Source organism: Tachypleus tridentatus, chromosome 12 (assembly GCF_004210375.1).
Source record: "Tachypleus tridentatus isolate NWPU-2018 chromosome 12, ASM421037v1, whole genome shotgun sequence".
NCBI classification, from domain to species: Eukaryota; Metazoa; Arthropoda; class Merostomata; order Xiphosura; family Limulidae; genus Tachypleus; species Tachypleus tridentatus.
The window spans coordinates 79,207,641-79,279,006 of NC_134836.1; the positions used below are offsets into that span (position 1 = coordinate 79,207,641).

General features: G+C 35.2%; 3 protein-coding genes and 1 pseudogene across 10 annotated transcripts; 1 reads left to right on the top strand and 3 right to left on the bottom strand.

Annotated features, from left to right (window-relative positions):
• Positions 1 to 2,089: 2,089 nt before the first annotated feature.
• On the bottom strand, positions 2,090 to 15,490 carry LOC143233727 (dexamethasone-induced Ras-related protein 1 pseudogene; annotated as a pseudogene). 3 transcript variants are annotated; one of them, XR_013018289.1, is made up of 2 exons: positions 14,615 to 15,490; positions 2,090 to 3,616 (listed from the first exon to the last, which is right to left on the bottom strand). The product of XR_013018289.1 is annotated as a dexamethasone-induced Ras-related protein 1 pseudogene, transcript variant X3 (transcript). The 3 variants fall into 3 exon arrangements; XR_013018287.1 differs by having other exon boundaries at positions 14,619 to 15,489; XR_013018288.1 differs by having other exon boundaries at positions 2,090 to 3,619; positions 14,619 to 15,489.
• Positions 15,491 to 31,285: 15,795 nt separating this feature from the next.
• Positions 31,286 to 37,868, bottom strand: RpS9 (ribosomal protein S9). Its single transcript, XM_076470283.1, has 4 exons — positions 37,746 to 37,868; positions 33,540 to 33,769; positions 32,071 to 32,257; positions 31,286 to 31,521 (listed from the first exon to the last, which is right to left on the bottom strand). Exons 2-4 carry the CDS (start codon positions 33,754 to 33,756, stop codon positions 31,347 to 31,349), a joined length of 579 nt encoding a protein of 192 aa, XP_076326398.1. The 5' UTR covers positions 33,757 to 33,769; positions 37,746 to 37,868; the 3' UTR covers positions 31,286 to 31,346.
• Positions 37,869 to 38,585: 717 nt separating this feature from the next.
• Positions 38,586 to 55,057, top strand: LOC143233731 (bifunctional arginine demethylase and lysyl-hydroxylase JMJD6-A-like). 5 transcript variants are annotated; one of them, XM_076470286.1, is made up of 10 exons: positions 38,586 to 38,941; positions 43,708 to 44,023; positions 45,699 to 45,850; positions 47,505 to 47,686; positions 49,323 to 49,447; positions 50,077 to 50,221; positions 51,536 to 51,739; positions 52,087 to 52,234; positions 52,501 to 52,655; positions 54,843 to 55,057. In XM_076470286.1, exons 2-10 carry the CDS (start codon positions 43,736 to 43,738, stop codon positions 55,031 to 55,033), a joined length of 1,590 nt encoding a protein of 529 aa, XP_076326401.1. In that variant the 5' UTR covers positions 38,586 to 38,941; positions 43,708 to 43,735; the 3' UTR covers positions 55,034 to 55,057. The 5 variants fall into 5 exon arrangements, with proteins under 5 accessions (XP_076326401.1, XP_076326402.1, XP_076326403.1 ...); XM_076470287.1 differs by having other exon boundaries at positions 38,610 to 39,004; XM_076470288.1 differs by having other exon boundaries at positions 38,610 to 38,993.
• Positions 55,039 to 60,549, bottom strand: LOC143233730 (uncharacterized). Its single transcript, XM_076470284.1, has 2 exons — positions 60,182 to 60,549; positions 55,039 to 57,450 (listed from the first exon to the last, which is right to left on the bottom strand). Exons 1-2 carry the CDS (start codon positions 60,398 to 60,400, stop codon positions 55,861 to 55,863), a joined length of 1,809 nt encoding a protein of 602 aa, XP_076326399.1. The 5' UTR covers positions 60,401 to 60,549; the 3' UTR covers positions 55,039 to 55,860.
• Positions 60,550 to 71,366: the final 10,817 nt, after the last annotated feature.

The window sequence follows — 71,366 nt, forward strand, 5'->3', positions numbered from 1 at the left end:
GTCGTAGAGGTGATATTTCACTAGATAGAAAACTGGGCATGGCCTCTGCTGTTAGTGTCGGACTACGAAACAAGGGTATCACTGTGACAAAATTTCGCTCTGTATTTTGGAACCGTTGATGAATTATAAGAATGAAAGTCGAATTTGGCAGTGTTGACTATCTTTATCTTCCCTCTGGTTATTATATTTTTAACGCATATTACCTACACTAGGTGACAGCAAACGGAATTGTTATGTCGTGACACTAAATAACCATAATTAAAATTATAACGAAAACATGTAATTGCCAGAGTGATCACAGACCGCGATTTGTCGCTTTCACAGTTTTGATATATCTTGGTAAGATTTAGTAATAGCAGTGTATCATTCATTGTACAGAACTAACATGAAGTGAAATTCGAACCCTTACTGTGCTTAAATATTAGGTATTCTAACTAAATAAGAAAACGAAGTCGAAATTCGCAACCAAGTCTTAACTAAAATAAACACTACGTTTCATATTGACCAATAAGAACACATATACTAAACTTTAAACAGCCATTGGAATATCTAAGAATACTGCCAATTTGTTGACCTAATAAATTTCCTGAATCGTAAGGCTAGTGGCAAATTTTGTTTTTAGTCGTGGCATATCGGCTTATAAAATCCCCGTCGCACCAAACATGCTCGCCCTTTTAGCCGTGGAGGCGTTAGAATGTGACGGTCAAACCCACTATTCGTTGGTAAAAGAGTAGCCCAAGAGTTGGCGGTGGGTGGTGATGACTAGCCGCCTTCCCTCTAGTCTTACATTGCTAAATTATGGATGGCTAGCGCAGACAGCCCTCGTGTAGCTTTATGCGAAATTCAAAACAAACAAACAAGCCGTCATCTCCAGACCGATTGAAGGTCTAATTACTGTTTTAGACTCAGGACATTAAACCCTTTCGATTGATGTGTTTGACCATGATTAAAGTCTCATAGATTAAGTTATATTAATACTGCTTAGAAGAGATCCTGATGAATACCAAGATCGAATGTGATATACGCTCGTCTCATGCTTAATATTGCTGGCGTACAAAAATATGGCTAATAAAAATTAAAGAAAAAAGTTTCATAGATTAAGTTACTTTAATCCTGCTTAAAATGATTTCAAGTTATTTTTCCTCTCGTTTCAATTTTGGTTTGATTTGTCCCGTCTGGAAAAAAATATTTGATTTAATCCTTGGTAATTTTAAAAGGTGAAGTACGACAAGAGATATGTTCCTCAGATAACGATACAAGAAGAAATACGAGATAAACATTGTTTACTTTCTTGTTTTACAGATTACTCAGAATGTGTATAAATTATATTTAGTCACTTGTGTGTTTCATTTTGAACTCTGTACAAAGCTACTAAAGAGCTGTCAGCGCCATCCATCCCTAATTCTGAAGTGATAGACTAGAGGGAAGCCAACTAACCAACACCACTCATTGCCAACTCTTGGATTAATCGTTATCAAGAAATAGTGGAATTGATCGTAACGTCAAATCGATCCCAAGGTTGATAGAACGGATATTTACGGTTACGTGTTTCGATCCCGCGTCCCGCAGGTTTTGCGAATGAAGGACCTAACCACCAAGCAGCTATGTCAGGTCTGTGTGCTTGTTGAAGCTCGAAGAATTTGTGTGACTTGAGTTCGGTTGTGTGTAAACTTTTTTTATACGTACACAGACATACACACACACACAGTATCTCGAATACAAAGAGCGCTTCTCTCTACGTCAAAGAAAAAAGTTATCTTGTTTCTCAAACACAATAAACGACCAACCATAACCCTGTCTTAATCCTTAAATGATGTTTACCGTTGTTGTTCCCTTTAAATTTGTCTTTTTGATTTTGTTAAAGGCTACATTATCACAATCATCCAGATGTTCTACAAGACAATTTAAAAATGAACTATAGGTCAAAGGTTGAAGCACAGAGAAGAGTAGACATTAGGTTAAAACTCTATACCTATAGAGTTGAGTGACGTTAGTATCACTGACAAAAATTTTAATGACAGTATGATAAATTAATTAAACACTCGTAAATCACTTTTAATTAATAAACAGTCGAAATGGATTAACATAAAGGAATAACTTTATTGAACCAGTCTCTTAGAAACATACAGCATAACTAATCACACATATAAAACACTTAAATACATTTAAGTTTTTAACTAAACTTGTGGATAACATACACTTATATTTTCCTTGTATCACTTTACATCAGGCTCTGACGTAAAGAGGTCACATGATTCTCCTAACTCATGCCAATGAAACACCACCTTCGTGAAGTCACGTGGTTATTAAAGCTTATAGTAAGTCCATTGCTGACGTATAGAAGTCACGTGCTTTCCATAATTCATACTTTTCAAGCATCAACGACTTTTATCCACGTGGTTATCTAAACTGAAGCACTGACGTAAATAGGTCACTTGACACTGATCTTCACTCGTGAACCATATAGGTCACCTCATTGTTCACAAACAACTTCACCTGTCATTTTCACTACAGCAATTCCCCAACAATGTACAATACAACAATAAAGATACTCATAGGAATAAAAATAACTAAATAACATTTACGTGTCAACTAATTAACCCTTCCAATGCTTTTATCCCCCTCTGAGTAATATCGAAGGTTCAATTCCTCGTGGTGAACAGACTGTAGACAGCCCTTTGTAGTTGCACAAAGAAAACGACAACCAACGTTTTTTACGTCACATTTTCACGAAGAAACATGTGCTTACACATACATTCATAAAACAAAACACAGACTATGTATACGTATTAAGATTAAGTAGAAGCCACCTATATATCCTTCAGGATACAGTACAGCTGCTCCGTTTTGGAACAGGTTTACCTCTAAAAGAAATGGGAATAGCGTTGACCGGAAGTGAACTTCTGCGCCCTCTTGTGGAAGGAAAGCTAGGTTTGGGACAGTCCAGATGACCTTGCAGAAACAACTCTTTGAAAATAGTGGTGATGTTGATGTTGTCCTTTGCTGAGCTTTCGACGAAACCGTGCTCCCAGTCTATACATACTAAGGTTTCAGCTAGTTCCTTCCGCACTGACCTCTTCTCCTCTAGGTCACTTTTATTCCCGGCTACTACAATAGGGACGCTTGATGACCGGATCTCCAACACCAAATCACGGAGGCGACGCACTTCTTCAAAGGAATCGGCATCGTCAATGGAATACACGAGCACAAAGGCGTCTCCAGAGCTGATCGCTAGATGGCGCATTGCAGGAAATTCGTAGCTTCCACTCGTGTCAAGAATATGTAGTTTGAGGATGGCACCTCTTAAATCATACTCTGTAGTCAGCAGCTCTTCTACAGTAGGTTTATAGTCATTGGTAAACGACTGGTATAAGAAACGTTTAATAATGGCCGTCTTACCCACTTGTGAGGACCCCATGACAACCAGCCTGTAGTGATCTTTTAAAGAATAACTTATTGCCACATCTTGAGCTATAGAAGCCGCTCGCATCAGTCGGCCATGAGAGAACCGTGGAGCCTTGTGATCCACTTCCCGAAATATAGAACCTCTTCGTTGCCGGGGGACACTGTTTGGATGGCTCCATCCCTCCTGCACGTTTTCTTCGCGTGAAGCCACCTGCTAGATAAAAACAATATTAGAAAATTAATAAACATAAATCTTCACATATCATCGTCAAAATAATAAATGAAACGACACTGTCACATTTTTGTCATCAGATATTTCTATATTTTATTATGATTTGTATGGCAAATTCAAAAATACGACGTTGACATGCTTGAAAAAAAAACAGTCAGTAAATCAAAAACAAAGTCTTTAAACAACAGATGACGTTTTTCCTTGCATTTAAAAAACATGGCACCTAGATTTTAAGTTGTCTAAAAATACTACCATTACTCGATAAAAAATATAAAATACATATGGAATACCTAGGATATCAATACAGGTCGTGAAAACAAAGACAATAAACGTATAAACCAAAAAAAAAATTTTTTGTAAAATATGATTCCTTCATAGCCCAAAATATACTCAAAAATAACTAATACTTTTATACCTATGTTATAGATTAAATTTCGTTCTTGACTTCTGCTGAGAGCTAGTCGAAGGTTACCCACGCTATACGTTCTTAATTTTGAAGTGACAGACTGGAGGGTTTGTTTGGAAGTTAAGCACAAAGCAACACGATGGGCTATCTGTGCTCTGCCTACCACAGATATCGAAACCTGGATTCTGGTGTTATAAGTCCGCACATATACCGCTGTGCTACTGGGGGTCAGACTAGAGAGAAACCAGCTAGTCAGCATCATTTACATTAACTTTTGAGCTAACCTTTTACTAATGAACAGTGAAATTAACGTCACATTATAACGCCCGGGAAAAAGGTTTTGGTCCCATGATCCGCAGGTTGCGAGTCGAGTGCCCTAACCACCAGGCCACGCCAGGTTCTTTTTGTTTTTTTAATTAAGTAACACTAAGAGTTTGAAAAAAAAAGTTTTGTTATTTTTGTTTTCGTATAATTAAAATGTTTCTCCATTGGTAACTTGGTGACCATAAATTCAATGTTAACAGGCCCCATGTTCAGTATTGGTAAAACAGGCCCAATGTTCATTATTGTTAAATCAGGCCCAATGATCAGTATTGTTAAATCAGATCCAATGTTCATTACTTGAATATTTCAAATACTGTATAAATCTTCAACCTGAACAACACTTTGTACGACATATGAACAAAATGGCCAGGTCAGTGGACAACCAGTTACCAGCACCAGACGTGTACATGATTATAACACACTAATAAATGAAAGTGTGAAACGTATTAAACTGAATATCACATAACTGAACCTTAGATCCTCATGGTATATGTTTCTAATAGAGTTGCAATGTCGAAACTCATTGCTATTTCAATAATGTAACTTATAATTTCTACAATTTAGGTCTGGATTAAATCTATTAACTCTTAAAAGACGGCCGTCATCAATTGATGCTTCTAACTAAAACATTCCCGCTGTTTAAGGGTTAATTGTATCTAACCATTGTTTCTTGGCAGATATTGTGTAATGTGTTAAGACACACACACGCACTCTCTCTCCGTGGTTAGCCCCCCTCCCAGTGGCATAGCGGTATGTTTGCGGACTCACACCGCTAAGAATTGGGTTTCGATACCCGTTGTGGGCAGAGCAGAGATAGCCCATTGTATAGCTGTGTTCTTAATCACAAACAAACTTACATTATAGGAAATTATTAAGGGAATTTTGTTACAAAATGTTTAATAAAAGAGTTCTTGCACATAGAAAAAAACAACCAACAAACAAAAACGATGCATTTTAAAATCGCAGACTTTCTCTTCTAATTATCGACCTTTTGTACATTGAACCCACGACTTTTTCTTTTCACCGGTCTCCATATTGATTACATTAAACATGAAGTGAAATAAAATAAAGATACTGTAAAAATAACTTCTGCCGCCACAACCTGGAGGTACTGGAATTAAGGAGAACATGAGTTATCTTCTCCTGTTCCTAATTCGTTTATACGCATGACCAAGTCTGTATCTTTTATCTGTATACAATACACTGTCTTACAGAGTAACTTGTTGATTATATATGGATAACAGGCGTTAGGCTTAAACTGTCGTTTCGATCTAGTGTTTAGTCATTTAACGTACACCCTGTAAACAAAAGCAACTGTTGCTGTATTTGATGTAGTCAGTTCTTTAATACCTGGACCGGCATGGCCAAGCGTGTTAAGGGGTGCGACTCGTAATCTGAGGGTTGCGGGTTCGCATCCCGGTCGCGCCAAACATGCTCGCCCTCCCAGCCGTGAGGGCGTTATAATGTGACGATCAATCCCACTATTCGTTGGTAAAAGAGTAGCCCAAGAGTTGGCGGTGGGTGGTGATGACTAGCTGCCTTCCCTTTAGTTTAGTCCCTGCTAAATTAGGGACGGCTAGCACAGATAGCCCTCGAGTAGCTTTGTGCGAAATTCCAAAACAAACAAACAAACAAATCTTTAATACCTAAACTGTCTTATCCGGATCACAACTTGAAAGGCTTTGTTTCTCAAAAGAAGATTATTTTATGCAAGTACATTAGGCTTAAGTTTCATGCACAAAACCACGAATTCCCATTTCAAACACGTTAGCTCCCTCTGGGTAAAACATTTCATACTATCACCAGCTACGAGTTATAACATTTTTCAGCCTTTACTGTAGGTCGATGATGGAGGATGTTTTTCAAAAGAGTTTCTTTAGCATGTCTTAAGACGTGGAGAACAATATGGTGTACATCTTGATAACACACCTCGGTTTTATCATAACTAAAAACGTTTTATGCTGTCACTTCACCAAAATATTGGTTCTGTCATTCAAAATGAAGAGAAACTCCAAATATCCAAGTCTCGAACTTTGTTTCACTCTAAAGAAATGTGTAAAGGTAACAGTGAAACTGAAACATAGTCGACAAAGTGAACCACTAAAAATTCTGATTTTAGAAGTAGAAAGGTCTTTATAATATGAGTATTTCTTATTACCAACATTCATACGTTCAAATGTCTTTTTTTTTTCAAAACGAATTCTGTTTGTTTTTGTTTTAACGCAAAAACTACACATTGTAGGTTCTGCACTCTCTTCAACACAGGGAATCGAACCTCAAAGTTTAACTCTGTAAGTCTCTAAACTGTCTGTTTACTCACCAGATAATCCATAATTGATACGATATTGATTCTTGTGTTGCCTAACAATGATGTAGAATAATAGCATAACCTTTCTAACCAACATTTCTATACACCAGACATAATGTTAATATCAGATGGTATAACCTTTCTAACCCACCTTTCTATACACCAGACATAACGTTAATATCAGATCGTATAACCTTTCTGACCCACATTCCTATACACTAGACGTAATGTTAACATCACATCAGAGGTTTTAAAATACAGCGTGGAACGAATGAAAGAGAAGTTGCTCAGTTTCCAGTACTCTCGTAACGGAGATTTACAAATTATTCCATCTGCACCCAACACACACATACCTGGGAAAGTCGGCTTCTCTTCGATTGATGCATAACGGTTCCTTTTCGACCAATACACATACCGTAGTAATTGTAGAAGCGTACACTACTTTTATCATAAATTTTGAACTAAGAAAGTCAAGGGTTATGTGTGCGAACCGCCCAAAAATTTGATGTTATAGACTAGAGATCTTTTTGATGACGAGAAACTCACTTGAAATAAAAATGTATCTCGGGACAGCTGTTGTGGGTGTTAACACTTTTATCGATAAGGAGAGAACAGCGTTTCGACCTTCCTAGGTCATCTTCAGGTTAAGAAAGAGAGTTTGAAAGTGACCTTTTTCGGACACATGTCTCAGGAACGAGAGTATAAACGGGTACGGGATTGTAGAGAGCATTGCAATTGAATGTTAGGTTATGAATTAGTACAGGTATAAAGGTATTCATTTATATTGGTTTAATATTGGTTATTGCTGTATAACTAGTGCTTCTTTGATTTTGTGTTTGTTTATATTTGCTTCCCTACTTAGTATATGGGAGTTTTCTGTGGTTATGATGTGTTTATTTGATTTGCAGTGTTCAAAAACGAGTGAAGGTGTTTTTTTTCTATTCTTTAAATCTAGTTTCTATTTTTCTGCTTGTTTCTCCAATATAGAAGTCGTGGCAGTTGTTGCATTGTATTTTATAAATTCTGTTGGCGTTGTGTTTGTCAGTGTAGTTTTTACATAGTATGGTCTTTAGTTTTGTACCTGGTTTTTGAGTAAATTTGGTGTTTACTGGAATGTTGTGTTTTGTTATAATTTTTTTCCAAATGTTGGTTATTTTTTCGCTGATGTCGAGAAGGTATGGTATGCAGCTGTATAAAGTTTTGTAGTTTGTTGTATCTTGAGATTTATTATTGGTCTAGATGTGTGCGTATAATTTTTTCACCATTTTGGGAAGGCTTTTTTGATGTTGATGAAGTGTTGTTTTATTTTGTTGATTTCATCGTTAATTTTATCGGGTGAGCATAGTTTTGTGGCTATGTTTATTTAATTTCTTAATATGTTGAGTTTTTGTTTTGTTCCCTGGTACTCCGCATATGAAACAGCACATGAGATACAGATTAGAGATCTAGTATGTTCTTCTGCTCTGTATAATCATATAATCATTTTTTTAATATTATCAATTATTTAGTTTCTACACTGTCATGGCAGCAACACGAGTTTCAGGATATCTTATATCATCACTTTATTCTTGTGTTAGCCAACGTCCTCTTTCCACAAGGATATTTCAGTATTGTAACTTGAGCCTGAGATATACTAGTCAAAACTGGAATATCCTTTGTTGGCCGAATTATGACATTAATAAAACTAACAGCTAGGCCCTGTCAGAGAACAGAGGTTGCGAAGTGACGCCGTCCACTAGACAAAGAAAACGAGGAGTTGTTCGAAACCTAGGCACACTTTCATCGTTCTGCATGGATTAACCTCCAAAGATCTTACTCCAGTAGAGACGATCGTCGTCTTGTATAAGCTGGCAAGCACACTGTTTGTATTTATGGTATGTCTAAATAAGTAGTTGTTTTCACTATCATTGGAATGTGTCCATTTTTCAATCACATTAACAACTACAGAACGTTTCCCTTATATCTACTGTAATTTGCCTCTCTGATGCTTGTTGGGAAGTTGTTGTTGTTGTTTTAAATACCATAAAAAGAAAGAAACTCTTGTCTAACCGAGTAGTGGGATTTGTCTGTCACTCTTATAACGCATCCACTACAAAACTACGCGCTAATAGCTGAGATGTACAATGAAAGTTGATACTGTCTATCTAATGTTTTCTCTTCGATCCATTCTGAACAACAAATATTTAATAAAGATCTTAGACTCAGTGCAACTAGAAACGTCGAGCACCAGACATATTGTTTTAATGTTACCATGGGGATCTATAATAAACTTCTGAAAGGTTATTACTTCTAATGTTTAAAACTACAGTTTTCATCTTAGTCTGGTCATCAACGTAAAAATATTTACTCCATGGGGTCTGGACCAACAATCAAAATGACCGGATTGCGAATTCAAGGACTCATTATTTGTGACTCTTTGACGCAGAAACACCCTACGAACTTTGTTTACATTATAACAATGACGAAGAAAACGCACCCTGGCGTCAGACAAGGGTTTGAGGTGAATGATGCTGGCTAGTTGCCTTCAAATTGTGGGTTTTTTAGGGGTTGGAAGTGTATGACGTTGGCTAGTTGCTTTCAAATTCTGGGTTGCTTAGGGGTTGGAAGTTTATGATGTTGACTATTTGTCTTCAAATTCTGGGTTGTTTAAGGGTTTGAAGTAGGTAATTTTGACTAGTTGCCTTCAAATTCTAGGTTGTATAAGGATTGGAAGTGGGTGATGTTGCTAGTTACCTTTAAATACTGGGTTGTTGTTTTTCTATCTTCCTGTAAAACTTACATATAACCATCAATCGTTTTGAACTGATAGACCAGAGGATTAGACAATATCAACTATTATTCTACTGGCGTTTAACCACCATTATTGCAGTAACGAACATACTCACTGCTCAATGTGCGGAGTGCGTTTGTGGAGGAACGAGGCAAGAACCATGAGTTCCTAGAGTCCCAGTCTGAGAGCTCTGAGTACAAAACAATGACTAGTCCTTAAAATTATAGAGGACTAGTCGCAGGTAGTTCGTTTGTAGCTTAGCGCGAAATGTCGAAACAAATAAACTATGCCTTAAGGCGGCCATTTTGCCTAGCCATCCAAAAATTATCTATAACGTATAATAAATTTAGGAACACAAAATCCTATGATTAAAGATCTCATGTATCTGGCAGTCTCAAACCGGATATTATATGCACTATCTATTTTAACACATACATTTTTATTTGTTACTTATATCATATTCCTAGGAGCTCCTGGTAATTTTTTTTAATAAGAGATTTTGATTTTTATCTCGACTAATCGGTTTTTTTCCTTTGTATCTATTATTCCTCGTGCACAGATATGGTGTCTCTTAGTTTCCGTGGCAACAAACCATCAAGCTCTGCATTAGAAACAGTCTCCTTGACAACCAACCGTCAATTTCTTTTAATAACTACTTTCTGGTCCTTATTTTTCTCTTAGAATTATGACTAAGGTAACTGGTCGTAACAGACGACGGTGAATTTCTCTAGAAAAATGATTACTTAACAAGGTTCGTACGTGAACACAAAACATCTAAAAAGTTGGCTATAATAGTAAAGATATGGTAACCTCTTAGCAATAAATAGCTTAGTAGCACAATGTTTCTTTAAGAGTGAAAAAGGGCCCGGCGTGGCCAGGTGGGTTAAGGCGTTCGATTCGTAATCCGAGGGTCACGGGTTCGAGTTCCCGTCGCACTAAATATGCTCGCCCTTTCAGCCGTGGGGTCATTATAATGTGACAATCAATTCCACTATTCGTTGGTAAAAGACATGGCGGTGGGTGGTGATGACTAGCTGCCTACACTCTAGTCTTACGCTGCTAAATTAGGGACGGCTAGCACAGATAGCTCTCGAGTAGCTTTGTGCGAAAATTCAAAACAAATAAACAAACAAAAGAGTGCAAAACACCATCTATTTTTATTATTTTTATGCACACACACAAATTTGTAATTATCTTGTCCTCACTGGTTAACCCCGGTAAAAATTCGACGCATTTTAACTATTCTTTTATATATACATATAATATTTATTATTCAGACTTTATGAGAAATGTTATGTATATCGAGTATTAAATAACTTTAAAACAGATAAGAAACATAGGCAGATATACTATATGATTTCCGTTATATTTGAAAGAGTAATTCCAAGATAAATTTATGAGGAAATACTGACGTCATGGATAGAAATTAACAAGATATAAAAAGAGCAACTTGTGAGATGGTCGTCACACCCTCTACAGGACGATACACTAAACAATGGTCGTTACAGCTTCTACAGAATGTATCTAAGAAGAACAAAACATGAATGTTTATTGTAAAATGGCGTTCAAATCCTACTGTATGTAGCCCAAGAATTGGCGGCGGGTAATATTGACTAGTTGCTTTCCCTGTAGTCTATTATTAGTACGTTAGGGGTGAATAACGTAGAATACGCTCAAGCAGCTACGTGTAAAATTCAATAAACAAACAACATTAAAACTATCATACGACATTGTTCATCTCTTGCAGACAAACCTTCATTTAAAAATGAATTGTTTCCTCATTTCTGTCAAAACTTGAGTGAAAACCCACGATTCTTTGTTCCACAAAATACCTGCTTTCAGTGTCAGTTATTCCATGTACATGGTGAACTGAACATCCGTATGTTATCTTTGCTACAGTCTCAGTTGCAAGTGTCAATACTGGAAGATACGATGAAACAGAAACTTGTGGATGATGTGGAACTTAAAGTAAAGGTCGTCCGATGAAAACAAACAGAAGAAGCAATCAGAATAAATCACACAGTATTATTACTTTCAGTAATTAAATGTGATTAGTTGGTTTGGTTTAGTTTTGATTTGAATTTCGTGCAAAGCCACACGAGGGCTACCCGAACTAGCTGTCCTTAATTTAACAGTAATATACTAGAAGAAATGCAGCTAGTCAACACCAGTCACAGCTAACTCTTGAACTATTCTTTTACCAACGAATAGCGGATTGACCGTCATTTTGTAACGCCTCCACGGCTAAAACGGAGAGCGTATTCCGCTATGAGAATTTGAGCATTACTAGCCACCAAGGTACACCAGCTCATCACCAGGCCACCCCAAGGCCTCAAAATAGCAAGATTCTGAGGAAGGCATTACTAGCTACCAAGGTACACCAGCTCACCACCAGGTCACCACAGGGCCTCAAAATGGCAAGATCCTGAGGAAGGAGTTAGTAGCTACCAAGGTACACCAGCTCACCGCCAGGCCACACCAGAGCCTCAAAATGGCAAGATTCTGAGGAAGGCGTTACTAGCTACCTAGGTACACCAGCTCACTACCAGGCCACCCCAGGTCCTCAAAATGGCAAGATTCTGAGGAAGGCGTTACTAGCCACCAAGGTACACCAGGTAACTCAAACGATCCCAGGCCTTCGAGATCGTGAATAAGATTACTTTCAAGAGTTCAAACCATAAACTTGCGTCGAGTTTTATGTGAGAAATTGGTCTAGCAGGTTTCTCTTGTTCAAAACTGTCACTAAAATATAACAGTGTCTGTCGTATAACAACCACCATATCAAACAGTAACATCTCTTAGTTTAACACCTCTCTTGATTTCTCTCGATACATAGGTCCAAGCAGATTTTTAAAATATTCACAGAAAACGTTTTGTGCATGATCTAGATTCCAAACGATCGTGTTTCTACTTTTTTTTTTAACACAAAGTTACAAAATATCCTATCTACGTTCATTCTGCCCACTGCGGGTAATGTAATGCAAATTTATGAGACAATCGATTTGAAGTAACATAAACTTTCCAAGGATTTGACTTCAACGAGTCTTTCTTTTCCTTACCTTCTACTTATTTGTGAACCTGACGATGACCGAAGAAGGTCGAAACGTTGTTCGCTCTTCTATGTAAAGTGTTTTCTCAGCCCAAACGAGCCGTTTTTGCATATAAACTTCTACTTATTGTTCTCATGAACGTCTATCTTAATGGAATGGAATCGAATCTTCTAAATGCAAATTATTTTGCTTATGTTACTTTCCAATTCTCTCTGTAAAGTTTCTAACTTCCATTAGAAACTACTTTCTTGAATTTCGTGCACAGATATGTGTTCTATAGGTGTGGATTGTCGAATTCCTAAACTAACAATCTCTCTATAACCCCATTCAAGTAATACAGTTGGAGGGTGTATTAAGGTAGAGTAGTTACTGTATTTCTAGTGAGGGAGTGTGTAAAATGAATAATAACCAACGACAGAACAAAATCTACTGTTTTGTCGATTACCTGGGAATGAAGAGCCAATTAGTAGTTCTGTTCTACATTCATTGTGAACCTGACAATGACCGAAGAAGGTCGAAACGTTGTTCGCTCCTCTACGTAAAAAATTTTCTCAACCCAAACGAGCCGTTTTTACATATATATTAACTAGTCAATTGTCAAGTGTCCCATCAACGAATCATGTCATGTTATTATCGACCAATCAGTGAATCATGTCATATTGTCATTGACAAATCAGCGAATCATGTTGTATTATCATTAACAAATCAGTGAATCATGTTATATTATTACTGACCAATCAACGAATTGTATCATATTATTATTACTGACCAATGAATTCTGAAGGATTCATTAATAAACACCATTTAAACAGTAGTGTTTCACCAACTTACACAAACATGTGAACTGACGATTACGGAAGATGAAACGTTTGTTATGAATACAACACACCTGACATATTGAAAAACTCGCAATTCTTAATGGCCCTAAACAGAAAGAAACAATCTGTAAAATGTAACTGTCAGATCACCACTTATTAAAGAATCATATCGTTCAACCAATATGTTTCAGTCACTGTATTAAGATATAAACACTATGTTTTCACTACACAAATATTTTCAATAATAATTTTAAGTTTAATATTCTTAAACAGTCTTTTATAAAAATAACCCTAAAGTTGATTTGTCTGTTCAGAGACAATGTGTCGAAGTATCTGTTGAAGCTGTAACTTTACCTTTTTATGGCTAAGCTTAAATTTATAGTTATACCTCTTTTTGAGACACGTATAACGTTAATGTTTGAAGTGTGGTCCCTACTGCGGGCTCACCAGTGATAACCCACTGTGAAACTTTGGACTTAAAGGTTATATAATCGTCTATTCGTTAACTGTAACTTTTATATAGAGGTTAAGGTTGACCATGATATGTAAATCCATTCTTTTGTTATTCCTCGGTACTGAACACGTGTAAGATATTAATGAGTGTTTTAAAGACACACATCAATGTTCAACAAACGTGTTAGAGACTGGTGACTTATTAATGTACTAGAGTAACGTAAATAGAACAGAGTCAACAATTCTGACCTTTAAACAGTACAATAGCAACTACTTTCCAAATTTGATAGATTACTTTCTTTACACAAGCCTGCTTGTGTAGTGTCTACCCTGAGAATCGATCCCTAATTCTTGTTTATTTGTTGCTGGATTTCTTGGAAAGCTATACAAGCGTTATATACACTAGCGAACACACCCTCACACCGCCAACCATAAGGTTGCTACTCTTTAAGAAAGACTAGTGGGATGGACTGTAACATTATGACGTTCCCCGAATGTATTCAGACCTTCAGATTAAGACTAACGCCAGGTCATGTTAGGTCACACAAAAAATCGATGTCTGGTTGGTTAAACACATTCAATTTGGTGTGAAGTATTTGGTTCAATAACTGGTTAACTTGGTTCATTAGATACAGTCAAGTTGGTGTGAAGTATTTGGTACGATTTCCTTTTTCCAGTCTCATACATTCATCAGTTATTGGAATCTTGAAACCCGCAGTGAAAATTAAAAAATTAACATAAGTAATCAAGTTATTTCGTACTACAAAATGTTATTACGTACGAGATAACCCAGTTACTTGTTTTATTTTTAAACACTATTATATTGCTAAGATAAACAGTGTTCATACCTACCGTGAAAGTATACCGTTGGTTTTTGTATCAACTACAACTTCTGCCCTTGAATGTTTTCGTTCACGTTGTCTGTCCGATCGTTCACTCGGAGCTTCATCGACTGAGTGAGACTGCCAGCACTCTCCGGGTCTTACAGTAACTATAGTAACCATATTACGAGCGTGGGCGGTGCGCTTGCGGACGGGCCAGGAAATAATGTCCAAAATGCTGCAGTACTACACACGTCACACGTGCTTCGTGCGTTATCTCTCCGGGGAGAGAACGTGCTAAACGCAGGAAAGAGAAAAATAAAAGCCACTACAGGTGCAAGGTGCGAACAAACCGCCATAATATTTGGAAAAATATATATTTTAAATGGGGGTGAAAGGTCACACATACATTTTGTCTACTTAGTAAATTTCCATCTCAGGAAATATTTGAAGGGGAGATGTGAGACTCTACAATTTTTCAAACTGTAAAACTACATAAAACAAACGTTCCGTTTGACTTGTGGATCTGACTTGAAACCTACATTGTCTAAATTTAATATGCCTCGAAATTCTGAGACAACAGTAATTATGACTATATTCGTAATAGATAGATGATGTATAGACAGATAATGTTCAAGCTTGACACTCGCTTAGAAATAATAAGTAGAAAACAATAGACTTGTTTGACCATTAACCAGCAAAACTTTCCAAGAAGCTGATAGCAACCGACTTCTAATTCAAGTTTCTCTGCACGAACCTGAAGTCTGGTGTCAGAGTAAGAAGAGTTATATTCAATAAGTGAATATAACGTTTAATATAATCATGATAAAATAAACAGTAAGGAGCAACTAATGACACCAAACGTTCGTTTCACTGAACCATACATGAAAAAGGAAGCATTGCAGTGTGGTGTCTAACTTCCATAGAATCCAATTGCAGTATGTCAGTAGGGTATGGTGGTATGTTAAAAAGATAAAGTGTGTATATTTTGGTGGTATGTTAAAAAGATGAAATGTGTATGATATCACTGTGTGATAATAGAGTAAAGTGTGTAGGGTATGACTATGTTAACAGGATAAAGTGTGCAGTGTATAGTGGTATGTGAAAAGGATAAAGTCAGGTTATGATGGTATAATTTTCCAAGTTATAGACAGCCATGTTTAATTTTTCTCAAGTAATTTTGCTCGTAAATTCTGAAACTATTGGTAATGAAACGCGAACCACAAACTCTCGGACTGACCCTCAACTTAAGGACTGAATTTATTTCGAAATAATACGATTAATATTTTGATTTTTTTACACATTTATATAAGACAGGTTTTTTTTAAGTTAACAGTTATATGTTTAGACAGGATTAGAACGTAAGAAAAGTTTGCTTGTTCCTGAAGTCTGGTTGTATGAGAAACTGAATTATTTTAAAGCGTTTAATAAGAGCTCACTCTGAACCTCAGGAATGACCTAGAACCCTGGAGTAGAAAAAAAAATTTAGTCATTACGAAAGAGGGTTCTGAATATTGTAGAAAACAAACAGTGAAATGAGCTGTTGGGGAACATTAGGAATATTCCGTGCCTTCACATGTTTTGTCTTCATCCAGAGAAAACTCACCCCCTTATTTGTGGTATGATCCTTACGTGGGTTTTACTAGTTGTTCCCCTGTTTACCCTTAAACAGGAATACCTTAATTTATCCTTTTTCCTGCACGTTTTTAATAGAATTGGCTTTATACTGCCGAACGTGGTTTGTCATTATCAAGGGCGGATGTAAGGGGGTCATTTCCCCCTTTGCTAAAGAATAAAAAAAAGGGAGAATGTAGATTTTGTTCTTCTTTGTATGAAACACTAAATTAAACTATGAATATTCTATACCGTTAACAGTAATATATTATTGTTTTCTAAAATAATAATGACAGATTTAATGTATTATTTAAGAAATTATAAGTGTCGTTATAACTAAACTAATATATCATTAAGTTTATAGTCTGGTCCAAAAGGTGAACCCCACAAGGCACACAGAAAATACTGTTTGTCCATGATTGTCTATTTGTTAATTGAGAAATAATTTCTAGATGTTAAAAAAATCACAATTGTAAAATAAAACGGTAATTATATAATAAAACTAATATTTCTCTAACTGGCCCAGCATGGCTCAGGTGGTTAGGGCACTCGACTCGTAATCTGAGGGTCGTAGGTTCGAATCCTCGTCAGACCAAACCATTTAAGCCATTTCAGCCATGGGGATGTGTAATGTTACAGTCAATCCCACTGTTCATTGGTAAAAGAGTAGCCTAAGAGTTGTCAGTATGACTAGCTGCCTTCCATCTGGTCTTATACTGCTAAACTAGAAACGGCAAGCGCAAATAGTTCTCTTGTAGCCCACTATTCGTTGGTAAAAGAGTAGCCCAAGAGTTGGAGGTGGGTGGTGATGACTAGCTGCCTTCCCTCTAGTCTTACACTACTAAATTAGGGACGGCTAGCACAGATAGCCCTCGAATAGCTTTGTGCGAAGTTAAAAAAAAAATTCTCTTGTAGTTTTTTCGAAATTAAAAACAAACAATCTGGTACCCCAGCACTAAGACCGAAAGCTTATAACACTAAAAACATGGGTTCAATACCTGTTGTGGGCACAGCACAGGTAGTTCATTGCGTAGCTTTATGCTTAATAACAAACAAATAAGAAAATCGGTCTATCAGAACTGTGAGAGTTAATTTGAACAAAAAACTGTTGTTTTAATATACTCATTTAGTGCACTCGTTATAAATATTCAGTTCCAGATTCGACCAAAACGTTTGGTTTGAATTTCGCGCAAAGCTATATTAGGGATATCTGCGCTAGTCGTCCCTAATTTAGCAGTGCAAGACTAGAGGGAAGGCGGTCAATCGTCACCACCTACTGACAACTCTTGGACTACTCTTTTACCACCGAATAGTGAGATTGACTGTTACATTATAATGTCCCCACGGCTGAGCATGTTTATTGTGACCGAGATTCGAACCCGCGACCCTCGGATTACGAGGCCATGCCGAGCCTCGACCAAAATGATCATCTTAAATATACCAGCCTCAGTGTTTCGTATACAATGGAATTTTCCCTGACATATCAGTTCATTTGTCGTGTTTATACAATATTTACAGACATCAGAATGTCCCCCAGTGGGTCAGCTTAGGTTTATCGACTTACATCACTGAAATCCGGATTCTATTCCAAGTGATAGATAGCGGAAATAGCCCATCATGTATCTTTGTCCTAAACAAACAGCAGAACAGCATGATGTCTTTATTATTGCCATAGTAACCGGAACGAGAAGTTGGTATCATATCTATAGCTTCTCCTGTGTTGAAAGATAAATTTGACGTCGGCGACAGAAAAGGAGGCGTTGGATTATTGCCATAGTAATCTGAAAAACAAGTTGCTATCATGCTAGGAGTTTCTCTCTCTTCGGAAGATGATGTGCCACCCACGAAACTCTTGACCAACAGCAAACAGGTTATAATATTGTTTTTGTGTGCCAGGTTCTAGCGATTGTAAAATAAGTTACATTAAACAGTAGTAAAAAACAAAAAAAGGGGTATTTATGAATCATTTAGCGACATTGAGTTATGTAAGCATTATACCACGAAATGTCAAAGATCTGAGAATTTAAGAACCTTGGTATTTACAAAGCTTTTGTGATTTATTTTATAATGATATATATAGTCTTAAATAATTTTGTTTTTAAACCTTAAACGGCGGCCATCATCAATTACTGCTGCTATCAAAAACATTTCCATTGTGTAAGGGTTAAGAGGCTTGCTAAACATCGTTGTAGATGGAAAATCGAAATAAAAAATTAGATTTTAAATACTTAGAGAATAGGATTAATATATATGGCTAAGAACTAAATGTTCTCATTTTCACCCTAATGTCACACAACTGTAGGATTTTCTTCTCGTTTCATCTGTTATATCTACGTTTCTCTTCTATTAATGACACAAAAGTTTATACTTTCCAGTTTTCCAACCAATATGTTCGTTCTTCTGTCTTTTATAATGTTTCTCTTTTTTCTTACTAGTGTAATTCTGTTTGATTTGTTCTAAATTTCTCTTACATTAATTTATTATTTCGTCTTTATTTCTTTATTACTACCTTTCTTTCCCATCAACGCTGAAACAGGAAACAAATAACATAGTTTAATTTACCAAAGAAGGTTTGTTTGTTTGTTTGTTTGTTTTTGAATTTCGCACAAAGCTACATTAGGGTTATCTGCGCTAGTCGTCACTAATTTAGCAGTGCAAGACTAGAGGGAAGGCAGTCAATCATCACCACTTACTGACAACTCTTGGGCTACTCTTTTACCACCGAATAGTGAGATTGACCGTTACATTATAATGTCCCCACGGTTGAAAGGGCGAGCATGTTTGGTGTGACGGGGATTCAAACCCACAACCCTCAGATTACGAGTCCAGCGCCTTAACCACCTGGCCATGCCTAGCCTACCACAGAAAGACGGAGTGTTGTATGTAGTTAAGTACAGAGATACACAATAGGGTGTCTGTGCTTTCACCATCACGGGTATCGAAACTCAGTTTCTAACGTTGTAAGTCCACAGAAAAGACACCAAAATGGTAAATAGTCCTAATGTAAGTAGTACATTCCATTTTTGTGCGTGAGGACTTCCCAACTGATTCTTACCTTCATTATTATAGAGTGTATAAAGACTTATTACAACCAACAGGATATAATCGAGCGACCAGGCGTGGTCAAATGATTATAGTGTAAATCAGAAGGTTCGTGGCTCGCGTCCAATTACCTTAAAACAGGTGCTACGCACATTAGGATTATAAGAGTGAGGTCAGATAAAAGTAGCTCAACAGTTGGTTGCGATACTGTCTATCAATCCATCTTCAGGAACGGCTACTGTAGATAGCTTCGAGTGAAATTCTGAAAGAAACAATAAAAAATATAATCCAGTATCTCAAGGTTTTGTTGCTAAAAAGTCTAATTAACAGATCTATTTCTTGTGTTTTTATTAACAACAGATCTTATTATTTATTAATATTAGCTAGTGGTCTATACATGTCTCATATTGTGTTGATATCAGCAACGAGCCTATGTCTTGGGTTGCTATTAGCAACGTGTATAGAGGATTAACTACGTTATATAAAAACAATTTTAAAGTCCCACTATGTCTCCACGTCCGGTTTTACTCTATTTGAGGGCCTTGATTTTTGACAATAAGCCAACAGTGTGTTTTCCGCTGCAAACGAATCAGTCGTAAGGATGTCATGTCAAAAGCACGCAAGTGTTCCCTTCAAGCTTTCTATAAGCCATCTAATGTAAGAGAACGACTGTTTCCTAGCACCTGCTTCAACTGTCTGATCGCACATAAATCCATATGCGACTTCCTATAGAACAGCATGAAAACAATAACAATTATACAGCTGCTTGACATATGGTACGGTTAATAGGAAGGTATGACTTTGTGAATTCATACACTGTTAGCCTTGTTTCAGGCGTTTCTTGATTATATTATTTACTGACGCCTTTGGCAATTCAAAACTCCATTTTTTATAATTTCTACTCAGTTATTTTGTTCTTCCATTACTGGTAAATAAAAAGATCAAGAGTTACTGGATCTGTTGCATTTGAGACAAGACTTACACTCAGTAAGTCACGTGACAGTCACAGGCGTCCTAATTTCACGGTGGATCAGCGTGCATCAGAACTACATTTTGACCTTTTAATTTACCAGTAATGGAAGAACAAAATAACTGAGTAGAAGTTAGAGGGAATGGAGTTTTGAAATTTTGATGGTTGGAGCCTATAATGTGTCTTTGTGAAAAAGAAAGTAGGTTTCCCGGTTTCCAGCTAGATTTAGCAGTATGGTTCCTCATACCTTAAGTTTCTTAGCTTTAGAAAAGTATTTGTTTATATTCATGATTCTTCCTCAAACTATACGAAAGGTTACCCCGATATTATATACGTTTCTTACAGTATGGGGACACAAATGTGTGATCCACAAATTAGTCTAGTACTCTAACTTCCATGTCTCTGTTGGTTCGAGAAAAAGGTGCAATAAGAAAAACTAAAGCCCGGTGATAAACAGATGGAAGTAATCCGAACTGAATGTTTCAAAGAACCCTTTAGATTTTAATTAAGATTTTAATGTAGCATACAGACGATTTTAGTAAATTAAACTACAGTAAGCTATGGGAAGTAATTAAACCACTATGACTAAATTAAATTGACATCGATAAAAGCCGTTTGTGAGAGATTTTAATATCGGTGTCGGAATAGTCACTGCTTGAGTTTCTGGAGAAAGTGACGTCAAGTTCAATAAATGGACGTTTTCACTAATTGACGATTATTGAAGTGTTTACTTCCGAAACGTTACGTTTTATTGATTTATTCATTTCAAAATGTTATGTTTTATTGATTGATTTATTTCAGAATGTTACGTTTTATTGATTGATTTATTTTATAATGTTATGTTTTATTTATTTATTTATTTCAGAATGCTACGTTTTATTGACTTATTTATTTTATAATGTTATGTTTTATTTATTTTATAATGTTATGTTTTATTTATTTATTTGTTTCAGAATGCTACGTTTTATTGATTTATTTATTTTAGAGTGTTACGTTTTATTTATTTCAGAATGTTATGTTTTATTGATTTATTTATTTTAGAATGTTACGTTTTATTTATTTCATAATGTTACGTTTTATTGATTTATTTGTTTCAGAATGCTACGTTTTATTAATTTATTTATTTCAGAATGTTACGTTTTATTTATTTCAGAATGTTATATTTTATTGATTTATTTATTTCAAAATGTTATGTTTTATTGATTGATTGATTTCAGAATGTTACGTTTTATTGATTTATTTATTTTCTAATGTTATGTTTTATTTATTTATTTGTTTCAGAATGCCACGTTTTATTGATTTATTTATTTTAGAATGTTATGTTTTATTTATTTCAGAATGTTATGTTTTATTGATTTATTTATTTTAAAATGTTATGTTTTATTGATTTATTTATTTCAGAATGCTATATTTTATTGATTTATTGATTTTAGAACGTTATGTTTTATTGACTTATTTGTTTCAGAATGTCGTGTTTTATTGATTGATTGATTTTATAATGTTATGTTTTATTTATTTATTTATTTCAAAATGTTATGTTTTATTGATTTATTTCAGAATGTTATCTTTCTTCAATACATATCAATGGGAAATGTTTAAGATTTTTTTCTGACCTGATTCCCACAGAAGTATGGCTTTCACAGGCTTAACGACGCAGCACATTATTTCTTCTTTCTGTAATTACCTTAATTCGTTATAAAACTATACACATTAATTCTTCCTTCAGTATTAGTTACCTTAATTCATTAAAAACTTTATACATAAATTCTTCATTCTGTATTAATTATCTTAATTCATTATAAAACTATACACATTAATTCTTCCTTCAGTATTACTTACCTTAATTCATTATAAACTTTACACATAGATTCTTCATTCTGTATTAATTACCTCAATTCATTATAAAACTTTCACATTAATTCTTCCTTTAGTATTAGTTACCTTAGTTCATTATAAACTTTAAACATAGATTCTTCATTCTGTATTAATTACCTTAATTCATTATAAAACTTTCACATTAATTCTTCCTTCAGTATTAGTTACCTTAATTCATTATAAACTTTACACATATATTTTTCATTTTGTATTAATTACCTTAATTCGTTATAAAACTTTCACATTAATTCTTCCTTCAGTATTAGTTACCTTAATTCATTATAAACTTTACACATAGATTTTTCATTCTGTATTAATTACCTTAATTCATTATAAAACTTTCACATTAATTCTTAATTCTCTATTAATTGGCTATATTTATTACATAACTTTACACTTTGATTCTTTCTTCTTTATTAATTACCTGAATTCATTATAAAACTTTACACATAAATTCTTCCTTCTGTGTTAATTAGGTTAATTTATTAGAAAACTTTACACCAAACATGCTGGCCTTTTCAGCTGTGGCGGTGTTATTATATGAGGGTCACTGACACTATTCGTTGGTAAAATAGTCCAATAGTTAGTGGTGGTGATGACAAGCTGTCTTCCCTCTAGTGTTACACTGCTACATTAGGGACGGCTAGAGTAGATAGCCCTCGAGCAGCTTTGCGCGAAATTAAAAAAGAAACAAACCTTCTCTATTAATTACCTTAATTCATTATAAAACTTTAAAAATGAATCTTCCTTCTGTATTAATTACCTTATTATAAAACTGTACAAGTTAATTCTTCCTTTTGTATTAACTTCCTTAGTTCATTATAAATCTTTACACATTAATTCTTCCTTCTGTATCAGTTATCATAATGTATTATAAAACTCTACACATTAATTCTTTTTTTCTATATTAATCACCTTAACTTATTATAAAACGTTATACATTGATTCTTCTTTCGTTATTAATTACCTTAATTCATTTGAAAGTTTTCATGTGGATTTTCCTTCCATATTATCTACAGTAATTTATTTTGAAACTTTTCACAAGATCAAAAACGCGTGGAAACAATTCCGGTTTTGTGCTGCACTGATAAATATACTCATTCGAAAATATGTCATATGTAACAAGGTAATCAATCGTCTTCAGAAAAAGACCACCTCACAAACTAATCAGAAAAGAAACAAGAATCTGCCATCAGCTGTTGCCCACATTCACACGAGCAGCTTAACTGGAGCAAATAATTGAAGGCAAATCACTCTACATGGTTCCTATATATACATAATAATATCTAAAGAACACTCCGTAAAGGTCAGAGTTACCACAGTAAGAGCTCTTACCTCAAACGGATAACGACCGTGGTTCTGTTACCATAGCAACCCCTCCCCACTGTCATATGCACGATGAAAACGATTTAAACAACTTGTGAAAGATCACCACTTCATCTCAACAGTAACCACACAGACTCGATTCAATAGTCAACCTTTCAGTGTCATTACTTAGCGACTTTTATTTTATCAGCTCATAATTTCAAAATCCATGTGCGTTTTCTTCCCCCGTAGCAGATCATGCGACAGTCTACTCTGTCAGACTGAATCTTATACAAAATTAACAAACAAAAATTCGCGGCAGGTATTCAATTTAAAATAGAGGGCGCTACAGATGTCCTGTCCAAACAGGGGTCTTAGAAATGTTTTCATCCCCTCGCCCCTCTCATCCGCTCGTGAGATTCAATATCAGCTTGTCATGGAAGATTGGAGTATTTTCGTTACTATGTTGTTTTTTTACATTTCTGGTCTCAGAAATATGTGGTCGAGGCAAAAAGATGACAAAATGAGGCGATGACGGAAAGAAACGTCGCAGTCGGTAGTCAGTGTCCAGGAGGCGTACCAAACGTCTAGGCGCGTGCGTGTACATATATAAATGTATATACATATAATAATATACATTATTGCCTGTAATCACGAAGGGTAAGTAACGCTAAGAAAAAGTAAATTAAGCATAGACTTGAACGTCAATGTTTTAGAGTGGCGGGAATCTATAAATCTATGCCAAGAATTTGCTATGCGGAGAATAGTAGTAGCCCTAGGAAACCCACCTTCACAGAACAGGTGCCGAACACTCTACATGTACTGTAAAATAATAACATAACATTATTAACTTGTCTTTAGCCTGTAAAAATATTATTATGTTGTTTGTGTTTGGGTGCAGTACACGTTGTATGGTGATATTGGTTTGTGTGGTGCACATGGTATGGTGTGGAAAGCATAATTGAAACTATTTTTTGCTTCTGCTAGTTTGTAGTATTTCTTAGGTAGTGTGTTTAGCCTATCTTTTAGAAGAGGTAAACAACCGGAGTGGATTTTGAAAGCCTTAGGACTACTCTTGAAATACGATTTTATTGTTGGTGTTGTAGTTGTCAAGCACTGTTGGTGATATGCTAATGATAACTTGACAACCGTATTCGATTATAAGGCGAATGTAAGCTTGATAGATTTGTATAATGCTAATAGCCTTGCATCCTTTATTTGATCCTACAATTAGTTTAAGGTGATTTATTCGTTTACTAACGGTTATCTTGATGTTCTCTGCCCAAATATACACGATTTCTATAACATTCATCACAAGGTAAACAACGAAATACGATGAGGTGCTAACTGTAAGTAGAAACCGATACAGCGGTAATCTTTAATTTAAATAAAATAACGAAAAAAGATTATTATACATTTTAATAAAAGTAGTATGCAAACTTATATTGCCACCCAGCGGCACAGCGGCATGTCTGTGGACTCAGTCCGCTAGAAACTAGGTTTCGATACCTGTGGTAAGCACAACATAGATGACCCTTTGTGTAGCTTTGTACTTAATTCCGAACAATGCATCAAAACTTTTATTTGTAAATATACACACAGGCCTACACTTTTAGTTATTATATTTCTTGGACAAGTCAGTATTTTTTGTTTGATTGGTAAATCGGCTAAATAAACACTTAATACTGCAACGAAATGCTTATATACTTATATACATTCCAGTAGTTGGTTAGGAGGCACGAATCGCAAACATTCTCGCCCTTCCAGCCGTGAGGGCGTTATTACGTGTCGGTCAACATCATTATTCGTTGGTAAATAGTAGCCCAAGAGTAGGTGGTAATGACTAGCTGTCTTCCGTCTAGACTTTCGTTGGTAAATTAGGGACGGAAAGCGCAAGTAGGCCTCGTGTAGCTTTGAGCGAAATTCAAAAACAATCAAAATATATTTGTTGTTCAAAACCTCAATGGTTGGGGAAGAAGGAAGAGGTGTGAACAGAACCTGACCCTCATAAGTCAAAATTTCGATTCCCCTCGGTGGACACAGCAGATAGCCCGATACGGCTTCGCTGTAAGAAAAACACACACACACATACCAAATTCGCGTACAACAACGAACCACCGTCCCCGACATGGTCAGGTGGTTTGGACACTTGACTAGTAATTCTCGTCCCACAAAACATGCTCTGCGTTATAATGTTATAGTTAATCCCACTACTTGTTGATGAAATAGCAGTCGAAGAGTTGACGGTAGGTAGTGATGACTAGTTGCCGTCCCTCTAGTCTTTTCACTGCGAAATTAAGGAGGTCCTCGTGTAGCTTTGCCCGTTGCCCGATATTTAACAAACAAACAAAACGCCGCTTAATTACAGCAGCGTCACACAATGGGATGCCATTTCTCAGACAACCACAAGAATCGAAACCCGAACTTTAGCATTGTAAGTCGTCACATTTACCATTTTCCAGTGGCTCTTTGGAAAAATATGAGTACATTTTGAACTTAGTTTACTTCAGAAATATTATACCTGTCGGATATGATCAACCACAACAGTTAAAAATTACTATCACTAATATGCCCACCCCACCTTGAATACTTTAGCGTATTAGAGGCAGATAGAATACAGGCAAGAAATAGAACAAAATATAAATAAAACCAAATAAAAAGTTTCCAAAAAGTTTGTTTGAAGTTAAACACGAAGCTACACAGTTAGCTATCTAAGTTCTCTCAACCACGGGTATTGAATCCTGGTCCCTAACTTTATAAATCCGAAAGCTTTTGAAACAAATAAAAATATGTTGGTGTGATTTAAATTTCCCTATGTCCAATCCCTAACTTTGGCTTTATGTACAGTGAAATAATTTTACAACAATAATATTTTATATATCCTCGCGTGAAATTCACGTTGCTACGTATATTCGAATTATTTTGAAATCTTTTTTGTATAGGCCCAACATTATTTAGCAAGTGTCTTGTTTGCCCCGATAAAGCCGTCATGGTGAGATGTTAGTTTCGATAAAAAGTTACGTTTTCTCAATGTTTGTTTGTTTTCGAATTTCGCGCAACGCTACACGAAGGATATTTGCACTAGCCGTCCCTAATTTAGCACTGTAAGACTAGAGGGAAGGCAGCTAGTCACCACCAACTCTTGGACTACTCTTTTACCAACGAATAGTGGGATTGGCCATAACATTATAACGTCCCCACCATTGAAATGGCGAGAATATTTGGTGTGACGTTTTCTGAAGTAATAGGTCGTCTTGAGTCAATGTAGTGGTTCATAATATGGATCGCAAGGAATTCCACAAAACTAATATAACGTTCGAACAAAAAGCACCTTAAAAAGATTAAGTTCAAACAACGCTTTAAAACCTTAATTATTTAATGATAAGGCTGTACACTATAAAATACAGAAAAGTATGAATTTTAGACGTACTAGGAAAAGAAATTTCCTTTCAAAGTGGCACATTGGTAGTAGTTCTTATTATTATTGTCTTACCAGCCTACAACAAAAACAGCTTGGTATATTGTATCCAAACCTGTTGTACAATACTAAATACGGTATTGTTAAGATCGTGAAGGGGTCTTAAGTTGATTTATTTCTTCTATACTTTACATAAGCTAAGAAATATTACAATTCTAGTGTAAACGATATTATAATTCGCCCTGGAAGTTATCTTTCTCAGAGATATCTGGTGTTTCTTCAAGAAGCTTAAGTAGAGGGTGAAACAGGAATTACACACCAATAGTAGATGAACATTAGATTACTGAAACATGTGTATACTTAATGTTTTGTACACTATACAATCGGCGTTTTTAAGGAGCCAACCCCTCAATTGTGAATATTCTGAATGAATTGAAAGAATGTAAAATTAAATATCTATAACATTTTATTACATACATAAGTAGAACAATTGCTTTAAAAGATAAGGTTTATCTAAGATGATGTTTTAAATGTACATGTTTCACTTGAAAAATCTGCTTTTCTACTGGTAAAAGTTTATACACGCTTAGTGGAGGCTAAATCTTAGTCTAGGCATGTATTTGCCTATTACTATACATTTTACAAAGAGAATATAGTTACACATAAAGTATAAATGCTCAGTGTAATTTCAAATAAATTTCCATGACAATATCCAGCTGCATCTTAACATTCCAAATCTCGAAGTAATGTGATCAAATGGTCAGTAGCTACAGTAAATCAACATGAACCGTATCAGCAAACTACTAATTAGTTACCATATCAAGAAATCATTTGCCCACAGTTGAACATAAAAAAGCCAGCAGACAAGATAAATAAAATTTGGAAATTTAAAAACCTACAAATATGGATCGTAAAAAGTAAGAAATATAGGTTGGATATACTGTTTAAAATCAGAAATAATATTATGTTTTACAGATAGTATTTTTGTAAGTATGGATCTTTATAACATAGCAAGCATACTACCTTTATGTGTGGTGTTTTTTTTTTTACAGCAGAGCCACATTTGGCTATCTGCTTCGTTGACCGCTATGAATCGAACCCCGGAATTTTGCATTGTAAGTCCGTAAATTTACCACTAGCCCAGCCGGGGACACACAGCCTAATAATACATGTCAAAAGTAGGCCTTGTTGGTCTACCTGGAGGTAAGCCTAATATCAATATAGATTATTAATGGAATTTGCCTTTTGGTAATACCTCCGGCGACACCGGTATGTCTGCGGACTTGTACTGCTAGAAACCGGGTTTTGATACCCGTGGTGAAAAAGCACAGATAGTCCTATTAAGCTTTGTGCTTAATAACAAACAAGATCACCCTTCTGGGAAAAGAAAAAGACATAACTATAACGAACTCTATTGGGAACTAAAGCACAACTATACGTGATGATTGTTTTTAATTTTACGCAAAACTACACGAGGACTATCTGCATAGGCCGTCCAAAATTTAGTAGTTTAAGACTATAGAGAAGGAAGCTACTCTTCACCACCCCTCCGCTAACCTTTGGCTACTCTTTTACTAACGAATAGTGGGATTGACTATGACATGATAACGCTCACACGGCTGAAAGGGCGAGCATGTTTGGTATGACGGGGATTCGAACCCGCGCCCCTCGGATTACGAGTCGAGATCATTAACCATCTGGCCATGTCGGGCCGCAAACGTTGTTAATTTTACATTAACAGGTAGGGTTATAAATGTGACCAGTTATTTTAAACAGTAAACATATATAAAGTGTTCCCCAGCCTTTCTAAAGAAAGCTCTTTCTTCACCAAAAATAATAGCAAGATATTCAAGCCACATACTGAATATTTAAAAATTACGGGACCACGCGACAACTGAAAATAAAAGCGTCACCATACGGAAAACATCAAAGCCATGGAAAATACGCAAAGATCATTTGAAAACTTATAACAGTCAAGCTTGGAATGTTACGATGTCTACTTATACAATGGAGTTTAATTAATTTATTATGATTCATTAATTATTTAATCTTCTTTTTAATAACTATAAGGAACAGCTTATATATGCACCATAAAAGGTTTGTTTTTGAATTTCGCACAAAGCTACTCGAGAGCTATCCGTGCTAGCCGTCCCTAATTTAGCAGTGTAAGACTAGAGGGAAGGCAGCTAGTCATCACCACCCACCGCCGTGTCTTTTACCAACGAATAGTGGGATTGACCGTAACATTATAACGCCCCCACGGCTGAAAGGGCGAGCATGTTTGGCGCGACGGGGATGCGAACCCGCGACCCTCAGATTACGAGTCGCACGTCTTAACACGCTTGGCCATGCCGGGCCTGCACCATAAAAGGAGCAAAGAATGTATACTATGTGAAGTCATACGTATCTGCCTTTAATTTAGGATTAATTATAATTTTATTCTCAAGTACAAATGACCTCACACTTCCAAAGCCACAAATTTAATCTAATTAATTGCATTAAATTTTAATGAATTTGTAATTAAAAAATAACCTAAAAAGCTTTAAAGAAATAACGTCAATAACACTAAAATAAACTAATTAAATGTACGTAGCCCTTTGTAATTTATGGATATAATTCAACGCAAAGCTTTCGTCTACTGCTGGAATTTATTGACTGTGCGAACTGCTCGATCAATTTCCGAATTAACAGCAGCTTTCTTCAGAGTTATCTAGTGACAAAAACATACACCACCAATCAAATAAATATTTTAAATTTCGAAATTTGTGCCCTGAGTGGCCACGATATTTTTCAGTGTTACTTTGAAAGCCTGTCAACAAATCGCACCAACGTTATTCGCTATGCATATATGAGGCCTCATTTACAAATGACATGGAAATATACTCACCATTTTAAAAACCACCTTTTCTGATAAAGGTATACAGGTCCACACTTTTCCACGTTTTTTCAATAAGGTCACATGCCCAAAGACTATTAGATTATAAAAAATTATCTCTGAAAGCCATTTGTACTTGAAATATGGCTATAATCTTCAAACAAACAGTAAACTGTAAGACTTACATGTAGACGAAACATTATGTGACAGCTTTAAACAATCAGTTTAATAAAACAAAAAGGATGAGGGTAGAATTAAACAATCACTGATTGGTGATTTATTTCATACGTATCATTTGTTACCTTCGTAACCGGTCAATACCTATCTAATTTAACATTTTGTAAATGACTTATTATATTCATCTTATCCAGTAGAAATGCGAAGTATCTAAATTATCGAAGTAACTGGCATATATATATACACACACTTGATATACTGAAATACAGCTGTCTTTAACTTTGGGACATTGACCAGAGAAAAAACGGCCAGCCAGGAATAAATGCTGCCACAAGAGCTTTATCTGGCTTTTTGAACTGATTAACAGGACTTACTGCAACTTCTATAACATTCCCACAATTAAAAACGCGAAGTACGTCTCGAACCCTGTACCCATCAACCATTACTTCACATTCCGTCCACATGTAGGAATGATTTTTACCATTAAGATTCCTACTTGAATACAAGATATTTTGTATTTTGGGCAAGCAGTTCAGAAAACATTAAAATATATTAGAAATATCTCGTTTTTTATCCTATGTCAGATTTACGATTTTCAAAAAGATGTGTCCGTTTAAACTGAAATACGTTACCCTAACAGGTTTTAAAAACTTAATCGTGTTTATGAAGCATATTTCTCCACATTACTTTATGTATTTCCAGTCTTCTGCGAGAACAAGGGTCATCGGACTAACCAAACTGAACTGTTTCAGTTTGTATCGAATTAATGCTTTCCTCTTCCTGCATTTTTATATCCTGTTGAAAGTTACACATATACCAAATATTTAGTTCTGTAGCAAGAAACATTTTAGCATTAATATCCTTGTTGGAACACAAATCATTTTGTCTTCATGGCTTTTATTCATCCATACATCAAATATTTTTTATGGACATTAAGATACAATCATTATTACTAAATTTCCTTTTGTAAAATACGTATGAACAAAGAAGCAACAATTCTTTTAGTGACTACTTATTACACTAGATGACATTAACTTGTTGCCTCCCTCTTTCTAAAACTACACAAGTGAATCTTGCACAAACTTGAATCTTGGTAGTTTCAACAGTAAACAAGCTTTGTTCAGTACAGTTTAGGTCAGTGGTTCCCAAACCTAGGAATGCTACAGCCTGTGATGGGGTTGCAAGTTTGACAGAAAAATAATGATAATGCAATTAAACAAAAACTGATAGGTAAATATTTTTTAGGAAAGATGTAGATTTGGGATGCCCAGAATCACCAGTGAAAAAATTTGAGAACTGTGTTTAGAGCAATACTTTGCCTGTAAAATAAAAGTCGAGTCTGGAACAGGATTGTCTCTGCAGAAACCAATTACCTGTGATGTCATGTAACAAGTTATGTTATCACAACTCGTAAACAGTAAATACTCGACAATTTTTTATTACTTCATCTTCAATAGTACAAGGATGATAAACGTGTTACAGTTTAATCTTCGTCTTCTTCCTCGCCACCAACACCACCTTGTGGCTTGCGGCTGTTCTTCCTCTTCACGCGTCCAGGTCGGCCACCACCGAAAGGAGATTTCAAAGAGAAATCGATGTGTTTCTCAGAGTCCAGTCGAACAATAAAAGATGGGATGTTTACCACTTGTTTACGTACTCTGTAAATGAATAAACATGACTCCAAGAATTACTTGTAACTGGTTACCTTTAATTACTATGGTCATGACTGGAATTAAAGTATACAATTCTAAAATTAAAATAACATTAAATATGACAACTACATAAATAATTCATCTCTAGTTAATATTATTCACTAACAGCTTTACTTAGTCACCTGAAACATCTTTCAGCAATTATAACATTATCTACTGAGTTATCTACAAAACTACATAATGGGCTATCACAGGTATCAAAATACAGTCTAGAGACATAACATCACAATATGAAAACTATAGTCAGCTATCTAATGTTGCTCTAACAAGTGTATTTAGTTACCTGGTTACCCAGTGTCTGTCTAACAAACAAGCACATTTAGTTACATGGCTATCCAATGTGTCTTTAACAAACAAGTATTTAATTACCTGATATGTCTCAAACAAACAAGCACATTTAGTTACATGGTTATCTAATGTTAATCTACCAAACAAGTGCATTTAGTTACCTGATTGTCCAATATGTATCAAATAAAAGTATATTCAGTTCATTACCTGATGTGCCTCTGGCGAATCAGAACTCTAGCATGGTGAATGCTCTTTGCTAAACCATGCTTAAAAACTTGAGTCTGAAGTCGCCGTTCCAAGAAATCTTCTACACGTAAACCCAAAACGTAATCAAGTTTCATTCGGTTTTCATCTAATACACCAATTCGAACTAAACGTCTCAAAAGGGCATTTCCTAATAAGAAAGAACAACTATCAGACTAAGAGTACTTTTAGGTACTGTTAAGACATATATTAGTACTTTTCTATCAACACAGTATTAACTTAACACACATACAATTAAACGGTTATCCATCTATGACCACTCCACTGACTTATAATAACTTTACCTTAACAATGAGTGAAAACTAGAAATGATGGATAGGTTAGAAACATCCAGAGAAGATTACAAGGTAACCTCGGTGGAGAGTTTAAGATTTAGTAAACATATTGAGATTGGTGGGGTACATGAAGATATCTTGATCAAACATTTCTTTTAAGGGATATCTATAAACAGATCACCTTGTACACTACATTAGAACTTATTAATACTACACTACAAACACTAGATGTATGTATATAAAACTTACTAAACAAAAGGAGAAAGTATAAGTTTCACATTTTTTCTGAAACAGAAATACAAAACTTTTAATGTATTACACTTCTCTAGTAATCACATAGTAACACTGCTGAAAAACTGAATACCACTGTACACATGTTTATAAATATTTCACCTTCAAGTTCACAATGTTTTTATACTATTCACCGAAGAGAAATGACAACTGGATAAACAAACAATCTGCTGTTTATGTAAGGGATTCTGCAGTAATTCATAGGATTGATGGGGATATTTTGTTATTGGGAACACTGCTACATTAAGCAACCTCTGATGCACCTTACAAAATTAAACCTCTGTTTTATAGACATGGATGGTAAAACTACGACAAAGAAAAATAGGAATGCTTGGAAAGGCATTTTTAATTTAACACATCATCAAAGTTACATTTATATAAAAAAAAATTGTACACTCCTCCAATTAACTTAACTGTTTCCTTACAAATTTACTTTTATTGTATAGAGAGTACATGTAATTTGTATTACTTGGGTAGTGACGTGATCAAGTGTTTGTACGGTTCATACTTACATTGTATTTAATAGTCACGTTAACACAGAGTTCTATGTTATATATGTACAAGCAAGTTTTAATATTTTATATAGATCAAGTGCAGCAGTTATTTCAGTCTTACAAAAGTAATAACAATTATACGTACTAATTCTCAACACAATAAAAACTTGTCTCAGTCATGGCTCACATGTTCCATTCGTAGAACAGTTCTCCAACATTTTTTTCTATAAATTACTCTAAAAATAGCACTAACAGCCCATTTCACTTTTGTTCATCATTTCAAACGTGCAGTGTTAGGCCTAATTTTACCTTTGTTAATCATTTCAAATATGTAGTGTTAAGCCTATTTTACCTTCAAAAAGTCTACGTGGGTCTTTTTCCTCAAGAGTCAGAAGCTCTCGAGCAGCTTTGCGAATCTTGGCCAGAGTAAACTTCACTCTCCAAACTTCTCTTTTGTTCCGGAGTCCATATTCACCAATAAGCTTCAGTTCTTGGTCCAAGCGTTCCTTCTCAAAGGGCCTTCTTGGAGTAACGTACGTTTTTCTGTGAACTGTCGGGATTCGCGGCATCTTTACTAGTTACCTAAAAAAAAAGTGATTATTAATCCAGGAACGTAAGCAAAGACCTGCACAAACTCTGACACATTTTTCAAATTTTCACAAATATTTTAACATTGCCAGTAAACATATAAAACACACTAATGGTGACTTCTATTTTACTGGTAAAGAAGCTTGACAAATACAAGATTTCAGAACTAAATTGCTTGTTTATGTATTATTATAAAAGTAACTTGAATGCAAAAATTGTAAACTTGCATGAAATAAACATTTGTAATCAATCAAACATTATAAATGTTTTATACTGACTCATGCATGCTGTTAACTAAATCCACCATTTACACCAAACTATCACTGTAGTGCAAAAGATAACCCATTTGACTCTTAAAACATCAATAGTAATCAACTATAATAATATCCATTTATTTTAAAAGAAAAAAAACAAGCTGCATTTCATATTTCTTTGCTATAAGACTGGTCAACTGGACAGTTGGTGAATGGTAGCAAAAAAGTTTTTCTGAAAAACTATTGATATGTTTAAGTGACCTAAATTTTCATATGAAATCTGAAAAGTTTACCATGGAAAGTATTTCTAATTTTAGCAATAAAATCAACTAACACTCACACTGAATACACTAAATATTACCAGCATAATAAATTAATTCAGTCCTTGTAAATCCTTATTACAAAGTAACTGTACTTTAATAGAGCCAAAACTTTGAACAGTGCAACATCCTCCATGAAACACTTGTAGTCTCTAACCTGCATGTCACATAAACTGAGACAGTTGACAATGATTTATTTGTACTACAAATAAAAATATCACCCTTACCCTAAAAGTGAAAACCTATGTTTTCACCCTGTCATTAACATCACTAGTTTCTGATTCCCTAAATATTTAATAAAGTATTCCATTATTTAACATAACATGTAACAAGTTTTTTTTATTAAGTCAAACTACATTTTAAAATAATTTTCACATATATTTCATGAACATTTGATACTTTACCAGTGACAATACCACGAATTTTACAAAGAAATATCTGAAAACTTCACAGGGGTTTTGCCGATTAGTCTTAACGTAATTGTTTAGACAGTGCTCTTGCAAGAGTTAACATGCCTGTTTAATGTGGAATCATTTCTGTATTTTTTTTGTGTAAGACAGTAATTTGTGGCTTATTATTCATTTGAAATCTAATACCTTGATAATTTTATAAAAATTATGTAGCTCATTTGTGGCCCAGGTCACACACCAGTGAGAACACACATTTCAGTAAGAAAATTATGAAATCTGTCTCAATAACTACCACAGATGTCACTTTATCCCTATCCATGTGACCAATTATAACAATTTAAATTACACTAAATCACATTTAAAATTTATGTAACTTGTGTGTCTATAACTGTTACCACTGTGCCTATCATGTGGTGATGGAAATATCTAAACAGGTAGTTTAATTTCAAAGTAAAATTACTAAAAAAACTTTCCACAAAACCATCAGGGTAAAGAATTAAGATACATCAAGATAAATATAACAATACTGTGTTGTCTGTCCATATAACTACAATAATTAACAGATACATCTAGATAAATATAACTGTCTGTTGTCCGTCCATGTAACTACTTAGCAGGGTGTAAATGTATGTCCATATAAGGGTACATATAAATTTTCAGTCTTGCATATTATTGCTTTTATGGGTGATGTTACCACTACTTCACCCTTTGTGGATGGATGTTTACAAAATTTGGCATGATAGTTTGTTGAGTTTATGCAGATATATACAAAACTGCAGTTTCATGTTTGATATTTTGATATTTTTATGGGATTTTTTTCTTTTTACAATTACATATAAAGGGAACAACTTATTATCCAATAAAACCTTTCCTTAATCATGAATTCACATAATTTCCATCCAGTGGATGGGTACTAAGTAGAGATCTATATAAAATTAAAGTAACTGGTGCCATCTGCAGGATTACTTTCAATATCAGTTCTTAATCAAATTCAAAACATGATCACACAAATACAAGAGAATTTTCTCTTTAAAAAACATATGAAGCTTTAGGCTAAAACTACAAAATAATTGTCATCCCTTATTAACACTTTTCACAGTATTTTTAACCCTAATGTTACAGGTGTTGTATTAACTTAGAAGTCTGAGTGGCATGCTTGTAAGGAAGATGTGTTCTCCTGACATCCTGTAACAGTGTACTATAACCATTGGTTCAAGCGTTTAATTAAGACAACCAATTTAACCACACAAACATGACCTCCAAATAACTCTCTTACACTGAACATTGTTGTACAAAGAACAAGGCACTCATATATAAAACAGTACAAAGAGCATTTTTTTCAGCACCAATAACTACTTAAATAATCAAGTGTTTGTTTTAAAGCTGTAAAAATTAAGAATTAGCATTCACTTTTTTCAACATAAAGTCACTATCACGTTAACATACTGTTACTACTAGCAGTAACTTCACAAACTACAATCACTGATCACTGGTTATGGTTTATTAAAGAAATTATTTGCTCCAAACTGCAATATGAAACCTGTAAACATTTGGTTGGCATTTTGGTAAGTAAAACCTGTACAAGTACAAAACTCAACTCTGTTGATCTTATCTATCAAAATTCGTTGCTCCTGAAATTTGTTTGATGTCTTCCGAGTTTTGTACAAAACTACTAAAGCCATCTATGCTAGCCATCCCTAATTTAGAATTAATAGACCAATAATCATCACCCACTGCAAACTACTTTACCAATGAAAATACTGGGATTGACCATAGAACAATGTCCTTACAGCTAAAAATGAAAGCATGTTTGTTATGTAGATTCCAGCACACTAACCACCAGACTTGTTCAAAAAACATCTGAACATTTATGTTTTATGTATGTGCACAGTATTACATACACTTGAATAATGTTGGTTGAAATCATTTCATAACTTGTGCCAAATGTCAAGACATCACTAACAGTTGTAAACTTTGGGCACTTTAGATTTTTCTTTATTAACAGAGTTACTGGGGTAAGAAGGAATCATAAATGGCTACATTTCATTACTCAGAACAGATATAAAACTGGTTTGCTCCCAAAATCAACTTACGTTGTCCCATTTATTGTGTTTACTACATTTCCTAGAAAACCAAAAATGGCTGTAATCTAACTCGAAGCTTTAAGTCTGAAGTAAAATGTGCATAATTTAATTCTTGTTAAAAGATAACTGCAGAGTAGTTGAGTTTCAGCCAGTACCAACTGTTCTACCTTTTATTTACTCCTGTATTGAATAATCTCAAAATACAGAAGTACTTACTTGAAATAATGACAAACTAAAAATGTATTGCATATGGATTTTTAAATTTACCAAACCTGGATAGTCTTATAATGTACAACTTTGTCTTAAAACTTCAAGATCTTGTGAGTGAAACTGAATACCACATATCTATAACAATAACAAATACGCTATTTTATGAGAAATATACACCATTCACAAAACTTCAACCACAATAACATTTACTATACATTCATTGATGACAACGCATTTCAGCTAATACCAAGACTAAATCAAGTCCGATTAAAGTTTAATAGATTAGTTTAAAATATAAGTTACTTACAGTTGGCACCAACAAAGAAACAGACGTTTAACATAACCCTAATAGATGCAACAACAAACAAACGTTGACTTTACAAGTTTCTTACATACGTTAAAGGTCTGCGATCAATGCTTAAATTCTATACAGCTAAAGCTTCGAAACACTGTCAAAAATGAAAGGTTGTATAGATTACGATCTTGTTATGCTTTACTAAGCCTAATGCTTATCTTCAATTTTGAAATCACACACCCTACGGCCTAACTACAATTTTTAATAATACATTATCATTTATCTTTGTTCATATGAATGAAAGCATATATTAAACAAATCAAAAATACTTCAACGACTTCTCTACTACATATTTAAATCTAACTAATCTGTTAATTTGATAAAATTAATACACTACCAGTCTGCCACGTGCTTCTACAATGGTGTCCAGAAAATAAAAGACTTATACTGCGCATCAATACAAAATATATTTCATACAAAATATTTTATTTTTCATATTTATTCAGTTATAGTTTATATAATAGATAGAAATGAACAATATATAGTTTTGAAAGTTATAATTCACCTTTTTTTTCTCAGTATAGAAAATATTTTCAATAATTAGAGGAACTATTTTCTTGAATATTCTACTGTCCTCTAGAAAAGCGTAGAAAAGTTTAAAAACATTTATAGTGTTTTTAAAAATATATTTATAGAAAGTTTAATACTAAAAATAATAATATTTATTTCACATATATGTTTATTAATTTCAAGATAACAAATAAATCCAATTTAGCTATTTGAATAATGGCTGTGATAAATAATAACTTTTATAACTGTAGCGTAGAATATAATTTTCTGCTGAGTAACAGAAAAGGATACAAAGAACAAAATATAACTTGTTAAACATTATAATTACACATTCTTTCACGGCTTTGTCCATTACTGACAAGCTTATAATATGATAAAATGCTAGGAAATTCATTTTCATACTTGCTCTAAACATTCACGTGATAACACACAGTCCTTATATATATGACTGCCGCTCATATTCATAATTTGATTTTTAAAACCTTTATTATTTACTTCATCCCTATAGTTATCGTTTATTAGTTTAAATAGGTTAATTGTAAGACTTTGTATGTATAACGTTTTTGTAATCTTTATTAAGGAGTTTTAACATGTAACCTTTTAAATTATGCGCTAAGTAAGTTTTCACGGCGTCTTCTATTAGCGCAGCGCTAAGTCTAAAAAAATATAACGACACAAATCAGGTTTAGGAAACCATGGTCACCACAGCACAATGTAGCTTTATGCTTAACTACAAACAAACAATCTATCAGCATGATTGATGTTTTTTCGTTGTTTGTTTTTTCAATGTCGCGCTAAGCTACGCGAAGGCTATCTGCGCTAGCCGTTCTTATTTAGCAGTGAATTTAGTAAATACAGTGAATCCATGTGAATATTGACTTGGTTTCATCATTTGTTTTCAGTAGCCAACGCTTGAATTTTGATATGATTATATCCAAAGCAAAAGAAACGCTATATCGCAAATATGAATAATAATAATACAGTAAAAAACGTGATGCTATCATCAGATGAAGTCGATATTTGGTATGTTGCATTGTCACGAGTTATAATGAAAGTAAAGCTTTTGTAAAGGAAGGTAAAATTACCGTATGTAATAGTATTAATACCTCCAAAACCATTTTTGTAACCTAGTCAAAAACTTGGGGTAATTTTTATTAATTATATGTCGTAAATTCAGAGCCGTTTTAACTTTAGTAAGTTAGTACAATCCTAAACGTTAATATTGGAATGGCTTTACTCTTATAAGTTATAACCACGCCAATTCTGCCTAGAAATTAGTAAGTTAGTGTGAAATCCTTCAAAAACATTTTTGGACACAGTAATATTATTGAAGAAATAAATCATTCATGCAATGAGACCAGACACGTCGTAATGTGAAAAATCAAAATAATGGGGGGATGTATGAATTGTCTTATAATAAAAATACTAGAATATTATTCAACTACGGTATTGTACGTAGAAAATACAAATTGCTGTGTTTTACAGAATTGTAATTTGTAAATAAAAATGTTTCACTTTGTAATAAGTATACACAATTTACAACCTCACTAAAAGTTAATGATGTAATGTTTAGAATTTGTTAAATAACTGTAACCTTTTTTCATCTTAGCTTTTAAAATCACCAGTTCTATCTAAAAAAATCTTTTTTAATGAATTTATAATATTGGTTTTCAATGATTTAGACAAGCTTGTATCATAGATGACCTGAAGATATGTTCTGATTATTCAGAGAAAGTATCTCTGTGGTCCAGTCACAGCTGGTATTTTGTTTGATATTTGGTTTTATACATACTGACTCCATAGAAAAAGATTAAATAAAGAATTACTGGGGGCATACACCCCTGCCCCTATATCCTGTGTCTGTGAAGTTTGTTGACTGAGTTACAGTTAAAAGGTGGAGAAAAGTGTTTTCAGTGTTGTTTATTAAAGATGAAAAAGTTTGGATAACAGAGCCTGTGACATAGTATAATCTACAGATAACAAAGGGCTGTTTGGTTCCAATCTGTATTAAACGTGGGATTCAAATTATAATAAATTAAATGAATGCCATTACACTTAATACAATTAAAGGTCATAAAAAGATAATTAGACACATTGTTCCAAGTTTCCAGTTGATCCAGTTCATTCTAATGTATCTGGTCATTTGCCACACAGTGTTCCAAGTTTCTAGTTTCTAAATACAGCTAGAAATATCCAAGAGCAATTCCAATTCAGTTTACTAATTGAACCCTTATCAGTATCATTAATGATAACATGAAAGAGAAAAGTCCCAGCCACTGACCACTGAGGTACTTCAAATTTAGGATAATTAGACACTAGCTAATGATGAAGTAGGACATTTAGATAGCACTTGTTTACTGTCAAATTAAACAATAATTACAACAGATATGTTCAGTGTACAACATTATATAAGCATGTAAAAAGATTAGTATGACCAGTTTAATTTACTTAATTATATGTTAGCACATAAAACTATTGGCTGTCATTGAACCCATTAAAGTTTAGTTTTCATGCTGTCTGTTTTCTAGTTGGTTAGAAAACTTACCATGTGAATTCAAACGTGTTTTTTACTCCATTATATGTACTGTATAGATTTATGCCAACTACATTACCAGTTTAATTTACTCCATTATATTTATTTTAAGTAAGTTGTGAAGTTTTAACACCTAAATTCCTTACTATATCATGTATCTAGTTATCCAGTTACAAGTAACAAGAGTTCATTTTGTCTATACTCCAGTAATAACCAATGTCAGTATACACTCAGTCCACAGAAAGGTAACAGATTACAAAGATTTACCTTTGAAAAATTTTTCATGTATCGTATTTCACTACATGACTTAACACACTTTCTTCTACCAGATTAGAATTTTTCCAGCTATGGAAGTGAGACTTACAGGTCTATAATTTACAGGACAACTTATCACCCCTTTTTAAAAATGGGACTATAAAACTTTGGTTTCCTGGTACTTTTAATATATGAACTTTTGCAACATATTAATATCTACATGATTTAGGTTAATTCCAATATTTTCCATAGAGTGTTAAGGGTCAGGATTATTGGTAATATTTTTTAAAGAATGGAAGATAAAATATTGATAAACTTATGAATCTCCTAGTGTTTAACAATTATTTTGCTGTTAGAATTCTTTAAGGGTTCAATTAAATATTGTACTTACACGTAACATACTTTCAACATTGTCAGTCAACTGTTTGTTGTAAGCCTATGTGAATTTCTTAATTTAATTTTAACCCAATCTCTACTCTTCCTATTGTTACATAAGTTTTCCAGTATATTTGTCCATTTCAACTTCTTAAACTTTAAACATTTATCCTAAATTTTATTGTATATAATTATTAGTAGGCAAGTATAGTTTTGATCTTCTGTGTTATTCCTACCTCTCTTTCAGGAACATGTTGACTTTGAACTAGGAGTTTTTAATTTTTAAATATTTTTTACTTTAATTCACAAATATTGTCTTATGTTCTCAAAATTAGGTTCTTGTTTCTTCATTTTAAATCAAAGTCACATTAAGCTGTATGCTTTCTCCACCATGGAGAATCAAACCTTCTATTTTAGTATTGGGAGTTCACAACTTTACTGCTTCCTCACTGGAGGACTTAGCTTTTCGAAAATTAGGAACTAAAATTTGGTTGTTATGTTTCTAACGTATCAAAACATCAAACCTAATTATATATGAATAATTCTTCCTAAACTTGGACTCTTGCAACCACATTCTTGTTTGTGGTTAACAATTACTCAAAAATGGTAACCAGTCTCATTGAACCTCTTATTGTTTGAAACAGCAAACCATTCTCATTCACTTCATTAAATTTTTTCCCTCACTGTTTGTCTCCTTACACTTCTAATCAATGTCTGTAATTAAAGTATCCCACAATTATTGTGCTAGTTCTTGTATTTGTTACATAATTACTCATTTACAGATCAGATATCCTGTACATTTACCAATTAAAGTATTACCTTTGAAGCCTCTGATTGTACATTTTTTTCCTCTTAACCCCTTATATAATGAGCCAACCCATCTTTAAAAGACTAGGTCACTATTAGAAAACTTAAAACCTAGAATTTCAAAGTAATTTGTGTTATAAATGTTTGACAAATACATATAAATTTCACTTATTATTTTTAATTTTACAGTCTTCCAGTACCACTAAAACACCCCCTGTATTACTATACCATAGTCTTCCAGTACCACAAGAACACCTTCCAGTATCGTTTTACCAGTCTTCCAATACCACTAGAACACCCCCAGTATTATTGTACCATAGTCTTACAGTACCACTATACCTCCCAGTGTCATTATATCATAGTCTTCTTGTACCCTCATTGGCATGTCTGTGGACTTGCACCTCTATAAACTGGGTTTCAGTACTCATAGTGAGCAGAGCACAGATAGCTCATTGTGTAGCTTTGCACTTAAATACAAACAATCAGTGAATCCACAAGAACTGTGTGCTCATTTGTTTTTGTTCCATTTATTCTGACATTAAAATAACAGTAGCTATCTTTATTCATTATCTTACTACATGTTTCTTGTTTTTGAAACTGTTACTTTTTTCGCTCTGAATTTCCCTTTCAAAATTCCTGGTTATTGTAACTGTTTTATTGACTTGTTTATTTACAAATGGCTTAAATACTATACAAGTTTAGTTTAAATTATCTTTAATCATACTACTTAAGAAGCTGATATATAATTCACCCCTATCCTGACACTGTTCCACATATCAACTTGTTACTCTAACTCTCCACTGTCCCAACACTGTTCCACATATCTAATTATTGCTTTAACTTTATTGTTGGTGTTCTTTCATTTAAACCCTGAATTCACTTGAATAATTCTTTTCCACATCCAGTTCACGAAAACACTCCCAAAAGAGTGTTTATATCTCTAAACCTCTGAAGGAATGTTTTTTTCATGTTTATTAAGTACATGTATTACAAATACTATATATCCTTTGATACTGTCTACATGTTTTGTAATTTTCTCTACTTTAACACTTGGCAAGGAGAGTCAAGTCTTAATCTCTCCACTACAGCTACAGACATTTTTACCAGTATATTTAATGAGATAGTCCTTCACTACATAGACATGATGGTCATTTTATTCCTTGTTGACAGTAGCCAAAAGCTCAGACCTGTAATAAACTAACACCTGAACACTAACTACACTTCTATAACGTTTTACTACCATCCACCCATGTTAACCCTTATCTCACATTGTCATCCTTCCCAAAAGCAACCTTTACCCTTGAAAGTGTATTTTTAAATCATATACATTTAAAAGTAACTTGTTCTGTCTCAGTAAAACTAAAGTTTTAACCTTGTAAAGAAGTAATCCACATTTTGATGATTGTATGATGTAATTGTGTTTCTGAATAAAATATTTTTTGTTACTGACTGGATTATATAGGCTTAAGTTATCAACAGTATAAAACTTGCCAAACTGAAGAAAAACAACACAATTCTTTGTTTACAAATACATCGTTTATTGTTAGCTGTAGTTTCACTAGTAATAAATGGTTGTCTTGTTTTTTTCTCAATTCTGTAATAATGGAGTTTCATCAAGTACCAACAGTTCCAAGAATCAGTTGTAATACTTGCTATCTCTAGCTGTAAGTTGAAAGTTAATTAAGAATGAAATTTATAAAAGTTAATGATTTCTATTTATGGAAAATATTCAAAGTGAGTTTTTGTGCTGAGTTACGTTTCTTTGCTTGGTATGGTTTTTAGACCAGTAACTATGAAAAAATATTTTTTTTACAAACAGATTTCCAAATCATGAATAAGGAGATCAAATGACATCTAAAGAAACAGAGTCATCAGAAGATCCAAGTTTACAGTCATCTAGTACACTTAAAGAAGATGATGAGCTATATTTCATAACATCATGGCCACCATGTGATGAAATCCCATTAATTCAGGGTGATGATCCGGCCAGTAGCTGCTGTCAGGACTTTGATCATGATCCAAAACAGTGTAGTTCAGAAGATAACCTAGTAAATGATGCTCAAAATTCAATTATGAGACTGCAGAATAAAACAGTGTATGAAACTGGGTCAGTTCCTTCAATTAAAAGATTAAAAGTAAGCTTGAATAAGTATTTGATAAAATATCCGAATGAGTGTTGTATTATGAATAGTTTCAGTACTTGGTAAGATATCCGAATGAGTGTTGTATTATGAATAGTTTAAGTATTTGATAAGATATCGGAATAAGTGTTGTATTATGAATAGTTTCAGTATTTGGTAAGATATCGTAATGAGTACTGTATTATGAATAGTTTCAAAGTATGTGTGTGGGTATAAAACAGCAAATCTATAGAATATTTGAATGAAATTCAAATAGCATTATTGTTTTCTTTTTGTGCCCTAAATGTATCCATAACTCTTTGTTTTCGATTGCAATTAAATATTTCCATATTATAACTGTTGATCTTTTTTTTTTGCATCAGAAGTTGCAGACCCTCCCCAGAAATGGTTAGCTTTTAATGACATCACACAACTTACAAAATGCGAAGAAGTGTCCATATGTAGTTCTGATACAGTCTATTCCACTCTGACTTTATATTGGCTGTGATTGACAGATGACTTGCTGATTTATATATTCCAATGATTTTTAATCTAAACCATGTTGTTAGTATTTATTGTCATTCATTTTTGTCATTGGAGTTTTAAAAATTGTCAAATGTTTGAATAAACTTTTCAAAATTATATTTGATTGATAGAATGATTTTGGAACAGCATTGTTTTTACCTTATTAAACGTCTATAAATTTGATTTATGTGATTTCTGCTATTACAAGTTAAGACACCAGTACTCATATTAGTTATTTGGACTTTTAAGAAAGATTTCAGTAAGGGTTTCCTCAAGATAGTGAGAAGCATTATTGTTTATTATTTACATACCTAAGACTCTGATGGCTGTATTTTGATCTTTTTCCTACAGAATGGATGTTGTTAGAAAGAGACAGATCACTTGAGAGCTACTTGATCTGAGAAGTTTCAAGTTTTGGAATTCTTCCTCCATGAGTGTAGAAGACATAAAATGAATTAATTTAGTTTTTTAAATAGTTTTGAGTTTATTTGGGCAGCCTGTCTATGAAAGGTTCTTTTTTCAATTTGGGAATGAAGGGTTTAAAATATAAACTTGACTGTTAGTGGCAGTAACTCCAAGTCCAGATGTAGGTTTGAACTAGGTTTAAGAAATATGTATCATGATTAAAGTTATAAGTTCATGGAATGTTGTGGCTTTGATATTATGGTAATTTGAATCTTGCAGGTAGAAAGTTCACCTCACTGAGCCACATTTTCTTTGTCAGTTTTGATTATTTTGATAGTACAGATAAGATGGGACATATGAGTGTAAAGATTCTGTAGTGCATATAGAATTCTGTTCTGGTGTCTTTAGCCAGTATGGAACCAGAATAACAAGTCTCACAGGTAAATTTAATTTCTCTTTCCAATTCATTTGATGTTTTGTTTTTCATACACGAGTCACTGTTTTCATATGCACATGTACCTGTGCAGTGGTTTATTCCTTAAGACTTTTTCTGATACACCCAGAAGGATGCATTAATACTCAGAACTTTTCAGTACTGGTAGAATTTTCTACTTCCACACACTTCTTTGGTTAGTAGCTGGCATTAAGTGTAGTAGCCTCTATCTCATTTCTGGTTCTATTTCATTAAAAACAAACATTTGAACACACACCAATAATCTCATTTTATTTGAGACAAGATACACAGATCTGTTCTTTTTAGAGGTCGTCTACTTCTGGGGAAGATGGTGTAAACATTCAGTATGCCGTAAGTGTTCTTGCAACGTGGTGGAAAAAACAAGGTCAGAAGAGTGTGAAAGGAAACTTGTCTTCAACTTCTTCAAATCCATGGACAGTGTTATATAGTGTTCTCAGGTGCCAGTAATTATATGTTCAGTTTGTTCACTCTACCTACATACTGTAATAGTTACTTAAACAAATGGTTTTTATTAGATTTGTATTAAATTAACTGAGATTAGTTTCTTACCACAGGTACAGTGACACATATTATCTGTCTAAATGTTTTAATGCTGTGTTTACTGTCTTATCACTAAGACTAGTTTCAGTAATTCTGTTCTTTTAATTATAAATAACGTGATTCCTGTTAACCAATCAGAACACAAGGCATACTCGATTGATTGTTTTAACTAATTCTAACTATATGTAGTTAAGTTAAATACAAAAAAATTTACATTCTATTATAAAAAGTAAATTCAAAGAGCATATTCTTTCACAGAATAAATTTGGCCAACAAAGATACATCAACTGAATAGGTTCCATATAGTGTAAGAAACTTTAATAAAACTCCATAATATCAGTGTAAATATTGTGAAGTTTTTAATAAAGTGTATTAACTTACATTTCAGATAAAGACTATATTATACTTTTACCATTTTCTTACAGCTTACAATAATTATAAAGATTTGATGATTGGCTCTCTTGTAAAGTTACTTCTAATACAGAAGTTGAGAACATTGAATTAAAATGATTGTGTAACTTCATCACATCATTATAGCCTGTGTCACCACATCCAGGCACGCTCTGTGTTACAACTCTACATCTTGGCAATAGCCATGCAGCTATTTAGCATGTTTGTATCATAAGTAGAGCACACCAATACGTTTCAGCATAGTTTACATAACATGTCTAGTGTATGAAGTTGATGGTTTACCAGTATATCTTGACATGGAATATCAGAAATAGCTATTGGAGGTATACATTGATTGAATGGGTGTGACAGAAAACCTTATTTGGACTCATTTCTGTACAAAGCAGCTATTTCTGTGTGGGACAAACAGTTCATAACATTGATCTGATAATAATCAGAGTTCGTTTTGACCATTATATACCATTTCTTGATCCTCAATTTACCCCTAACTCAGTGACAAAGAAACGTTTTGCAGTGTGCTATCACTTTTGGAAATTTTTTCATCTGTTGACCAGTAAACAATGGCACCAGACCTGTTTGTTATCAAAGGACACATGCTGTGTCAGATGTCACCTCATGCTGCTGTTTTTCCTCAACTAGGTTCTTTTCATGCAGTTTTTCTTTTTTTCCTGTATTTAATGTTGAAGCAACTTGTATTACTTTTCCAGATGGTGATCCTTCTTCATTATGTTGTGTACTGTTGCCTGTTTTAACAAGATTTTTATGATATGTACAGTATGTTTTGTCAGTTTTAATTATAAACCTATATTAAAGTTATTCTTATATTTTATTATTCTCATTATGAATTATGTTGGTAATTAAGTAAGTTGTTTGAATTGTTTTTATTCAATGTTGTATAAATTGAATTATACTTCTGAATTAATCTTTAAAATATTAAATGAATGTCTCATTGTTTTTAAAAATAACCATCATTACAAAAGAAACAGAAAAAGGTTCAAGTTAATTCTTTCTGCAGCAGGTTGGTCAGAGAATAAGATTATTTAATATCGAAACAGTTTCCTTCACATTGTTTAAAACATCTTGTGATACAAGAATTAAATAGAATTAAACTGTTGGTATATACTTTACTAAATATTCCAGAACAAAGGAAGCTAAGTGTTTTTTGAAAGAAAAAATACTGGAATTAAAGAATAGGTTAGAGAAATGTTCATCTGTAGCAAGAACTGCTTGTTACGTTGCACTTGCATCTTGCTATGAAGCGTTGGAAGAATATGACATAGCAGAAATGTTTTTGAAGAAAGCTATCATCTCATCATCTCAGAGTAAGCTCTCTCATGCTTTTCAAACCTTTGTTGCTTTGTGTGTCAGAAAGTTTAAACAACTTACCATATAAAATCTTGTGTTTGTGGATGTTTTTACCCTTTTCTGATTTTTTTTATAGAGTTGTTTGTACATTAAAAAAATATAACTTCTATTATTCTGTGTGTATTTATTTTAGTTATAAGATATACTGTACGATAGGTTGGTCCAAAAAGTCAATAACCTTATGGTAATATCCTAGTTTACACACGAATGTTCAGTGATGGTACAGATGTTTCCAGGAGTTCTAATGGGTATATACATATCTATTTCAGACAGTACATAAACATCTACATCAAAGTAGCTCACCATAAAAAACTGAAGATATGCAAAATTATTTCCTGTCATATTTGTTAGTAGTTCGTTGTATGCTCATAACTCATTCTATGGGAAAAAATAATTCTGGCAGAAAGAAATGAAAATACTTTGAACAGAAGTCTGGTATTAGAATGTTTGTTATATTTTCAAGGACCATCTCACGTTATAAATAGTGCAAACTACAATCTTTAAATATAAAGTGTAACTCCATATCTTAATACTTATAACTTGGAAGCTAAGTTATGATGCTTTACATGTGTTTAGAATCTTATCATTTTGTCCCACAGCTCATTAATGTTTTTGCTCACTTGACAAATATTTAGGTACCGTAAAAAGTTGTAGAACGGTTTACTGGATCTAAAATATTTGATTAAAGAAACAGTGCTAAGTGTTAATATGTGCCCGGCATGGCCAGGTGGGTTAAAACGTTCGACTCGTAATCCAAGGGTCACGGGTCCAATTCCAAGTCGCACTAAACATGCTCACCTTTTCAGCCGTAGGGGCATTTTAATGTGATGGTCAATCCCACTACTCATTAGTAAAAGAGTATCCCAAGAGGTGGCAGTGGGTGGTGATGACTAGCTGCCTTCCCTCTAGTCTTACACTGCTAAATTAGGGACCGCTAGTGCAGATAGCCCTTGAATAGCTTTGCGTGAAATTCAAAATAACATAACATTATTAATATGTACAAATGTGGATCCATCTGGTGGTAACTACTTGATAGAGCTCTAAAAATGAATTGAAATGACAGTTTAAGAATAAATTATTTTAATTAGGGCCAAGTGTGAGGTAGTTGAATTGACTATTTACAATGTATAAGGTGCAACAATCAACAGTATCCATGCAATCGTTAATGTAGGAAGTTAGTGCTAAATATTATTTGCTGTCTTTGAACACACACTTGTACATAACATATAGAGTTTGTTATCCATGTTGTTAGTAACTATTTGAACACACACTTGTGCATGACATATAGATTTTGTCGTTAGTAATTACTTTTAACTTGCAGTAAACAAGTACAACAAATGTGTCAGAGATGTATATGATATTTTAATCATCTGCTGTCAGATATTCAGAACTGGTAATAAATATTGTTTATTTCAGCTTTAAAATTAATGCAGGTTATAAGTTCTCAGCATTATGATTGTCCAGGTTTCTCTACATATTATAAGAAAAAGAACACAAACCATACATTGAGTTTTAATAATTATGTTCATGTTTCAATTAAGTGGAATGAAACAACACACACTATAATTTTCATATTTTTTGTTTTCATTGTAGAATGTAATGATATACTGTGGCTACTTGCAAAGGTTCGAAGGCAGCTGAACATGAAACAACAACAGGAAGTATTGGCTAGACAGCTGAAACTAGAACAGAGTCTGAAACTCAGAAAACCCATATATGTAAGTAAGGGAAATACTTTCTCATCCCTCTGATGGTTTTATGCCATGGGAACTGATTTTGTTTTGATGTGTTTCATGAGAAAAGTATATATATTAATGGCTTTATAACTATATATTCACACAGTCTTAACTTGTACCCTTCAAGTTCCCTGTCCTTGTCTCTGTGGTAAATCTGCAGTCATGGACATTAAAGACAGAGGGGTTTGATATTAGTAGTGGGCAGAGCACAGGTAGCCCACTCATAACTGTCATTAATAACAACCCCACCAATGTGCTCTTGAATCTAAATACCATCTGAACAGTAGAGTTGAAAAAAAAAATTGAGAGTCGTTGATTGTAACCAAATTATTTGAAGCTGAAAGATAAACAAAACTAAAAATAAAAAGGAAGTTTTCACATGATACTGTATTACTAACTGCTCTAATAATAACGACTTTATGATATCAACTTCTAATTTTGTAACTGTCTAAGTTTAGCAATCGTACATATATGTAGAGATAGTTCACGTTTAGTTGTTTAAATGTTTGCAGTGTGATTAAATTATTTTCTCAGTACTTTGAGGAAAAATTTGACAAGTAATTTGTATATATTTTTCTGGTTTCCTTTTCTAAATATAAAAATGTGTTTAGGTAGAGAGAAGATCACTAGCCAACCTTACAGTGGAAGAGTTTCGTGAGAAATATACCAAAACAAGAACTCCAGTAGTAATAGAAAATGTCGTGAAGAAAATGGTCCATGACATGTGGGATTTAAACTTTATATGTAAAGTAGCAGGTGATGTATTGATAAGATGAAATAACTTGTGCTTGTAGACAGTTAGTGTGTATGTAATACAGTCTTGTAGACAATTAGTATGTATTTAATACAGTCTTGGAGACAATCAGTACCTATGTAATACAGTCTTGTAGACAATCAGTATATATGTAATAGTCTTGTTGACAGTCAGTACCTGTATAATACAGTCTTGTATACAGTCAGTATCTATGTAATACAGCCTTGTAGACAATCATTATCTGTGTAATACAGTTCTGTAAACAATCAGTATCTGTGTAATAGTTTTGTAGGCAATTAGTATCTGTGTAATACAGTCTTGTAGACAATCAGTATCTGTGTAATAATCTTGTAGATAATCAGTACCTATGTAATACAGTCTTGTAGACGATCAGTACCTGTATAATATAGTCTTGTAGACAGTCAGTATTTATGTAATACAGTCTTGTAGACAATTACAAGACTAGAATAAGAATGAAAGACAGTAACAATGTTTGGTTCACAATTTTTTGTTGCATTTTAATGTTTATCTTATTTTCCTGGCCCGGCACAGCCAGTTGGGTTAAGGTGTTTGACTTGTAATCTGAGGCTCGCGGGTTCGAATCCTGGTCGCATCAAACATGCTTGCCCTTTCAGCCATGGGGGCATTATAATGTTATGGTCAATCCCACTATTCGTTGGTAAAAGAGTATCTTAAGAGTTGGCGGTGGATGGCGATGATTAGTTGCCTTCCCTCTAGTCTTACACTGCTAAATTATGTATAGCTAGCACAGTAGCTTTGTGCAAAATTTAAAAACAATCTTATTTTCCTTTATACAATGTATTTCTGTTTCAACTATAACTATTATGCTAGATACAGTATAGTATGTTTTTTTTTGTCATAGGTTATTTATTTAATTATTGTATATGTTTTTCCCATCTCATTTTTTATTTATTGCTTCTAAAGAATGGCTGTAAGCAGTTGAAATTTTTTTGTTCACTTTTAATTACCATTTGTTTCACATCAAATGGTAATATATAGTTGTTTTTCTTCCCTTGCTAATAAATAACGTTTATAATCTCCACCTGTTGAAGTAGTGATTTGCATGATGTATTGTTGTTTTTAATGTGATTTATACATCCATTTTAACCTGCTTGTTGTTTCAGTTGTTGTGATCACATGCAAAAGAATTTCTAGACATTTTTCAGTACTCTGATTTATTCTACATATTGAATTTACTTCTCAGATGAATGTTTTTGTGCCAAAATGTTTATTTAATAATAAAAAAAAATATTTTATTGTTGCAATACCTGCTGGTTATTTTGATCTTTCTTTAGGAAAGAAAAGAGTGACATTAAGGAAATTGGTTCCTAATTCTATAGAGTGGGCACGGCTCAAAGCCGATTTAGATATGACTGTGGAAGAATTCATCAACTCCGTTGTAAACAATGAATCAGAAAACCGATACTTATTTGACTGGAGTTTACCTCTGCACTGCCCAGAACTAGCAGACCAATTGGTAGTCCCAGATTATTTTAAAGGTATCAAAAATAAGGAGCTTCTTTATTTGCAAATGTTTTTACAGAGTGGTATCACTTTCAGTACACCAATTATTAAGATATATATTTTGGTTTACATAAAAACAACATTCATATTATAAATTAATATATTTGTTTTTTAAAAGTTAGTATATAATTTATATTTTATTTTTTAAAATTGTTTATTTTGGAAATTTTTTACAAGAATGTGAAAGAATTTTTTCATGTTTCAAATAATATTTGTCCATTATTATAAATATTAATTAACTGGAAATAAGTTTCAATGAATTCAGTTGTACAGTATGGAATACTGTGAAAGCTAAACATTTTAGTTTTGTTTATAATTTCAGAAGACTTTTTAAAGCAAACCACTCCTGGTTCACTGTACAGGGACAGTTGGCCTAGTCTCTTTGTTGCTCCGGCTGGAATAACCAGCGAACTTCACGTCGATGCATTTGGGTCAAATTTCTGGATGGCATTGTTTGTTGGTCAGAAACGGTAAGCGACTAAAATGTCGGTGAAAACTAATGGTCTAAAAATCTTTCTATATAAAAATATTTGCTGGTCAGAGAATTGACACTGTAATGGTTGCAAATAAAAGCACACTGCAGCATTATTTTACTAAAACACATGCTGAAGACTTATCAAAAGGTGTGGGTTTTCTTTCATCTTCTGTGCTTTTCATATTCTGTAGTATTTGAAGAACAGTTTTTGCTGTAGCAGTGTTTTGTTTAAAGAGATAATGTTTGTTTGATTTTTATCAGCTGGACATTCTTCCAAGAAGAGGACACAGCTAAACTTTACCCAAGATTCTTTCATTCATTAGATCCTGCCTTTGATGTAGACCTTTCTGACCCACGACTGGATGAGTTTCCTCTTTTAGGTCTTGCACAGCCAATCGAGTGCATATTACAGCCAGGTTCGTTAACATATAATACACATTTGTAAGTGCTTTATTGTGTGGTAATAACAGTAATGTGAAGTAAAGACACCTATGTTTCTGGTTACATTGGTACATGATTTATCTTTAGCCCATCTTTTTGTAAAATTATTATTCTTGTAAAAATTATGCCATTGTTCTGACAGTTTTGAACTATAAACATTAGAGGAAGATCAATGTATTCCCAGCATTGTATTATGTAACAGAAATACGAAATCATTGGCAAACATTAACAACTGTTTGAGAGTAACAGCTGCCACTAGTTAGAAACTATATGGGAATTCTTTCATATAGTGAGAAAGGTATTACAGTGGAATGTCTCCAAAACTTTTTAATATCCTTCATCTGCGTTAACAGACTTAGGAAAACTGGGATTGCCCAAATTTTATCTTGTTTTTTAAATCACAGTTAGAAACAGTAAAATGTTAAATTTTCCAAGTTTCTTTCTATGTCAACATCACTTTAACACGTATGGTTTGTTATTGCACATGGTTCCTTTAAATTTTAACTTGAATCATTTTGAAGACTGGTAGGTCACATGGTTCAGTTTCATCTATCTCTGCTACATTTTCTTAACCTAATTTTTCAGTATGCAAATGAGGTAACCCTGGTTACTGCAGTCATGAAAATAACAACATTCCTGGGGTTTATACAATTTCTTGACCATTTAGTTTTTGATTTTCAAAGGCCTTGTAAAGTCTGTGAATTATAATAAAACCTATTATGTCAGTGATACATATTTAATATTTCATATGAAAATAGAATTTAAAAAATTATATTTGTCTCTGATATGGAAAACCAAAGTACAACAGTGTAAGACTCAATGATACAACTTCCACAAAACACTTTATCACCATGCTACCCATTGTGCATGAAAAAAAGGAAATAACCAGTTTTTTTTGTAGTAGATCATATAATAGTTAAAAAGAACAATGAAACAATAGTCTAGGGTGCATGCGAGGTCTAAGGACCAACCCCCCCCCCCCAAAGTTAGTCATAATGTTATCTTGCTGTCAGTATAAATGGTTTCTGTTCATAATACATACTATTACACTTGATGTATCAGATTAATTAGCTGCTAAACAATAACAACGTTGATAAATGTAGTGTAGTAAACCTGCAGTACACTTTGTACCTATTTCTTAACCTAACTTTATTTCAGGTTACTTAATTATAGTAGCTAAAATGTATAAATTGATGGATATAAAGACATATGGTTTGCTTGTTTATTGAATTTGTATAAAGAGGGTTATCTGTAATGTAAGACCAGAGGGAGGGCAACTCGTCATCACCACCCACTACTAACTCTTGGGCTACCCTTTTTACCAACAAATAGGGGGAATTGATGGACCAATCAGCTGAAAGAGCAAGCATGTTTGGTGTGACAGGATTCGAACCCACAACCCTCTGATTACAACTGAAGCATCATAACCACCTGGAAATGCTAGGTCCATGGAAGTCGCATCAAAGTGTAAGATCATATCCATCACAACATTGTAGAAAACACAAATTTCTTTTGGCCCAAACTATCTTCCTACTCCAATACTATCACTAGCTGACAAAATGATAAACACCAAATTGTACATTCTTGACAAAACAGTTTTTATAAAGAAGGCTTAGCCTCAGTAGATACAACTTCTAAATGAGCTTTAAAAAGCATGAAAGTTACATTAATGCTAAATTATTGACAAAAGTATCTTGTCTGCAACTGGAATATAATTTCTGTTGAAACCAAGCCAAATTTGTTGTCTAGCATAAACTGTGTGTAGCCAACACTCTCAAATATACTTTAATATTTTAATAAGAACTTATTATCTACATTTAAATCACAGTTATAGGTGTTTACATTTTTTTTTCTCGCAAACCATAATTGTTTACATAACATGCTGTCACAAGAGAAACGTTGGAGTTAAAATTTGATTCATACTTTGTGGGTCATCTACCACAATCTATTTCTGCTGGAGTCATGGGTGCATTATTGGTGTGACAGTCAAATTTTATTGTTCACTAGTAAGCGTGCAACAGGTACTATGGAGTAGCTCTTCTTTAAGGTATCTTTTCAAAATTAGATTTCTAATGTAAATGGCACTGGTGTAGCTTTATAATTAAAGTTGCATGTTTCTTAAGGTGATGATGAATAATGTATAACTATTATTATTATTACAGGCGAGCTGTTGTTTGTTCCAGCTTCTTGCCCCCACAGAGTTGAAAACTTAGAAACATCCGTTGCAGTTTCTTCTAATTTTGTAGATGAATCAAACATCTCTCTGGCTAGAACAGAGCTAGAAATTAATAGTCTGATTGATGCAAGAGCCAAGGATGTATTAGCACAGTTTGAACTGAATGGATGGATTTAAATAAATAACATGTTATAAGTGGAACCTTTATTTCATTTAAACTCTTTACAAATACAAACTTCATAAAGCATGTTCTAAAGTTGTTCTCTTATCACAATATTTGAGAATCTACATTTATGTACAACATTCACCAGATGATTTGAATGCTCTGTAATCTCTGCAGAAACAAAAACTAGACTTATCAGGAGACATTAACAGTTTTATATGCTGTGTGGTAAAGAGGAGTTATTTCCAATGGCCAGATCTCACTTTCTCAATTTCAAAACTGGGACATTACACAAAACAATTATACATGTAAATAATTTACAAAGAATTTATTTCTTTAAAAGTTAGTATATACACTTGCAGACCTTTATACATATCATTTTGGATAATTTTATTTTGTGTGGAAAACAACAATACTGTTCTCCACTTTGGGACATTATCTCTTCAGACTTTATATCTTTGTGCAAAAATGCAAGAACTGTTTCATCAATATTAAAATAGACCAGTTTTCTGTACCATAAATTGGTTTAGATACTGTCTTGTCCCCATTAGGGGAACAAGATAATTTTGAAAGCAAGAACTGGAAAAGAAAGCACCATCTGAATGTAAACAGTACATGTACACTATAACCATATGTACACATAATATGGTGTTTGCTTAATTCGAGAAAATTATTTATAATAGCAACATTCAAATGGACAGGGTTACACTACTCTCTTATCAGACATCTTTGGCTAAATTATTTACACATTGATGGTTACCATCTTGCCTGAAAATACAACTATTTCATAATCAAACATCTTATTAAAGTATTACACTGTACAGTCTCTACCCCTACATCTTCAGACTTTTTGTCCTCCATCTTCTCCCATTTGTATCTCTGAATTGTCTGACTGGATACAGGAAACATCTTCAGATAACAGAGGACAAGATGGAGAATTATGTTCCACTTCCTTAGATACAGGATCATTGATGTCAACACCCACAAATTTGTTAGCATTGCTTCTGTCTTTTGGTTGTATCTCTTGCGACTCCCCCTGTACCTTCTCTTCACCAGACGACTCTTGTTGCTCTGTTAAAGTTCCTTCTTCAATCTCATCAACAGTGCATTTTACTGCATCTTTCTCCTTATACACCATCAAGTGCAAGTTTTCTGTTGTACATGTCTGCTGAAGTCCTGAAATTGCCTGTTCTGTTTCTTCACTTTGTCCCCGTGGTATATCAACACTCATTGAAGGTTCCTCATTCATTCCATCTGTTAACTTGCTTTCTGTAGTTGTCTCTTCCATTCCTTCACTTTGTCCCAGTGGTCCATCAACATTCATTGAAGATTCCTCATTCACTCCATCATCTGTTCCATTCGTTGTTTGTCCCAACTTTCCACCTCCTTCCACTTGGACATCATCAACAGTAAAAACTTCTTTGTTCTCTTCATCCATCTTTATCTCCTCACTGTCATCTTCTTCATTTGTGACTTCCATTTCTTCCTCAATATTAGGTTGCTGTTCTGTAGAATTACTCGTTTTTTCTATACTAGCTTCTAATGTTTCTTTAGGTCCAATTTCATTCTTAGGTGACGTAACTTTTGCATCAAGCTGAGAAATAGCAGCTTGTATTTTATTTACAACAGCTTTCCGTGCTTTCCGTATGTTTTCTTCCCCATGAGTATCAATGTTATCTAACCTTAACATACACCTAGTAAGCATTTCATCTAGATATCGGTAATTTTTATCCTTTGCTGTTCCACTGAATTCTGAAACTTGTTTTTCAAGAGTTTCGAGTTCCTTCTGGATTGTTAGGATCTGTTCTGAAGGATCTACTGGCTTACTAACTTGAGAGGAAGTGTGTTGGCAACTGGCATTAGCACCTCCATGCTGCTGGTCTACTGGTGACTTCTTTTTTTCTTGACTGTTAATGTTACCTAATCTGTCTATATGTAAAGATTCCTTCTTTTTCTTATGGGGTGATAAGCCATTAAGTTTCAGTAGCTTTGGCTTAATTTCCTCTGAATCTGATTCAACGGTAACTGGAACATGACGAACTACTGTTTTCCCTGTCTGTTTGCAGTCATTCTCAATTAAGTTGTGTTTTTTACTGGTCTGCTTCAGACCAGAAATTGTTTGAGAATTTCTCCAGTTTTCTGTGTTGAATAATGGATCCTGGTAGATATTTTGAAAGTAATTACATTGTGGTCTCAAGCCTAACTGTGTACTAGACACCAGAGGATCTGGTTCTAATGACACTGAAACATGATGTACTTTTGGTTCAGACTTCTCAGTGCAAGAAGATTGGGCAGATGGCGATTTTTCATGTGTAACTTTAATGGGTATACTGTTCACTCCACTCATACCAGATCCATGGGGATGTCCAAAACGTGGTTCTACTGAACCACCTCCACCTTGCCACCAATCTGGATGGTAACCTTCATTGACCTGCAATTCAGTTTTTAAATTATCTATTAGTGATATTTTAAAACTTAAAAAATTAAGAAGAAAATACTTACACAACTGGCAAACCCACAATAAGTTTATACTTACTGCACGTGCATAAACTAAACAAGTTATCACCTGTATCAGATACTTGCTTATTTGTTACCATTCGTTTGAACCAGTCCACTATAACCCTTTCAAAAAATATTTTGATTAGTGAGTGAACCCTTCTGTTTTTATAATAGTGTACATTAAAACTTTTTTGCAAGCTACGTTTAATTACAGAGTTTAACACACCACCAAGATCATTATCCCTGCCATAACATCAGATGAGCTTCCATCAATATTATTTATCCAATTATATTATAAACAAATACTTTACCCTGTAATAACTAAATAAAAATAGACCATTTTCCAAATATTAAACCAACACTAGTTAAAGCTAGAAATACATGCAATCTTTGACATTTTATTAAATACACGTGTCTATATCATTAGTATAAATGACCATATTCTGTTAATCAACAAATTTCAGTCCTTGACTTCTGTAGACAAGAAACTATTGATAGGAAGGAAAACAAAAGGTTCAGAGAAGGACATGGGTGATAAGAAGTTTACAGGTGGTTCTTTGACATCTGGATAGAATAGTCTGTGGAACAAAAGAATCAAATTATGATACCCAGGGGTACAGGAGAAGGATATACCTGATCGAGTAGGATATAGTAGTAAAGGGGGCTAGCAGAAATATAGTTTTTGTGGTGCATGTAGGAAAAGACAGGTCTGAGGGGTTGATAAGGTATTTATAGTAAAAGGCCATAACTTAATTTTATCACTGATACTGCTCAGAATTAACTGTGGGGATGAAGTTAAAAGTTAGTAATTTGGACTAAATGTTAGGCTTTGGTTAATATGTAAGGATGAGCAGATGGACTGGCTGGAAATAGTTATATCAGTTCAATGGAAGAGATTTTTTAGAATGGATGGTTTACATCTAAACAGGTTATGGGCTAGCTTGTTACAGTTATTAACACAGCTGTCAGGAAAGTTTTAAATTAGAACTAGACAGGTAAGGGCCAGGAAAAGAATAAATACAAAAATAATAAGAAACACAATGGTTAACATAGGAAGTGTATACAGTAGTAATGTAGATAGGTTTAATTGTTACTATTCTAAGGTTTGAAGCATAAGAAAAAAATGGATGACTTCAGAGCTCTGGTAGGAATGGAAGATTTTGATATAAGAGTGATAACCAAAACATGGTTAAACTTCATAAATTATTTTGATGACAGAAGTTCCATTGAAATACAGGGTTACAGAATATATGAGAGTATTAAATAGAGGGAAGGAGTGGATTTTTATGTGAAATGTGAGATACATCCTGTTGAAGATAACAGCAAGGAGGTTGAATCCATTTGGGTTTCTGTTAGTGGGTGTAAATGAAAAAGCTTTCAGTTGGAATATGTTACAGACCACCAGATGAAAATGATTTGCGAGAAACTTTAAAATGAAATTAGTATTTCAGCTGTTAATGAAGTCATAATTATGGGCAATGTTAATTTTGGACATGTAGACTGGGATATGCTAAGAGTAAAACCATAAGAGAGAAAGGTTTTTGGAAACTGTTCAAGATAGATTTCTTCATCAATTAGTCAAGGAACCTACTAGAAATAATATTTTAGATTTATTGATAATTTCAAATATAGAAATGGATAATCAGATGGAAAGTGAAATGCAACTACACGTGGTAACCACATTTTGGTTACAAATTCGAAAAGTATTTTTAAAGAATGTGACAAGAATTACTCGTTGTGGATCACACAGCAGAGTTGTTTGGAGACACTGATCTGATATAGAAAAGTTTTAAATATGTGATAAACACATTCCTTACAGAAAGAAAAGGATAACTAAGTAAAAAATCGAGTTGGTTCTGAAAGTTTTAAGAGAAAAAAATTAGAGAAAAGCATAAATTATAGACATGTACTGATATGAGAAGAAGCTTAGAATATAATATAATGTCAAGAAAGTTGATGAAACAGGAAAGTAGGACACTAGAAATGATGTGTAAGAAAAGGTTGGCTGAAAGCGTAAAGTTAAGAGCAAGAATTTCTTTAGAAGATTAATCAAAATGTTAAAATGGGGGTAAATCCCATGAGGGATGACGAAAGAAGGTTAGTATCTGATGATTATGAGATGGCTAGGTTATTAAATTTTACCTTTTCTTCACGTTTTTACTAACAAAGATTTAAGCAGCAGGTTAGAAAGCTTGAATCAACGCCCATCATATTTAATTATGAAGAATCTTACTTGTTACGTAAGTCAACACTACAAAAACGACCGCCTACATTCTAAAATAGCGTACTTTTAAGAGTTAATTTGATTTCCTCGGAGTTCAAACTTCATGTTCAGAACTGACTTAAACAGTAATTACAGACCTTCAATACTAAAATATACAATAAGAAATATTAATATAAATCGTAGGTACTTGTAAGATTAATATTTAAATTAACAGACCTACAGCCACTTCAGTAGATTAAATAATCGGATTTCACTCGCTGTGTTTCAGTTATAATTTCAGTTATTTTTAAATGGAATTTGGAAGTTAATGTAGTGCTATTTAAAAATACTTTAACGGTGGTTCTAATACATAAATCTAAAATGTGACTTCCTGACAGCGTCTGATACTGAATTTCAAGTCAATTTTAATAATTATTTATGAAAATAGTTAATTACTTACCGAGGGCGTAGCACCATACCAACTCGGCCACGCTACCCCATATCTTAAAGGGTCGGTATTATAAAACATTTTGCATAAATAATCGTTTTCTTCTGTTTTAGAAGTTATTGTAGTATTACAATATGTATAGTTTTTATCTACAACAAATGGCTCTTCTAATAACGAACAGTCGTCAAACGTAGATATTTCTCTATTCTTGAATGGTGAACCCCTTCTCATCTTATATAATAAACCATCCACCAATCTCGAACTTTCCGATCTTTCTAGAAATGTATTATCATGCTACACATTCTACCTCAGCACTGCAGTAGAGTGTTGAGGAATTTTCTAGACGGAACTAACGTCATAAGCAGTTCGTCCAATCAAAACAAAATCCTGTTAGATAATATTTCCTCTGGTAATTATAATATATATATATAATTTTATTTTTCAAATAAATGTAAAAATAAACTAAACTGTTACACACAAATAAACTGCTATAATTGTGACGTATATGTTCATGATATTGTAGCCGAGAGTTCACGGTGTTATGAGTTGTTACTGACGCGACAAATTCGATAGCAGTTTGTCTCGCAATGTTGGCCCGGCATGGCCTATCGCGTAAGGCGGGCGACTCGTAATCCGAGGGTCGCGGGTTCGCGCCCGCGTCGCGCTAAACATGCTCGCCCTCCCAGCCGTGGGGGGTGTATAATGTGACGATCAATCCCACTATTCGTTAGTAAAGAGTAGCCCAAGAGTTGGCGGTGGGTGGTGATGACTAGCTGCCTTCCCTCTAGTCTTACACTGCTAAATTAGGGACGGCTAGCACAGATAGCCCTCGAGTAGCTTTGTGCGAAATTTCCAAACAAACAAACAAACTCGCAATGTTTCAAAATTATTTAAAATTGAGTAACTTCTTTTTTCTTTTTTTTTAACAAGATTAAAGTTTATTAATGTGCTTTCAGTTGCTTCTGATATTGGACTTAATAAGCCTGATGGTAGAATTGATTTTTATGTTGAAAATAGTCTGTATTGGGCAACCACGTATATAATCTTGTTTACATTTGATACACTGCTGGCCAAAATATTAAGGCCAATGAACATACAGAAAAAAAAAATATGCATTTTGCGTTGTTTGACTCAACCACTTATTTGAGTAGAGCTTCGAAAGATGAAAATAAGAAAAGGGAAAATAAAACACTTTTCTTTAGCATTTAATCGGGAAAATGTGAACACTATAAAACTAGCTTAAATACTAGCTGGTCAGAAGTTTAAGACCATTCTAAAATGAAGCGTTAATGGGTAAAAAAGTAACGAAATTTAGTCATTTGTGTTCAAACATTAGAGTTGTCAACATCTCCCACTGACATTCCTGTGTTACATTGAGTAAAAACATGGCAAAGGCTGAAAAGTTAACAGAGTTTGAACGCGGCAGAATTGTCGAGATGCAAAAGCAAGGTCTCTCTCAACGTGCCATCGATGGTGAGATTGGGCGTAGTAAAACTGCTGTTGCAAATTTCTTAAAAGACCCTGAGGGATACAAAACGAGAATTTCAAGTGGTCTTCACCGACGTTGAGCTGGAGGATTCGACGGGTTATCTAGCAAGACACCAGCCGATCGTCGAACAAGATTAATTTTGAATTTATTTACAACAAATGACACCGTACAAAGATGCATGACGAAGAGTTAAAAGTTCCATTGTATAAAACCGTATACAAGAAAAAAACATTAAATATATACAAGACAAAAGAAAAAACACAACATTAAACTTATACAAAGGAAAAAAAAACATTAAATATATACACTGATAACTACATGAAGCGAGAGTGGAGGCAAGGTGACTCAGAAGCCGATCTTTACCCGACCCCCCACCAACGCATAAAGTGGCGAGATGTCCAGCCGCAAAAAATGGTAAAATGTCCCGGAACCCAGTCGCTGATAGTCCGCCTCAAGGCAGAGTAACAGCCGATATATAGCCCTTCCCGGCATCGAAAAGTACGACACTGGCGCCTGCTCGAAAACCAATTTGTTTCAAACAAGCCAGATGACGTACTTAAAGATGGTGATGGTAAACTGAAAGGAAAAGGTCAGATGGCCGGGAACAGGGACAGGTACGTGGTAAGGATGGTCTCTGACGAGAGCGGTGGGACCCGGAAAAAGCGAGCAAAACTTTCCCAGATCTCTCCTGACGTCGGACAGAGAACCAACCTGTGCAAGACGGACTCCACCTGGGTGTGACACACCAGACACAACTCAGTCATACCAGAGTTCCACAGGTACAAATGCTCTCTCACCAGCAAGATGTTATGCACAACGCGCCAGTTGAAATCCTAAAGACAGCTACCAACATGGTGCAGTGCTATGCAGCCCCAAATAACATCCCACGGCAGAGCAGGGTGGTATCGCTCGATCCTGCAGGTACATTCCAGGACCAGCAGGAGGTAGAGGGAAATGGAGTCCATTGGTACTTTGACAGACACGGTACGACACCGCCGGATCGCCGTAGCAACGTCAGCGTACCAAGAAGGAAGGGCAAAACACATAGGCGTCTGCAAGCTCAAAGGAACACCAAAGAGCCTGCGTCCTGTGCCAACCAAGAATCTTGTAAGGTGGCAACAGGGGTCACCCTACAAAGACAGACAGCGAAAGGTAGAAGACAGAAGAAGCAAAAGGCACTGGGTCCAGACCACCCCTGCGAGGCAGCAGCGTCAAGGAGTGCCGAGACACTGCCCCAGGCTTGCCACCCCACAAAAAGGCATAGACATAGCATTCGATGGCTTGTGCAGTGCAGTCATCCAGAGGAAGGACAGCCCCCAGGTACCAGACCAAGGGGAGGATTCTCCTCCTCACCATTTCTGCCCTATCAAACAGGTTAACAGGGCAGTAGCGGTAATCGTGCACAACTGAACCAACACGCTGAACCACCCTCTCCAAAGCAGCCCCAGGGCCCGCGAAAAAACGAACCCCAAAGCAAGTGATCGGGGAGAGGGTCCAATCCAGACCAAACGAGGAGTCGGCAGACAAGGCCCATTTACCAAATCCCCGTGCACGAGACTTGGAAATATTCAGCTGGGCAGCACTGGCCCGAGAGTAGCAATGGACGACGGCCAGCGCTAAACCTAACGATGTGAAGTTCTCAAGGAACAGGTTCACATTGTCTGCATGCGCGACATACGTCAGCCAAACCCCCTAGCATCTAGAGGCCATGCACCGAGACCAAGTGGTACAGATGAGAGAGCAGGCACTCGATAACCAACACGTAAAGCATTGGGGACTGCGGGTAGCCCTGACGAACCCTCTGTAAGATGGAAAGGAAGACGTCAGATACCCGTTAACCAAGAGCCTGTTTGAAGCAGTCGCATACAAGGCTTGCACGTACCAGACAAAAACTGGAGAAAGGCCACACCTCCCCAAAACGTACTACAGAAATCCATGGTGAACTCGATCAAAAGCTTTGCTCTGATCGAGGGTCACAAAGACTGCAGGGATATCCCTATGCATGATGTAATGTAACAGGTCCCTGAGAAGCACCAGATACTTCAGCTCCGTACGCTGCACGTCTCAGTACAGTGGACCAAGAAAGGCATAACTGCACTCAAACAAGCACACAGGACCTTAGAAATAACCTTTGTATCCACGTTCAGGAGAGAAATGGGTCGCCACGAGGAAAGATCTTCAGACTGGCTGGAATCCTTACAGATAAGTGTAATTAGCTCATCCAGCGTTCCCGGTGGCAGAGACTCCGCAGCCAGACAGTTGTTAAAAAGTCGGACAAAGGAGGGTCTGACGACATGCCACACATGGCTGTAAAATTCCACCAGCAGCTGATCCAGGCCAGGACACTTACCAGGTGGCAGGGACCAAATGGCCGACCAACACTCACCCTAGGAGACTGGTTTCATCAGCTGTTCGTGAAAGGAAGGGTCGAGGGAGGGAAAAACCGAGAAATGTCGTCCCACAACCTCTCATCAACGGGTGAAGCCGAAAATAAATGGCAATAGTAGCCGAGGCACGCGTCCAGAATATCAGAGATGTCAGATGACGATTGACCATTCTCCAACACCAGACTGGAGATGTGTCTGGTCTTAACCATGTCCCGTGCCTTGCACAGCAGAACTCTAGTGGCAGTTCTGGGATCGAGCAACTCGATCAGACTAGAGACGCTTGCCGCATGGAACAGCGTGGAATAGTCCAAATTTATAACCCTACATAGTGTCTCAATGTTCGAGAAAACTCAGCAATCGGTCAGTCCGCCACGAAGCAAGGCAGCCAACATGTCCTACGTGCCCCGCAAAGCCAGACGGCGGGCCCGCGAAAGCCGCATGCCTGCTTGCCTCAGCAAGGAGGCACAGGCCTCCTTGAGACTTACTCACCAAGACCAGGTGACAGACTCGAAAGAACAGAGCCCCCAAACAAGGGCAAGCAAAGCGTCTCCAACTCCATCCTCGACGAGGAAGGAGACGTTGAGCTTCCTCACACCGGGGCCCCGAAAAACGGGGACAAAATCCTGGAATGTGGCGAGAAACGCCTTATGGTCAGACACGTAAAACGAGACATCCTCAACCCGATGAACAGCAGCTTCGCCGAGGCTCTGCTGAAGGCCAGGTGTCACATAAAACTAGTCAAGGCGACAAGCCTAACAATACTAAAAATCAAAGTGTTAATAACGTAACCAATGTTAATAATGACAAAGCCACTAGTTCTAACAAAAATAACGCAACTAATCTGAATACTAACAACACCACTAACGCCACTAATTCTATGAACTCCACCACTGTCACACAAACACACGATTCTCCTCACTACAGAATCCCAACTCTGTTCATTGAGGGAGTAAACAACACAACACGCATCCCACAGATAGTCAAACAACTGAGGGCCTATTACCCGGGCATTCAGTTTAAGGACATCAAACGTCTTCCTAATGGAAGAATCATGTTAAAATGCTCTGAACCACAAGAGTTTGCACACATTTTGGCCCACTGGCCCAAGGATGCCTCCGGGGTCCAAGCCACCATTACTACACCAAAAAACAACACGCCAAAATTAACTGTCATTATCAGAGGTGTCGATTTCGACATCGAAGACAATGAAATCACAGATGAATTAAAAACCCAAGGCTACGACATTGTATCATCAAACCGAATTATCTCCTTCAGAACGAAACAAAAAACGCCACTGATCAAGGTAACCGTCAACAAAAAAGACGATCAAGACAAATTATTAAAAAACGGTTGCTTCTTATTTTCAAGAGACACACGACCGAACCGGAAAAAACACACCAAAAACCTATTATTCAATGCTACAAATGTCAAATGTTCGGACACACAAAAACTAATTGTATGACCAAGGACAGATGTGTGAGATGTGGCGGACCTCACGAGGTTGCTCGGTGTCCTAACGAGCGTAACCAAGTGAGATGCGCAAACTGTCAGGGCCCTCACGCAGCCAGTTACAAAGGCTGCCCCAAATACGCTCAAATACGTAATAGATTTATTTTCAAAACCACGAACAAATAACAATCAACCCCACGGCACCCACATCACCAAACAACCTTTACTACAAACTCCAGCAGACTCGCAAATCAAACACTCTCAACCTCAACCAACACGTACTTACGCGGACGTAACACGCCCGAAAACAACACAAGCATTCAACCCCACAGATTTCACCACAAACTTACTAGCAATGCTAATAGAATTGAGTGAACTCCCTTCATTCGAATCGAGGCACGAGTCACTCAAGGTTGTTTGTAGCCTTGCAAGTTATTATTTTAACCTTCCTCACCTCAAACCACACCATCTTTCACTCAAAATTCATGCAAAGGAAATAAAACAACACAATGATACAACACATTAAAATCTTACACATCAACTGCCAAAGAAATCTCAAAGACAAAAGGATAGAAATATTCAACATAAACAAACATATAAACGCCAACATAATCATCGTTTCAGAAACACTTTGCACAGAGAAACAAAACACCACAATCCCCGGATTCATCACGCACAGCATACCTCACTCAGAAAACAACAGAGGTATAATAGCTTACTTTAGTACGAAAATATCGCATTTAATCTCGATAGAAGATTCCTTTAAATCTAACATTAATAAAACCATTTTTTGTAATATACACTTTAACAACCGGCTAACTATTCCGATTCTAGCCATATATTGCTCACCAACCAAAGATATCGACATTAACTTCCTTCAAAAATGTGTTAATCGTAAACCCAAACCAATTATTATTGGGGATTTTAATTCACCGCATACAGAATTAAGTGGTAACAGAGACACACGCAGAGGATCGTGCATAAAAAATTTTATCTCTAGTAATAAAATGCACCTAATTAATGGCCATACACCTACACACTTCTCAGCCGCCAACGGCTCATACGATGTACTCGATTTCATCATCGCACTAAGGACATGGTAAACAGAATATCTAACTTTAAAGTACATGATGCAATCACCAGTGACCACTTCCCCATGTCATGTATGATTCACCCGCGCCACCCTGCCGTGGCGTACGTGACTCCCTCCGTATACACCTACACTAAAACAGACTGGCTCACTTTTAATGCCTCTCTGGACTCATACCTACCCCATCCAACTGAACATGCTAACAACAAAACAGAACTAGACAATTATGTTGATCAAATTACAGAAGCCATAAAGAAAGCCATAAAAAACACAATTCCTAAAACAAATAAAAAGCAATCACTTATTCAATGGACTCTAACACCAGAAATTCACGCACTAATAATCAAACGCAGACAATTAAGACGAACACGCTACGTTTCACGCCATCCACACATTAAAACAGAAATCAATAGAACAAATACAAAAATTAAACAAGAAATTAAATAATCAAGAGAAAACAATTGGTAAAACTTCTGTAAAAACTTAGAAAAAAACCAAGAACAATCCAAAAGAATTCCTGAAAAAATTCAAGAGTATTGCTTCAGACAAAAACACAAATCACATGCTACAACATATCACACACAACAATAAAATCGCAAGGACAGACGTAGAGAAAGCTGACTATTACAAATCCTCATTTAGCGACCTAAACTCAATAGATTTTGACACACAACACCAACACCATGTCAACGACTTCATAAATACAAACCAAGCTTCATTCTCACCACGATTCCCTGGCAAGACACTAGAAGCATACTCAAGTTCAATCAATAGAAAAATAACCATAACCGAACTAAAAATTAATATCAAAAACTTGAAGAACACTTCCCCCGGACATGACCAAATACCAAATATTATTCTGAAAAAAAGCTCCACTCTCCTATTACAACACTCACAAATATCATGAACATTTCACTAGCGACCGGATACTACCCTGACAAGTGGAAAAAAGCCATCATAACAACGATCCCTAAGAAACAAACTAATAGAACAAATCCAGATAATTTCCGCCCCATCAGTCTGTTAAGCTGCCTTGGCAAACTGATGGAGAGAATTATCTCCAACCGTCTCCTCCATTTTTGCGAATCGAATAACATCCTTCCAGAATCTCAAAATGCCTCCAGAAAAAAATAGGCAAACAACAGATCATCTCACACGACTCACCGAATCAATCTACAAAGCTTTCAACAACAATCAAGTAACCATCGGGGTATTCCTAGATGTCAAAAAAGCATTCGACAGCGTATGGCACAATGCCATCAAATACAAACTAAATCACCTGCAAATAAATCCCACGATAGTTAAATGGATTTCAAATTTCTTATCCAATAGAACAGCACAAGTAACAGTCAATAAAACTATATCCAAATCATTTAATATAACTGCAGGAGTGCCCCAAGGATCAGTCCTCTCTCCACTTCTATACATAATTTTCGTCAGTGACATACCTTTTCCAAATCTAACATACACACACAATTCACAATACGCAGACGACATCGCTATCTGGAGCACCTCCAGAAACCCAGTGATGGCCATGTCTCGCGTACAAGAATCACTAAATAACGTCTCAACATGGAGCAACAAATGGAGAGTCGTGTTAAATCCAACGAAAACACAAGCAATCACCTTCTATAGGAAATTAAAGAAGCAAAGAAAAAATCTAGAAAAAATAAAACTATCACCCGGAAACACAACCATTAACATGAGCAAAGACATCACATTCCTTGGCATCACTTTTGACACAAAACTAACATGGAAAAAACATATAAACAATATACACTCATCAATCAGAAAAAGGATTTCACATCTAATGACTATAACCGGTAAACAATCGAAATTCTCACCAAACACCATTATACAAATATACAAGGCTTACATCCGTCCACTAATAGAGTACGGATGTCAAGTAACATACAATATGTCAAACAACACACTCCAGAAAATCCAAGTTCAACAGAACAGAATATTAAAATCTGCATTCAGCTTACCATCATTCACGCCAACAAATTATATACATTAAATTAGCAATTTACCAACAATAAGAGATAGAATAACGGAAATATCACTTAAATATTATCTAAAAGCAGAAAATAGAAACAAACTAACGGCATCACTACACAAATTATCCAGTGCACCAACAAAATACATTTCACCTTACAACATATTTCAAGAATCACAAATTACTCAACAAAGAATGTAAATAAATAAATCCATGTCATTAACATGTATTCCTTTTTTTTTCAGATACCGGGCACACGACAGGCAAAACTTTCGGCGCCTGTCCTGTGAAAGTGGGTTTTCTCGGGGCACTCCCGTTTCCCGAGGCTACAGCAGCGACACAGTCGGCGCATGCCCGAGTAATTACACATTACCCAGAACTCGTTCACCACTATGAAGTTCGAGACCGGCGTCCTCATGTCCATGCAGACACGCTAGTTCCCAGTGCGTACAGTCGGGGGCGACTGTTGCGCCTCATGTTCGATACGGCGGACTGTCCCATACGCCGACAACACGCCCTTGTCAACGGCATTGGACATTTCATATGGGGCTGACCGGAGGGTAATTCACTTAATGTTTTGCCCGGCCGGCTCCACAGGCACACGCTGGTCCCCCAAAGGAAAGTCTCCCCGGTCCAGGAAGCGACCGGCATAAGCGGCCGACGCCAGCGTCGCCACATAACGTCCGCCGCCAAAATGCCAGAGGCACTCAGTATGGCTACCCCCGACAGCGGCGTTAAAAGCGTCTATGACCGCCAAGGGCAGCGTGGCCGCAGGCACCACAAAGGGGATAGACCACGGCCGAACAGAGTACGGCCGGATGGTCGTAGCCATATTGACCTACACGGTACGTACACACACACGACAACACTGCTATACAGCACGGAAACCCAACAACACACGACCAAGATTCACGGACGAAGCCAACACACCATACAGCACACGGTAAGAAACAACACAAACACCTGTAACGGGCACGGCACAAAAATCATTTTTTTGTTTTTTTTGGAATTTCGCACAAAGCTACTCGAGGGCTATCTGTGCTAGCCGTCCCTAATTTAGCAGTGTAAGACTAGAGGGAAGGCAGCTAGTCATCACCACCCACCGCCAACTCTTGGGCTACTCTTTTACTAACGAAAAGTGGGATTGACCGTCACATTATACGCCCCCACGGCTGGGAGGGCGAGCATGTTTAGCGGGCGCGAACCCGCGACCCTCGGATTACGAGTCGCACGCCTTACGCGTTTGACCATGCCGGGCCCACAAAAATCATTGAGCTGAAGGAGATAATCCACGCAGAATGCAGCTCAAGAACAATAAGACGGCATCTACCAGAGAAAGGCTGTAAAAACCGTAAACGTTTTCAAAGACCACGCCTCCTTCCACACATCGAACAGCTCGGTTAAACTTTGCTGAGAAACACCAAATATGGGACGTAGAAAAGTGGAAGAAGGTTTTGTTCTCTGATGAGAAAAAATTAACCTGGATGGTCCGAATGGCTTCCAACGTTACTGGCACGATAAGGATATCTCACTGGAGACATTTTCTACACAACACAGTGGAGGAGGTTGCATCATGACCTGTTGTGCTTTTTCCTTCCATGGAACAATGAAGCTTCAGGTTACACAGGTGCGTTAAACAGCAGCCACATTGGCATGTTGGAGAGAGCATCCTTATTGACTGAAGGCCCTCGCTTGTGTAGAAATGACTAGATCTTTCAGCAGGACAACGCTGCAATCCACAATGCCCGCAGGACAAAGGACTTTTTCATGGCGAATAACGTGATTCTTTTGGACCATCCAGCGTGTTCGCACGAACTGAACCTCATTGAAAATGTTTGGGGGGTAGATGGCAAGGAAAGTCTACAGAAATGGACGTCAATTCCAAAGAGTATATGATTTTCGTGAAGCCATCTTCACCACTTGGAATAACATTCCAGCCAGCTTTCTGCAAACGCTAATATCGACCATGCCAAAATGAATGTTTGCAGTTATTCGCAATGACGGCCGTGCAACTCACTACTGAAACCTCTTGTTGGGCATTTCCTACCATGTTTAGGATTTTTTTTTGGTATGATCTTAAACTTTTGACCAGCTAGTATTTAGGCTAATTTCATAGTGTTTACATTTTCCCTATTAAATGCTAAAAAAGTGTTTTATTTTTATTTTCCCTATTCTTATTTTCATCTTTCGAAGCTCCACTCAAATAAGTGGTTGAGTCTAACAACGCAAAATGCATATTTTTTCTTTATGTTCATTGGCCTTAAGATTTTTGGCCATAGTTTTATTATTGTTGTCTACCTTGATCTGGTCTTGGCTGTGTGAACTTATTTTTGTAATATGAATAAAAATAAGAATGTCTATTACATTTTAAGTTGTATTATATGTTACTTTTTAAAGGTTTTGTGACGCAAATTTTTCTTCATGGTTTGTGTTAATATAATTTTCTTTTGTTGGTAGAATGTCCCTAGTGGTTAGTAAGAAGGCTTACTACACTGAAAGTTTGCTTGTTTGTTTTGAATTTTGCGCAAAGCTACTCGAGGGCTATCTGCGCTAGCCGTCCCTAATTTAGTAGTGTAAGACTAGAGGGAAGGCAGCTAGTCATCACCACCCACCGCCAACTCTTGGGCTACTCTTTTACCAACGAATAGTGGGATTGACCGTAACATTTTAATGCACCCACGGCTGAAAGGGTAAGTATGTTTGGTGCGACTGGGATTCGAACCCGCGACCCTCGGATTACGAGTCGAACGGCGGGCGGCACTATACTGAAAGCTAAGTTTGAC

Bases quoted from the DNA above. Each gene is read 5' to 3' on its own strand.
- RpS9 (XM_076470283.1), bottom strand. From the start codon at position 33,756: ATGCCGCGAATCCCGACAGTTCACAGAAAAACGTACGTTACTCCAAGA. The intron at 32,258-33,539 runs GTAAAATAGGCT...CTTTCTTATTAG, and splicing joins CCCACGTAGACTTTTTGAAG to GAAATGCCCTTTTGAGACGT. The intron at 31,522-32,070 runs GTAATGAACTGA...ATTCATTTACAG, and splicing joins ATTCGCCAGAGGCACATCAG to AGTACGTAAACAAGTGGTAA.
- LOC143233731 (XM_076470286.1), top strand. From the start codon at position 43,736: ATGACATCTAAAGAAACAGAGTCATCAGAAGATCCAAGTTTACAGTCA. The intron at 45,851-47,504 runs GTGCCAGTAATT...TAAATATTCCAG, and splicing joins GTGTTATATAGTGTTCTCAG to AACAAAGGAAGCTAAGTGTT. The intron at 52,656-54,842 runs GTTCGTTAACAT...TTATTATTACAG, and splicing joins CGAGTGCATATTACAGCCAG to GCGAGCTGTTGTTTGTTCCA.
- LOC143233730 (XM_076470284.1), bottom strand. From the start codon at position 60,400: ATGAGAAGGGGTTCACCATTCAAGAATAGAGAAATATCTACGTTTGAC. The intron at 57,451-60,181 runs GTAAGTAATTAA...ACTGAATTGCAG, and splicing joins GGTATGGTGCTACGCCCTCG to GTCAATGAAGGTTACCATCC.